Source organism: Cryptomeria japonica, chromosome 11, assembly GCF_030272615.1.
Source record: "Cryptomeria japonica chromosome 11, Sugi_1.0, whole genome shotgun sequence".
NCBI lineage: Eukaryota > Viridiplantae > Streptophyta > Pinopsida > Cupressales > Cupressaceae > Cryptomeria > Cryptomeria japonica.
The window spans coordinates 468455315-468527403 of record NC_081415.1 but is presented as its reverse complement, the minus strand read 5'-3'; the positions used below and the strand labels follow the sequence as shown (position 1 = coordinate 468527403).

Here is a 72089-nt window from a genome sequence, read left to right as displayed (position 1 = left end):
CAAACCTACATTGTGACCCTGGCAAGCCTAAAAACCCTCTTAAAAACACTTAAAAACCTTAAAATTCACCTAAGGCAGTGTACAGATACTTGGAGGCCTAAAACCAAAAAAATCCTTGAGTTCTTGCTAAATGAATAGCAGGTCTTTTGGGAAGTTTCACAAGAAAGTGCATCGTTTGTGAGAGGGAGCCCTAAAGGACCGGGTAGGAGGCCTAATTGGTCATAATCCTTGTAGCCCTATTTTGTAGGCAAAACACAAAATAGTGAAATCGGTAAGGGGTTGGAAGGTTGAAACCTCTTGGGGGCACATGAATGGGTGGAAAAACCATGAATTAGACCTGACCTAACCTTGCTAAGACCTAGGAAGGTGTGGAGGAAGCCAAACCCTTATTAGCCCAAGTAAGGGTTCATGAATCTCATGAGTAGGTGAGACCTTAGGAGTAGTTTTTCAACTTGTTGGTGGGTGGATTGGGCAAGGTCAGGGGATTCAACAAGCAAGGGAAGTCCTAGAGACCCTAGGGTGTGGTTAGAACACCTGGTGATCCAAGGAAAGGATCCAAGAACATAGACTAGGCTATTCTATCCCAGACCCCATCCCATCGGGAGGTGACATTTCCATTATAGCTTGGACCTTCTCAAGATCAACCTCGATTCCCTTCTTTGAAATGATGTAGCCAAGTAGTTTACCAGATGCCACTTTGAATGCACACTTTTTTGGATTTAGCTGGAGTTTGAATTTTTCCATTCCATCTAGTATAGGGCCTAGCTCTTGAATATGTGTGTATCTCTTTATAGTCTTTACTAAAGTGTCATCAACATAATCTTCCATATTCTTATGCATCATGTCATGAAAGATAGTAGTTACTGCTCTTTGATAAGTTGCTCCTGCGTTCTTCAGCCCGAATGGCATGACATTCCAGCAAAAGGATCCCCATGCACAGGCGAAAGTTTTCTTTTCTTGATCTCCAGGAGCTATTTTGATCTGATTATAATCGGAGAATCCATCCATTAGTGAGTACATATCATACCCAACAATCATATCAACTATCATATCAATGTTTGGCAATGGAAAGTCATCCTTTGGACAAGCTTTGTTGAGATCTCTGAAGCCTATGCAAACCCTAATAGATTTGTCTACCTTTGACACAGGTACTATGTTTGAAATCCATTATGCATAGTCTATAGCTCTGATAAATCCATCTTTTAGCAGTTTTTCTAGCTCAGCTTTGACTAGTAGTGCCACATGAGGGTGCATTTTACGGAGTTTTTGCTTGACTGGTTTAACTCCTGGTGTGATAGAAAGATGGTGCATGATAAGATCAGGATTGAGGCCTGGCATATCATAGTATGTCCATGCAAAATTGATCTTCTTTTCTGAAAAGAGATGAGTGAAATCTTTCAATTCTTCTGCTGATAGTGATTGAGCTACATGAATGATGTGTGGTGTCTCTTGACTCCCAATGTTCACTGGCTAAGTTGGCTCAATCAATATAGAAGATCTCTCCTGGAAGTGACTTGGTAGTATATAAAGTATCTCACCTTTAGGCGCCTCAAAGAGGTTTTCACCCTTAGGTACGTCCTTTATTTTCTCTTTTTTAGATTCTGACACCGCCACAATGTGGTTTTCACCATTAGATCTTTTATTTTTGTTTTTCTGATTTTTGCAACTAAGATAATTGATGTTTGTTTCAGTCATGTTTTCACTCTATTCATTGACGGAAGAGTACATGGGTTCAATTGTGTTTAGGTAATAAGCTAATGTGTAGTCATTGGAAAAAGTAGGTACATTCATGGGTTGGTCTTGTAGACTACTGTCAATTAATTCAAGATGTACCAAGGATAGAGTGTGGACAGGTTCGAGGGAGTTCACGGTATTGTCATCACAACTGTGGATCGAAAAGTTGAGTTCCAAAAGGATACCTTGCGTAAATGTCTCGAGACCAGGAAAAGTCAGAACATGATTATTAAGGTGCACATTAATATTTAGTTGACCTAATCCAATAGACCTACTTGCAACATCGTTCTCTATGCCAGGCTGAACTTCATATCGAGGTTCAACAATAACAAGATTAGCAGACAAATTCTTGCCATTTATATCAGAGGATTCAAAGTTTGATTGTTGATTCCTCTTTTTCTTTTACACACTCTGCTTGAGTTTGTTGAGTGTTTGTTTCCTATAATGTTGAAGGCGATATCCTTTTCTGCCACTTAGAATTAGAAGCATGTTTTTGGTCTGATGTCTTTTTTGGATTGTACCCTAGTCCAGCCTTATCATTTGTTGATTTTGTTTGCAACTGAATTGGTTCAATAATACCCTCTTGATGTTTGCCCAGGGGACTCGTACTTGAATATCCCATGCATTGAATCATTTTGCATCCTAGACCATATTGTGTTGAGGAAATCTCACAATGTCGTACTTCTTTGTTTTCACTATCTTCCTTAAAAAGCCATTTTAGAACATCATCCTCTTCTATTTCATCTATCAGGGAAGTAGAAGATTGTACAAAAAGACCATCATATATGATATTCAGAGTTGAAGTCTGTGTTCTCATAGCCTCAGATGGTTTGCCTAACTGTTTCAATGATGAAGGAAGAGAAACTAATGAAAGTACTGGTTCTATCTTGTATCCATCCATGCTAGTATTGGTAATTTTCAATTTCTTTTCCAAGTCTTTCATCAGGTCTTCTGAACTTTCATTTGTAGAGGTTGCTCTATTATGAGGCACAAAGGTATCAACACCTTTTGTCAATGCATTACAGGGGACATTTGTATCAACAAGAATACTGACCTCAACTCTGTTATAAGGAAATTTTAAGCATTGATGGTATGTAGATGGAACTGCCTTCATTTCATGAATCCATGGCCTGCCCAGTAAGATATTGTATGACAGAGGAAGATCAAGTACATGGAAAATGATATCTCTTTCTACAGGTCCCACCTTGATTGGTAATGATACCAGACCTTTAGAGGTCCTTTCCTCTTCATCATAGGCTTTAATTGTTGTTTTCTTGCCTGGATCAATGACATTTTCAGAAAATCCTAGTTGTGTAAGTAAACTGTAAGTACAGATATTCAACCTCGCGCCTCCATCTATCAAAACATGTTTGACTATGTGTTTATGGATCATGGCTTCAATGTGCAATGGTTGGTTATGTGGATGATTTAGCGAGTTGTCATCTTCTTCAGAGAAGGTCAGATAGTGTGGTGAAGTCAGATGACCCCCCATGGATTGAAACCTTTCGATGCCTAAATCTTCTAGAACATTAGTGGTGAGCAAGGTGTTGTCCAAGATTTCTTTGTGAGCAGGAGAGATTTTTAGTAATTCAAATATGAAAATTTGAGCATTTGTCTTTTTCAACTTTTCAACAATACTATACCCAGAGGATGATGATGAAGTTGGCCTTTTAAATTTATCAAATGTTGATTCTTTTTGTTTGTTTGACAAGGCTGGTAGGTTTGATGTTATTGGAGCAAAAGTTGAAGAACTAGCTGCTTAGAGAGTTACTTTCTTTTGAGACCGGGTCATAGCCTTTGCATATCGTGATTCATTTTGTTTATCTTGGATTATGATCACATTGCAATATTCAGATTGAGAAGGCTCAATCATGTTGATGATATTGTCTTTGTTGGTATAAGTATAATTTACTTTGGCACCTCCTTTGGTCTTTGAGGAATCACCTTGTTCGTAAATAGGTAAGGGGTCCTTAAAAGCTTTATGATCAGCATTTGTCGGGTGATTCCCAACAACAATTTTACTAGCATCTATGAGATCTTGGATCTCATGCTTGAGCTTCATGCAGTTGTTTGTGTTATGACCTTTATTCTGATGGAAATCGCAGTACTCATCTTCTCTCCACCATTTTGGTTTGACTTCTGGATCATATGGCCTAGAATTATCTGGTAACATTACTGGTGGTTTGCCAATAGAGTTTTGAAAGTGGATTCGTATGATTCTTCTAAGGAGTGAATTCGCGTCTAGGTTTAGAAAGCCAAGGTTTCTCTTTGAACCACTCTTTTGCTTTCTTCGGAGGATTTTCTGCTACGGTTTCAGTTGCTTTGAGTGCTTGTGTGCCAGTAGCCAAGTTGAATATCGTGGGCTTTGAGTTGGTTTTAACAGTGTCTACTACTTCGTCATTAACAACGTTCTTATTGTTGTCTTTGCCATACTTCCAATACTTGTTCTTCTCTTTAGAGCTAGATCTTGGTTGTGTTTCTTTCCGAGACGTGATATCTCCTTTCTTTATAAGCACATCTTCCATTCAGATAGCATTATCTACCATTTTGTTAAATGATGGGTGTCCTTGCATTTGGATACTATATTTCAATTCAGGGACCATATTATTGACGAATGTATCCATTTTCTCAACATTTGGGATAGGCCGTGAATACCTGGAGCACATCTTTCTCCAACATTGGAGGAAAGTGAGAGAAGGCTCCCTTGTTTTCAGTTTGGTATTGCAAAGTTCGATCATAGTAACAGGATGTCGAATGTTGTAGGAGTATTGTTGTAAAAACAGTTGGATTGGTTCTTCAAAAGTTTTTATCCCTTTAGGTAGACTTGAGAACCATTCCATAGCTTGTCCTCCCAAACTCCTTAGAAAAAGGAGCATGAGATATGTTTGATCGTGCATGAACTTCATGCAGGTAGCACAAAATTCTCTGACACAATCTTGAGGATTTGAGGTACCATCATATTTGTCAAATTTTGGAATCTCCACTCGTGAAGGGAATCGAGGCATGTGTAGGTTTTTGTCAAATGGAAATGGGCATATTATCTCCAGAGAATATTGTTTTGGGGACTTATCCTTGTTTTTGAGTTCTGTGAGCTTAGTCCGTAAAGCTAGTAATTGTCTGTGGACCATCATCTAGGTGATTCTTCCTTTTTAGTGACGAGAGTCTGAACGTCATATCCAGTAGGAAGTTTGGTGCCTTGTTTTGCTAGTTTAGAAAATAGTCTTATTTTTCTCTAGCCATGATAGCCTTCATCATTTTTCGGAAATCCTTATCCTTTTGACATTTATGAATACCTTTTTCGGGAGGTTCAGAATCTTTAGCTTCACTTGATGAGGAATCATTATTGGTTTCATGAATACTGAGGTTGTCTTCGTCATTCTGTTTTGTTCTAGGTATAGTGGGAGATACAGGCTCATCATAAACCAACACCTCTTATGATGAAGGTTTGTCAGTCAAGGGATCCTCTTTGAAAAATGGATTATCTTTATATGAAAAGGGTTGCCCTTTGCCTTTTGCATCTTTCTTACGAGAACTCCTGGTTTGAGTAGGCATTTTTATTGATTGGTGTGACCTAAAACTATTTGTGATGCAGAAGTCAAGATCAAATTCAAAGCTAGTTGTTCAGTTAACGTATTGTTTGAGAGAAGCAACTAAGATTTAGTCTAGTTTCGGGAACAATCTATCCTATATAAGATGTTTATCTAAGTTGATATGAGAGAAGTGACTAAGACTCAGTCTGGTTTCAGGAAAGATCTATCCTGTATAAGACGTTTATGTAAGTGACTTAGGTTTGATATGTAGTTGATTGAACTAGCTGAAAGATGATCGACAAATCGTGCAACACAAATGGTAGAGGTACACTGTTTTGATCTGTTTACGCTTAGGATGATAATAACTAGTTTTATGCTTGCTGTAGACTATTTTAGGCAAGTTTGACTATTTTGGATTGACAAAATCAAAGATTTGCATGATAGGTTTCTCAGGACCAGACGAAAATTCAAAAGCTTTAGGATGACAACCAATAGTGTTTCGTACGAGTTGCTGCCTTATACCGTACGACAGATGGGTATGTCTAGAATGACAGACTGGTCAATGCAATGTTTTATCATACGACATAGGATTCAGGCTAAAATGACAATTCTTAGAACCAGACGACAGACAATCAGGACTCGTACGACATATGATGCAGGCTCAAACGACTGATTGTTAGGACTGATGGAATTTTGTATGACACAAAATATGAAACCAGACGATAAATCAAAGGATTCGTATGACTGTTTGCTAGACATAGGTAAATTTTTGAGTTTTCAATGAATGAGTATGACCAGATTTGAGATGGACTGGGTTTTGATCGCTGATTGACGATGAGGAGTTTAGAGGTAGACTGAGTTTTTGACAGCTAAGGTATACTAGTTTGTGACACAGATAGAGTTTCGACTTAGGATAGACTAGTTTTGACACAGACAATTTTTAATCACTGAGTTGTTTCTTGTTTTCTCTAGTTTTGGTATTTCAGTTTCAGGGATGAAAACACAGAAAACACGTAATATGAATAATAAAATCACAAGATGCAAACCCTACGAAATTTGGTGAGAGAAGAAAACCTTTTCTTGTAGACTCAGGTACACACCCAATAGCTAATCAGAATACGGTCGCTGAGTCTCACACAATGGATTCTCAACGCTGTATTAGTCGACTCCAAATGCTAATGGGGGCACGAAATGACAAGTATCTTGGGAGAGTTACTATCTCTCTTGCACAAAGATTATCCCCCCTTTTGGAGGTGAACCAGGTAGCTTCTAATTTTAATTGGAACTAGCAAGGGATCCGTCCAGCGTGTTGAGGTATAAACTCAATTAAGAGGTCTCCCAGCCTTAAAAACCAAGGTTTAATATACCTTAAGGTACATAGGAGATATTCTCGAGCACTGTCGTTGACTTGATTTTCATCAAATCACGTTTATTTTATAGTGGGTTTGAGTACTTGGCGTTTAGCCATTCCCACTTAGGTCGTTCCCCTCACACCGGTCATAAAGGCTTTAAGAGTTATTAGCTCCTCAGGAGGGCAGACCCGCTAAAGATGTACAAGTCTCAAACTTAAAGAAAATACCTCAAGGGTCTGGATTTCTGATTGTCTATGCAGACAAGAGCATACTCTCCTACCTCTCAGAATTTACTTAACACATGGAATACATATTTGTTCTTTAACTAGATAGCAATTTAGGTGCCTAAAAATGAATTTAAAGAATACACGATGTTTGCTCAAATCTCCTCGGGCAACCTACAAAGACAACGAATCAGTAGTCATATTATCTTTGTGCGACAAGCATATTCTTCGACAAGCGTTCTGCAAAAACTTGATTAGGCTATGAAAAATTCTCAGATAGACAGATAAACAGCCAGGGTTAGTCATCAGTATAATCAAAATTGAATGAGAAAATTGAAGAATGAAATCTGCTTTTTAACCAAGAAAATACAGAATCGTATGACAATTTTTACCATACTGTACGATAAATCGTACCAGATAGTACAACACATGTAGTTTGTCGTTTGGGCGTATGGGAAATATCGTACGACAAATCGCGGAACCTGTATGGACAAAAATCCAAAAAGTCAAAAAATCTGAAAAAAAAAAAAAAGCAGTCAATCTTGGAGGCCGAAAAATGTAGTCTTCTGCCCCACGGTGGGTGCTAGAAATGTGTGTGTGAAAAAGTGAAAAGAGTTTGATAGCTGCAGGCACAACACTTCAATTAAGTCATTACATGTATGGTTAGTAAATCAATAATCAATAAATAATAAACCATAACAAAGCGACTAATTACCTTCTAAAAGATGCGAGTATAAGATTGCTTTCAGATTTTTATAAGCAATACCAATGACTAGACCACCAAGACGAAGGATTTAATCTATATGATATTAAACTATATGGATGCAAGATGGATGAAAGATTCAAGCAATAGTGATTCAAGCAATATGGATTCAAGCAATAATGAATAAACTAAATATGCAAAAAAGCTAAACTAAGATGCAATAATCTCAAAAAAAGCAAGCACAAGATCTTCAATGACTCTAGAGAAAAATCAACATAATAATAATCTCCAAGGTGTTTCTCAAATATCTCTGGGGTGATTTGAATGAGAGCTGAAGGCTAAATTTATAGAGAATTACAAGAGAGATCAAAAAAGAACAATTTAGAATTAATTGAAATAATTGAGAAATCAAGTTCAGTTAACTTTGAGATAGATTCCAATTATAGTTTAATTGAAATGCATTCAGATAAGAAGTTCAAGCTGCATTAGAAATAAGAATTAATTAATTCCATGCATTTGTGATAAAAATAGATAATTATTTTATTTATTTAAGAAAATAGTCTTTTCAATGCAACTGAACTTCTTTTTCTCAAAAGCTTGGAGTTCCAATTTTAGAGAATGATTCAATTTAATTGCTTTTCTCATTTCAAGTTCTCAATTTAGAAAAATAAATAAAATCTCAAGTTTGATTTCTCTCTCAATTCTTTTATTCTATTTTCAGATTAATTCCTCTTTTGTAATAAATTAATTCCTTTTTTGCATGATTAAATGACAAATTAATTAATTAATTAAACATGCTAGGATATTTAATAAATTAAAGAGGATAACTGATTAAAATGATATTCTTGGAATGATTCAATTAATTAAATAAATATTTAATTAATATTGAGTAATTGATTTGCCATGTGACATTTGATGATTAAAGAATTAATTAATGTGCTCAAAGTTGATTTAATTGTTTTTGGTTAGGACCTTGGTGATGTTGTCGAGATTAGAGGCCCATGGTTTAGATGACCAATTTTAGGGTATTACAATTTAACTTCCTCTTTTTTGTATTTTTATGATTTAAGATTCTCTAGAAAATAAACTGCGAAGAGTAAAGGAAACAAGAAAACAACAATGAAACCAATTCAATAACAACTTAACAAACTACTCAGTTAGCTCCCTGCAATCCAAGAAATTATCAAATATTATTCAAATTAGTATTCAACAATGGATCTCCAGTAAACCTGCAAAATCAACAATTTCATAGACTTATGGAAATAAATTCATCAACAATATCACCTACCACAATAATTCTCATACACCACTCACGTGCACAATATGATTCATAAAGCAATAAACAAAAGATCAAACCACGTTGCTAATCCTAAATAACAGACATTACTAGATTACATAGAACAATTTCGTAGAATATAGACGTAAATCAGGCAATCTACAAGCTACTTCTTGTATTAATTTCAAAGTATGTGTAAAAAAAATAACTCAAATTCTTAACAATCTTGTGTAAAAAAAATAACTCAAATTCTTAACAATCTTGTGTAAAAAAAATAACTCAAATTCTTAACAATCTGCAAAATAATCTAAAATCTCTAAATGGACCACAAATCATCAATTTGAGGACCCTTACAAATGAATCCAAATTCTCAATTTATATAAGTTTTCTGCCCTACTATCTAGGAAATAAATCTAACCTAAATTAAGAACTCAAAACTAGGAGTCAAGTTAACTTGCAAGTTTCTGCCTTAATACTCTACTTAACTACTACGAAATGGAGGTTGCATGGGCACTACGAAGACCATGCTGGGTGAGCCAAGCTTTCATAATCATGCAAAATTTTGCTCAAAATTGGAATGTGAGTTGGAGCTGCATCTGAAAATATAAAATTGGGAGTCATGCAAAATGCCTGCTATCTTTAGCAGCTATGTGTTCATCTTTCACTTTTTAATAAAAGATCTATAATTATCGATAATGCATGCAACAACTTGAACAGAGGATCAACTACATGTTTAATTCTAAATTTGTATTTCTTCAAAACTTCCTCTGCATGCTTCTTTCCTTTCTCTAACTCCCCTATTGTCTCTGCCACTTCTTGACATTGGGTAATCAGGTACATATATCTGTCCATGAGAGCGACATCAAACTGAGCCGGAGGTCTCAAATGTTGGGCTTCATATGCATCCCACTGATTCAAAACTTGCTCTTCCTCCATTATCCTGGTGCCGGTTAATCCTAAACCAAAAGCTCTGAGCATATGCTTTACGAAACTCTCGTATTTCAAAATTTCTCCAAGGAGAGGGACTTAGATTTATGCCATATCCTTCACATACTGCTGAAGCATTTTGATCTTCAGTTCCAAAATGTGTGCGTAAGATTGCAAATTCTTACAGCTATCTCCTCCCAAGAGATCCTCCTCTATTATTACCTCTTCTCCTAAACGCAAAACTTTATTCAAAATTCGAAACTGCTTATTAAAAATGCTTAGTTTCCATTCCCATTGCATAGAACAAGAAGCTAATGCTCCGCTTGCCTGTACTACCTCTTGATATATCCCCATGGTATTCTGCAAAATAATCTAATTTTAGCTACAATTATTTGGGCTCATGATTTAGCTGCAGCGACCACCCATCTCACCTCCGTTAATGCCTTCACTTCTCCCTTTGACAGGGATGAGGTTGACGGTATGTTGTTAGCCCTACAAGAGTCTAGAGGTTTTCTCATTTCTAATAACAACTGCTTGTATTGCCCCGGTTGTGCTTTAAGCTCCATGTTGGAGGTATGCTCCTTCTCCACGCGCCCCCTGACAACACTAGTGGTTAGTTCTAGAGTGTCAAGCTCTCCCCACTTGTTTGTTTACCCAAATTCACTTGGGATACTTGATATTTAGGAGAAGCTTGACCTTTAGCCTGGAGTGGAACTGCCACATTTGCAACCACTTCATCGGAATCTGTTCTTGATAAGTGATGTACAATTTTCGTCTTCTTAACCTTTGGGGGCTCCTCCGTGATTACCCGTTGCAATGTCATCTTAGGGAGCTCTGCCTTTCTCTTCTTCTTCTCGAAAGTAAATTCGAGCCACTGTGGTATGTCTTGATCTTTGTCACCTTGATGTGACACTATGTCAACAATTACAATATGCACCTCTTCTTGTTCCTCTGCTTCATCCCTCTCTTCTGCATCTGTTTGTTTAAGATCATGAGGTGAAGCAACTTGATGGGCCAGATTCATTTGAAGAGCAATATCAATATTCAGCTATTGTTGCTTGTGCAATTCTCCTAACTTATCGCTGACTGCTTCATTGAATGTTATCTCCTCATCTGCTTCCGCCTTTGTTCCACCTTGCTCAATAGCTATGTCTTTAAAGAGGTCTTCTTGGTCTTGAGGAGTTAAGACTAATCTCTCGTTTAGCAGATCTTCTGCTTCATCTCATTCTTTCTCCTCTCCAAGTGGTCGATGTTGCTCGGGATGATCCTCTTCTTGATCTGAATTTGATTCTACATTTCTAATAGTCACCTCTTTAGTGCTGGACCTGAATCCTTGTATCCCCGACTGCCCTATAGTTACATTAACTGATGGTGGTACAGGGGCGTTGGTAACTGGAACATGCACTGCAACTATTGGAGGAGGTTGAGTGGGTCCATCTTTATCTATCTCTATTCCTTCCTCTTGCTCCTGAGCACCCTCTCCTGTAGCCTGCCCTATAGCTATCCTTGGTGGAAGGACTTTGGCCAGTGGCACCACTCTTAATCCATCCGTTACCCCCGGGTCTGCAACTTTCTTTAATAATTCAGACTCCCTCATATTTTCCTTAAGCTTTCTCATTAGATCCTCATTGCTATCTTGGGGCCCCACTTCTTTATTGAGGTCAGTAGATGTATTATTTCTTGATTTTGATCTTGTCTTCCGAGCATACTCCTTATAACCCCTTGACTGAGGTACCCCTAAGGTAGACTCCTTTTGTTTTCCCTTTGAGGCACTCGGCCTGACCCTTTGACTTAGCCATTGTTTGGTCCTATTGATGACCACTTGGGAAATCCTTTCTATATTCACGTCCTCATTCGTGAACCACCTTATTGGGGAGAGGGCATTTTTATCAATTTCTAGCTCTTTGTAAGTAGCATCAAGCAAGTCCCCATCATCCATCAGGTCTTTAGGGAGATTATTTTCAATTTCAAAATCTCTTATTTGTGGCACTGATAACCTATTATAATTTTTCTGTCTCACTTTAAAACCCCAGAACTTTGGGGTTTCGGGGTTCCGGGTAGGGAAAAGCAATCAACCCGAAACTTTGGGGTCTGGGGTTGGAACTAGGGCATGCGGGGACACGCAAGAAAATGAAAAAACAAGAAAAGAAGAAAACAAACAAAACCCGCAACAAAAAATAAAAAAAAATCTAACCTACAAACGACAAAGAGGGCAAGAAAAATCATCGACCTAGTGAAATGAAACACCCAAGAACGCGAAGGAAGCTCGGAAGTTTGGAGGCACGCAGTCAGGGGGAAAGGAAGCAATAGCTCTGAAGGTTGAATGCACAAATGAGCTTAAAAAATTTCCACTCTTCATATTTATTGCCCCCCCCCCCAAAAAAAAGAAAAATCGTTCGTACGAATGCCTTAAAATGGACCTCGGGACTCCGGGATCTCAGGGTTCCAAGCTTGACAACAAAAACAAAGAACAAAACATCCCACCTTGGGACTCTGGGGTTCTAGGATTCCGAAGTAGGAGAACAAGAAAGCATACAAGGATCCACCTTTGGACTCCGGGGTTCCAGGGTTGACAAAACACAATGCACCTCGGGACTCCGGAGTTCCGAGGTAAAGAACTCAAAAACACACCTCGGGAGTTCAGGAATACAAAGTTCCGAGATGAAGAACACAAAACACAAGACAAAGAGACCAACCTCAGAACTTCGGGACTCCGGGGTTCCGAGGTTAGACAAAGCAAAGAAACAAGGAAAGAGACCTCGGGACTCCGGAACTCCGGGGTTCCGAGGTGAAAGAAATAAAAACCAAAAGAACAAAGCAACACAAGGAAAAAACAAGGGACCCATATTTTAACATGAGGAAACTAATGGGGGATAGATATGCAGGGCATAACAATACCCATTTTGATCTCTTAAACAATGAAGAGCTTAATGGTGGTGTTGACCAAAGGGGGGACGCAACCTGTGAATCCTGCTCATAAAGTTGCTTTGCATAATCGAGCCATTGAGATGAAGTAATAGTGTTTTCAGCTTGCCTCTTCTTCAACTTAAGTTCCTTCCAAAAAAGCTTGGGGTTCCTTTTTCCAAGGAAGATTAACTCTTCTCTCTTTATGACCATGAAATCAACTTTTTTATTTCTTAAAATTTGCTTATAAACTTTGAGATTAATGCGTTTATTATCTGTCTCCTTCAAAGTTCTCTTTGCGTTTTTGCATTCTTCATCAAACCAAGCATTGTCCGGAAAGCAATTTGTTTGCACTTTTCTATTCTTAGCTCTTTTACATTCCGCAAGTGTACCATGGATTATATTTATAAGCTCATGACTTCGAAGCCCATGAATATGAATGTTCTCCTTCTTGAAAAGTCTTTCAAGTGCTATTTGGAAGGTGTTACAATTTTTTTGAGTTAACAAAATTCTGCCCTTTAGAGGAGATTGCAGAATACACGTGAAATTCTTCCCAAGCTGCACCTTTTTAGTCCAAGAGAATCTTAAATAAATTGGTTTATGATCAGAATTTAAATCCCATAGTTGCTCACCAATCGAAACTTCTTCTATTTTGTCACACAAGCCATGTGAGTAAATGGCATAATCCACTACGCTTGCACCATTATAAGTATTACAAGTGAAATTGCCAGACCTCTCCCATCTAGCCAAACCATTGCAAATAACTAAATTGAAAGACCCACACAAAGTAATCAGTTTTTCCCCAAAAACATTACAACCTTTACCGTCTTCTGAGACCCTTGTCCACTGATGAAAACTTTCTTCTGTGAGCCACATGGGATTGCAATCTTCTTCAAGACATAGAATGTTGGCTTGTTCACTTGTTGTCCTAGCATTAAAATCCCCCACCAAAAGAACTTCACCAAGATGAGAATACTCTTCTATATCCTTTTTTAAAGCTACAAAAGGATCCTTGTGGTCAAGGCCACTATTCTTGTAATTTTTTGAAACTTGCGAAGCAAAGTAGCATGCTACAATACAACTAAAATTACCATTTTTTGCCATTTTTAACCAAATGAATTATTTATTTGTGTCTTCTCTTTCAAGCTGAATCAAACGACCTTCTTTTTCCTTCACTAAAATCATGATACCCCTATGACCTATACCATTCCCTGTTGTCTTGTTTCACATTGACATCTTCGAATACCCTTCAAACATAGGTGTCTTGCACCTTTCATGCTCATGAGTTTCAATGAGACAAATAATGTCACAATCTTCTGCAATAGGCCCTAACCCAGGTCCACATCTCCATAGGTAACCTCTACAATTCCAACAAACTAAACTTACGGAAACTTGGGTAGGACTTGATTGCTATTTGTGTTGACATGTAAGGCTCAAAGATGAGTCTAGCTCCTTATTAGCTCACACTGAATTTCTTGGTACACTTTCTACTAAAGAATTTGCTGCCACTTCCTTACTACAAACTTGTTGTTCTACTTTGAAATGAGGCCCAAAAGAGGAAATAATTGCTTTGCCTTTGTATAGCCAAGCTTTTTTACCTTCATCTCTAGCTATTCTAACTATTGACATTTCCACCCTCCTCTCTTCTAGTTAAATCTTCATCTAAAGAAAAACGAGAGCCCCTTAGAAGTTGTTTCTTATTTAGAAGGACTTGCTTGTCTCGTAGGTTTGACAAGATGATTCTAATGGGTCTTGCTCTTTTAGCACTAAGCTTACCCACTCTCCATGCCTGGCATATTTGCCCTTGCCAATTCAACTTGTCTTGTAAGAAAATCGCTAACCAGCTCAAGGGTGCGCTTATTTCTCCCATAGTCCTTCACCCCTTGAATGATTAAGTTTGCTGCTCTAACTTGCCTTTCTATGACTTCTTTGTCTTGCATACTGTCAACACAAGTGTTTGCCTTTACTACTTTATCATCGAAATTGCTAATAACTTGTGACCAAGATTTGGTATTTTTATTGGTAGCACCTCTTTCCTTACCTCCTTTTACTGCCTTACCTGCACTTTCTTCTACTTCATGGGTGTTAGTTTGATCAAGTGATTTTCTTGCATCCTAAGGTGATTCACAGTTCAGCACATCTTTACTTTTCGATACAGATTCTTTCATGGCTTGCCAAGCAACCTTCATGTCCTGCCATTCACTCTTACCAACCAAAAGAGCCTCGTGCAACAATGATAATTGCTCTTTTAAAAACAAAGCTAATTGATCTTTTAAAAACTTACTACTTTCTGCCAACGTTTGGTTTGCAACTGCTAAAGCATTGATTTTGAGGTCTCTTTCCTGCCATTTGCATTCTAAAACCTCCAGCCTCCTTTTGGCCCTTAATAGTTCTTGCACATATAGATCAAATGACCAAGTGAGAGGAGTAGAAGGGGGGCTGTAAAAGGCATAATTATCAATGCCCTTGCTGCCTTTGAACCTGCTGATATGGTCTCTTCGTATGAGAGAGTGGACAAAATATTGCTTAGTATGAAGGGCCCAAATGTTTTGCCTTTGCTTTGACCATTCCCATTTTAGATGAGCACGTCCACGCCTTAAAATACCTCGAAATTGTTTAGCATTGACCCAAACCTATTTCCCTACCTTGACCGCAGAAGCAATTTTCACTTGACCTAAGAGGTTTGTTTCAATGCAGTTGGGGAGATTTTGTATGTTTTGTATGTTTAACATGTGTAAAGGTGATAGTGTTTTTAATGCCATGAGAAAAAAGTAGAAGAAACAAGATAAAGACCAAGGCAAAATACTTGTTTGTCTATTAGAGACAGCGAATAAAAAATAATATTTTGCCAAATCACCAATGAAGCGAAGCCCACTGCAATAACCAAGAAGTAAACCAATATGAAACCCCCTGCTTGCTTCAGCCGAACCCAACTGCTTGCTTAGAAAGAGCTCATCATAATTCTACTCTCTCCCTCCATAGACTAACTAACTAACTGATCCATAGACTCATTAAAAACTTTCATTCCATTTTCCCTCTTTGGTTTTTGCAAATTATGAATTGTACAATAAAAATAGCGATGGCCACGCAACGTAGGTACTTTAGACCACAATTCTTTATCTAACCTCAAGCGACTGCGTAATTCAAACATAAAGTAATGCTTTGCATCGACAAACTGACTGGGCGGGAACGATGCATAATCATTTTTTAACAGGCCAATAGAACTGATGGCTAAATACGAAGAAGAAGAAGAAGATTAATTTTAACGTCCACGAGACTAACAAAAGCCTATGTATATCAGTAATTTGTTGTGTATTTAAGGGACACGCATTCACTGCCAAGGCTGCCGAGAAGAGATATTGAAAAGAGATGGATACAGGGTCACCCACACAGAGTACAGATGGAGGAGGAGGAGAGGGACCAGAACTGGTGTGTCTGCTGGAGAGTGTTCAGGGGCTGGTGGATGCTCTCTCGTCTGTCAGATGGAAGAGGCAACAGGTTGGTTTCCTTACTTTAATTACTCCTCCTTTTTAAAATTAGTTAACAATGATTAGTAGCATACACCACCACGAGGATAAATTCAGCGCCGCTATTAAATTTAAAAATTGTTTCCTGTTACAATTGTTAAATACAATTTTGGATTACTTTCTAAAACCTATCAAAACAAGATCTTTTCCTGAGCAGTTGAAGGTTTTCATGATTTTAAGAGTGATTTTAGGGCACACTGCTACAGACATTAATCTTTTTTTCTGAGTCCAAGGGGTTCCGATGAAAGGGTGATTGGGGTTTCTCGTAACAGCTTGATCGAATTTTGTATGCTCTCATCCACTCAGCAGCAACATTCCATAAGATCCGTTAAGAATTACGGGGAACATATGTGCACGATCCATGTCGACATATTTTAAGAATAGGAGCCTATTAAGGTAAGGGTAGAGTTTGTTTTTAGGTCATACCCAATCCAGACTCCAATTTGGCTTACGAGGCTCTCCTTGTAGAAGCCAATAAGTGCGTTTCTTTCTATTTAGCGTGCATATTGTTAAAATTTTGTACTCTTAAGCCTCATGACTAAACTTGAGTGCAAACTGGACTGTACCAATCCACCTAGACTGAGGGTACACCCAAGATTTAACGAGCAATTTTCTTGTTCTAGTTTATTGCACTGTATTAAACTAGTGAAAGTTAACCCTTTCATGATCGAATAAAAATATTTTGTGCCCCACTTTAACATAATTTTGCTGGACTTCTCCATCAGATGAAGTTTTGTCACTTCGTTATCACATCCTGAACAGTCATGAAACTCAGTCCTACCTTGCAGCTGGATATGTTTTTTTATGATCTATGGTTAAAGTATGGTGCAGTTTCCTCCTGCTCTTGTTCATAACGTTTTAGCCTAATGGATACACAATTTGAACAATCTATAGGTTAAAGTAAGAAGTTTCCCTGTTCTCATAAGTGGAGTCTTGTGCACCCAGGAAGTGTGCTGGCGAGGTTGGGACTTAAAAAGTCAGCTTCACATTTCACCTTTTAGGCTAATTTCCTGTTTCTGTTCTCTTTCTAATTTTACCATTTAACGGAAAACATTCAAAAGAAAACAGAAATGGATTTTTTATTAGAATTGGGCTATGAATCTGTATATCAAACTTTTGTACTATTAAGGTAATGCCTTTGTTTATCAGTTAGGCTGATAAACTACAAAGTCTTAATTCTGATAAGCACAGAAGAGGGTGAACATGTGGAGGTTTTGTCAAAGCCAGACAGAACAAAAGCAAATGGCAGTTAGTGTGCCATCAGTCCAAATTGTTGATTTTTAGTAATCAGACTGAAAGTAAATAACTGAAACTGAAAATACAACACATAACAGCACAGAACAACACAAGAACAACACAGCTGTACCCTGGGACAACCTTCCTCTTGGAGGTGAAAAACCCAGATCAGATTAGAATAAACACAGAAGCACATTACAACTTAGCACATTACAACTTGGTCTTCTCAAGACATAGATCAATTAGGGCACAACTTATCTGAGACAATCTGATCAGCATATCCTTGAAGTGCAGTTCGCTGTCACTGAGTATCTATCCGGCACCTCTAGGATAATATGCCAACCCTTTGACAAGTTCTGCAACCTTGGAGAATGATTCGCTCAGCCTTGAACCAAGAAATCGCTGTTCTTGGATGATTCGCCCAAGTGATAGGTCGCTGATCTAACTGAAGTAATTCACTGCTGATACTTAGGAGAAATTCGCTGCCAATCAGAAGTAGATCGCTGAATGAATGAATGCTTGAGTTGTGTATCTGATTGCCCAGATTACATTGCTTATATAGGTGACCGTGTCCTTAATAACCCTTGATTGGCCTTGTATATTTAGGAGCCAAGTTACATTTCAAATATGGGTCAAGGCCCATTCACAAGTTACATCAATTGTTGCTTATTACAAGTTTCATTTGGGGTAGGACTCAATATGAGTCTCACTTAATTACACGTTACATATACCAGTCAGTTATACAAGTTGCACCCATTGCCCAAATAGGGCCGGACCCAAATAGGGTTTATACAATAAAGTGATATGTCAAAATGCTAAGGCCGACAGGCCACTCAGCATTTTATGTACTAGGTCGGCCCTAGAAGGGATCCGACCTAGCTACAAATCAACACAAATTGCTATCGTTACTACTTTATGGGCTTTTCTCTCGTTTCTTTCAAAGAATTCTGAAATTTGAATAACACAATAAGAGGAAACTTACATAAATTCATAATACACGTTGCTCCAAATATTTATCAATCTTTTAGTTGCAAATTGCAGTTTTCCAGCATTTAAATTTTATGCTTGGCATTATCTTTGTCATTCGTGCTTCTCTAAATTTAAGTTTGTGGTTTGACTCTGAACCTTGAATCCTCAATTTTCTTTCTTTTTCTAATTTCATTCAAAACTGTTTTTATTGTAATTTGAGTCTTTACCTGTGCAGCATTCACTATTTCTATCCCATTAAGAAAGGAAGGATGCCCAAACAGAAAATCATCTTCTACTCCCTAAGGCAAAGGCCTCTATGCTTCAATCCCTGTGCCCCTTATAGTTTAACTTTACATTATATGATAATATGTATGCAATCAATATTTATACCCTATAATCTGACCTTTAAAACATACATTTAATCTGATATGCTGCACACTATTCAATCATTGTTTAATTTATTAAAGTTGTTTCGTCTTTTATTAACATGCATAACAATGTTCAAGGACAGGTTAATAACTTCATAATGCATCTAAAATTGTAAGCATGGTTGAGACCTATGATGGAGTGCTTGCAAATTGTACTAGTCCATTGGAATATAATTCAAAAAGCATCTTTTGCATCTTGGATCTCGTTTCCTGACTATTTGACAAAAAATATTTGGATGTCTCTAAGTAGACAGTTTGGAATGTTAATGTAGATAAATTCATTATTGTGTTGTAGACTCTTAGTGGCGTATATATTTTACAGTTGCCGGGAGATAGGCTTAATTGAGGAAATATTTTTACAATAAATCCTGCTGTGAATTATACATTGATTATATATCAACAGACACATGCCTTGAATTAGTATGTTGAATGTTCGGTACCTTTTTCAGAAATAGATAAAAATTCTTTTAAACTGAAAAGGGAATATAAACGGACATGACCGGCATCCACAGTTTAAGTTAATAGATATTTAAGTCTTCCAATACCCAACCAAAATTACAGTTTTCAGAAGTTTTCAACCCATTTAGCCATTAAAGCTTGCATCCCATCCAAGGACACTGTGGAAATTAACCATCTCCATAATTGTGTGGATCCTCCTCTCCACAACCCCATTTTGCTGCAAGGTGTAAAGAGTTGAGATTTGCCTCTGTATCCTTTCCTTGCCACAGTATTCTTTGAAGTATTTGGAAGTAAACTCTTCCCTATTATCTGACTTGAGAGTTCTAACTTTTAACACGTCTACCCATTTGATTTTCTTTTGATGATTTGAACCTAATAAAGTTACGTAAACATTCAAGCTTAAAATTTAAGAAGTAAACCCATATTCTCTGAGAAGAATCATCAACCAAAAGAAGAAAATATCTTGTTCCCAAGGTTGCTGTTTTCCATAATGAGTGACTTAAATCAGCATGAATGAGATCAAGAACTTCTTTGATCTTCTATGCACTTTCAGTTGGAAATGGTTTTCTTTTGTTCTAAAGCCAAACACTTTGCACAGGTGTCCTGCCTTTCCAGAGTGGAAGGTAACCTGTGTAACTTGTTTGTGTGCCAACGATCCAGTTAATGGCATTATGCAAAGCAGATTTAATTTTTCTTTACATCACTGAGTACTCTTTGAAGGCTCCCAGTGGCAATGGTTTGGGCTGCTCCATAAACATCTGTCATAGATTTGAACATTGAAACATGGCATGCAGTATTTCCCAGGTCAACTGAGACAGATTAATCTATTCATTTTTCTCAATTTGTTCATCAATTCTTGGCCTTTTCTTCCATCTTTGCAAGATTGCATAAAGGATTGCCTCATTTCTGAAAAACCCTCCTCATGCTTGATTTTCTTTACTTCATTAGCTACTTGACATTACAACTACTTTCTAGTCTTGGCGGCTTATCATTCTCTCTTTCTTTCGTGTTGCTTGTCCATTTTAAAGGAATCTCTGCTTCAGGAGTCAGAGGAAAAATTTCTAAACCACAGTAAATGGAACTGGTGATGACTGGTCTTTGCAAAACAGAAAAAGAAAATTAAAATTGCTTTGGACATTCAGAGACTTGCCTTGCATGCATTATCTTAGTCATTGCATGACAGCACAAGAGCATACAATGAGTAAATGGGTATGCAGAATGTTCTTGAGACCAAATAACAACACTGTTTGAAGATCAGGTGAAGTGATTTTGACAGGCTTTACAAACATCACTTGAAGTACCTCCAAATTTTCATAGCCAAGTGGTATCATGGTCTCTGAATAGCATTAAAAGAGTTTTTGAACATATGTGGTCTATGTCTGGCTTTAACCAAACTATTCAGACTTCAGAGGGGCTGTACTGTTCTGATTTTTTTGTAATTAATTTAATGTGAAAATAATTAAAAAGAAAAGCAATAAACTGTTTGATAGGCCAATCAAAAAATAAAACAAAATATACAACTAAAAGTACTAAATATTAACTAAGTGCTTATCTCAGATCAGGTTTTGATGATGCAAATGTTTAAAACTTATAAGTTCCATTTTAATACTGAGCTGACGGTCTAGATTATGGATATCTTTGAATTTTCATCTTTTAATATTACTGAATTTGTAATTGAAACTTGTGGCTCTTATGCATTTTTCATTTTTGCTTAGCAAATGACTTGGAGGTGTATTGCATATTTTTATGTTCTTTATGAGTTCAAATATATTTTGTTTTTTCCTAATCAAACCAGTTGTTTTTGGTAGTTCTTTACTTTGGAACATTTTCTCTGTTGTTTACAACCAGTTTTACGTACATTGTAACTATGGTTTTGAATTTGAAACCATTTAGATGATCTAAGGGAACAGATCGAAGGTCCATGGCACCAAATTTGGGCCATGGAGATTATGGGTACTAGTATGAGGAGGGAATCAGTTGCTTCCACCTTGTTACCATCTCATTATTTATTTAGGTAGCAAGTTAGGGTTGTTTGATCTTGACCGTGGGTGGTGGGTTGTTCTCCATGTCATTTTTCACATGGACAAGTTTTTCGTCAAGGATGAGATATAGTACTCAAAATATTAGCTAGGGCTATGATGTGAGAGTAAAATCTTTTTCCTTTGACACTAGCTTTGAGAGGCATGTGCATGCTATTTCATATACTTTTCTCTTTGGTGGTTAAAAAGTCCACTATTTTAGTATAATACATGAATAAATTTTGTAGATTATAGGATAGTTTTGTAGTAATGGGATTAATGTGCACATGGGGATAGTTAAGCTAATTTATTAATTGTGAACCATATATTGAAAAGGCAGTTGTGGGAAAGGAGAGACTGTAATGTCCCTTCTCAAATGATGAGTCTTTGAGATGCATTTACTAGCCTTCCTCAATCCCGGGGCTAGGAAAAATTAAAGAAACAAAAGGGAATAAGTGAATAATTAAATTGGAGCCCAAAAAGCTAAAGTCTTGTGCAAAATATTTTAATCATTTGTTATGACTAAAGATGGGGCCATTTTTAAGTTATAACATTATTTCTACTAGGCGATGATACTTGGGGGTCATTAAATAATTAATAAACTTGTATTAAATGCCTAAGTCGGCTATAGAAGAGTCTCTAGAGGCATCGATAGCTTTTTAGATTGGCTGGAGTTATCTTATAAAGGGGTTGATGCAGCAATTGAAGGATTCGTTCTGTCAAAAGTCATTATTATTGTTATTCTCTGCAGTTGGTGTGCAACCTATAGGACGAAACCCCTGTGTTCCATGCTGGACATATCCCCAGGCCTGTGTATGGCGATTTTCACAATATTTTCCCACAGTTTGGAGCAGCGATTCAAAGCACTTATCACCATTGCTGTGTTTGAAATAGATATTTCCAGCAATCGGAGGTAATTGAACATACTCCTTGGCTGTCTGCAATTCACAGCTTGATCACCATTTCTAGTCGCTGCCTGTATGCACAGTATCGCAGTTGTGGATACTTATTTATTGTGGCATTCTAGCAACATACATATTGCAGCCTGTTGAGTTTCATCATTCAGTGCCATATCCATTGTGACCTGTTCAAGGGTTTGAGGATTGTTGCCCAATGAATCTCTATTAGCTGTCAATCACACTGATCTTCAGTTGTGATAACCACTATCAGCGATCAGTGTTCCATGGAGACGCGTATCCCCCCCTTTTGGGCTAGTCTCGGAGACGGGGACGTTTTTGGGATGGGGGGACAGGGATGTGACGTCTCCCGCCGCCCCGCCACTGCCACCGAAGCTTCGCCGGAGACGGGGAAACGTCGTCTTGGCGTCTCCAAGTCTCCTTGGGAGACTCCCAAGCGCCTCCAAGTCTCCTTGGGAGATTCCTAGGTGTCTCTTGAGGGGCGAGGAGACTTGCAGGAATCTCCCATCCGATGTCTCCAAGACTCCTTGGGAGACTCCTAGACGTCTCTTGAGGGGCAAGGAGACTTGTAGGAGTCTCCCGTTCGAACACGTCAGACTCAAAAAGCAATTGAAATCCTTATTTTTTTAAATTTTTAGTGATTTGAGCATTTTGCCATTTGTCTTTTGTAATGCTATTGCTATTTTCTACTCATTGTAATGATGTATCATGTAATCATCATTATAGACTTTGTGATATCAGATATTAATATGATATTTTAATAATAGAAATCTCCAATTTGACTATTTCATTTGTCAAATTTTATTTAGCAATTAGCATTCAAGAAATCTTTGTATTTAGATTTAATATTTCAAATTTTGCTATTTTGTAATTTTACCAATTTCCTACAGTTCATTTGAAATGTAATTCTTATACTGTTATACTTCTTTTCACAACTAGTTTTTCAAGTACTATAAGTATATGTATAATTATATCAGCACCACCACCCTGCCAACCCCCCCGCCGCCGTCCCCTCGCCGTCCCCAAACTTAGGCCCTTTGTCCCCCCGTCCTCGAAACACGTCCCCAACGGCCGTGGAACATTGTCAGCGATTTGACAAGGGTTTGCTAGATTGGTATGATCTTTTTACAAATCTTAATTTGGGATGTTTAGAAGACTATATTGAAATTGGGTGATTGTTTTGAATGAAACTTTGTATTGAAAATAACAAATATTGTATGTCTGCAAACAAAAATTACAATTTCCTGTAGTTAATGATATGAATCAATAAATAATCATATTGGGTTAGCCTCTATTTCATGTGTGTGTTTGTTATCAAAACCATGCAAGAATATTTCAGTGGTATTAGAGCACATTGACCCTGCCAGCCTGTGAGGGTTTTCTTGTCCATGTCAGTTTGAAGGTGATTTAATTAGTTGCATGTCAACCTGAACTGGCTCTATGCACTCTAGAGAGCCAGGATCACATAGATACTTCACCAGGAGTAGGGTTGGACAACAGTTGGAAGAAGAAGAAAACCCCTTGTTTGATTCTGGCAACATGGCTGAACAAAGAAATGATGGTGGAAATGGTCAACCGAGCCTTCAGGATATTATGGCACAGATCGCACAGCAGCAACAACAAATGATGCAAACGTTTATGTGGTCTCAGCAGCAGCTTCTAGCTGCAATCGGAAATTTAAGGATCCAACAACCGTAGGCACAAGGTCAAGATGGTGCTAGAAGTGATGCCGAGAATTATCAACAAGAAAGGACAGCTTCTAACGTTGTTAGGACAACAAACACCAGATCCGATTGGCCTCTAAGACCTGTGTTTGTGCCAAGGCCAGTTGAAGAGGAAACGGGTCCAGAGGTAGAGGAAGAGGAGACTCAAATCACGGATGATGTCATGGTAGCATATAACGAGTATAGAATGCTTCTTGATGATGTAAGGCAGTTAATGAACCTAAATCAATCCATGAACCAGCGAAGGGATAAAGCCAGATTCCGCATGGAGATATAGGAAAGGAGACCTAGAGGTTCAACCAGGCAGGGCACACAGCCTCAGGAATTCAAGGATGCTTTAAATAAAGTCTCTTTGCCCACATTTGATGGAAGCGAAAAGGTTAGTGCCAGGTCTTGGCTTCACAAACTTGACACATTCTTGTCACTAAAGCCTATGGAGGAGGACAAGGCCATACAATTCGCTATGATGCATTTGGAGGGTGTGGCATACGATTGGTGGCACCACGGGCTTGTATCACAAGATCATGGTTTGATTCATTAATATGAGGAGTTTGTTGATAAGCTGATTACACAGTTTGACAGGAAGGATGTTGAGGTTTATTACAGGGAGTTGGCTCAGCTGAAGTAGGTTGGTCATGTTGAGACTTACATCAATGAGTTTCAGAAAATTTCAGTCATGGTTCTTGACATGTCTGAAAGGAGAATTACTATGCTGTTTGTTGAAGGTTTGAGTGATAGATTGAGGGGATTGGTGAAGGCTCATAAGCCTAGTACACTTCATGACGCCATAGGACTAGCTCTGGACTTGGAAACTACACCTTCTTATCAGCCTCAAAAGAAAAGTTTTAGCCCATGGAATTCTGATAAAAAGGGTTTTAATCAGCAGAAAAATATTCCATCAAAGGCTGATCAAGAGTCCAGGAATGAACTTAGAAGGAAAAAATTATGTTTCAACTATAAGGAACCATGGGAACCTGGACACCGCTGCCTTGGGAAAAGCAAGGTACACTTGATTGAAGTCATGTATGATGACGAAGAACAAGAGGCTTGTGTGGGAGGTGATAGTGAACGAGAGGATCAACAACCACAAATAGAGTTGGAAGACACTTCAACCAAAAGAACTCTGCGCATTGCCGCTCTATCTGAAGTTCCTTGCTGCCGACCTTTTCAGCTGAAGGGCATTCTTAAGGGACAACGAATGGTGTGTTTGGTGGATAGTGGAGCCACACACAACTTTATAGATGAGGGACTAGTAATGAAGTGTGGACTTCAGGTTGAGGAGTTTCTAGGATTTAGTGTCATAGTTGCAGATGATTTTTCGTTGAATTGCACCAAAGTAGTCCTCAGTTGAGTATATAGATTGGAGATTATACATTGATAGGTGATTTTTATGTGCCGGGGCTCAGTAATATAGATGTTGTCTTGGGACTGGAGTGGCTAGAGTCACTTGAATGTTATGTTTAGGACTTTAAGCAGATGCAACTTGGAATTTATGGTTGATGGGTAAAAAATGGTGCTTAAGGCAATGTTTGATGGTGGTCCACGAGTTGTATAAGCAAGAAGGATGGAGGCCCTCTTTAGGCACGAAAATGTCGATTGGGCAACATAGAGCTTCGTCTCCACCAAGCCAACTTCCAACAGCAAGCCAGATTGCCATGTAGACATCTAGATAGTACTGGATAAACACAACATAGTGTTTGATGACATTCCTCTTGTTCGTCCACCTGATCGTGGGTTCGATGATGTGATTGAGTTGGAGGAAGGCGCAAAGCTAGTAAGTACCACGCCCTATCGTCACTCGAGACACTTTAAGGAAGAGATTGAGAAGATGATCAAAGAACTTCTCAGCATGGGACATATACGGCCTATCGAGCCCATTTGCCTCAGTGGTTTTGGTGAAGAAGGATGGGACTATGCACATGTGCATAGACTACAAAACGCTAAATAAGAAGACTTTAAAAACATATATCCTATACCCAGAATCGATGAGCTACATGGAGCCCTGTACTTTTCACAGATAGATCTCCGCTCTGGATATCATTAGATACGGATCCGAGAGGAGGACATTCATAAGATTGCCTTCGGTTGCTACTATGGACACTTTGAACTCTTGGTCATGCCATTCGGGCTCACGAATGTGCCAACAACATTTCAATCCTGCATGAATCACGCGTTTCATGAACAATTGAGGAAATTTATTTTGGTTTTCTTCGATGATATCTTGATCTACAACAGGACTTGGAGTGATCATCTACATCATCTGGATGTGGTATTGAGTATCATGGAGGCTCAATCACTCTATGTGAAAACTTCCAAGTGTGAGTTTGGGATGACAGAGTTACCATATTTCGAACATATCATTGGTGCAAATGGAGTGAAAGTGCATCAGGAGAAGATATAGGCAATCTTAGATTGGCTGCCACCTAAGCACATATCTGAGTTGAGAGGCTTCTTGGGGTTGTCCTCTTACTACAAGAGGTTTGTGAGAGGTTTTTCACAGTTGGCGTCCCCATTGATGGACTTGACTAAGAAGGGTGCATTTCTATTGTCCGAGGAGGCGTAGATGACTTTTGATATGCTCAAGGAAGCCATGAGCTCGTGTCTAGCATTTGTCCTGGAATGTGATGCGTCGGGTTAGGGGATAGGTGTGGTGTTCATGTAGAATCGGTGCCCGATTGCATATGAGAGTAGAAAATTGAGAGACTTTGAGAGACTGTATTCTACATATGATAAGGAGATGCTAGTGAATATGCACGCACTAGCTAAGTTCAGGCAGTACCTAGTGGGAATCAAATTTGTGGTCAAGACAAATCACAATAGTGTCAAGTACTTTTTGGAACAAAAGGACTTGAATGAGCGTCAACAAAATTGGGTAAGCAAGATTCAAGCTTATGACTTCGATGTAGAGTATGTGAAGGGCAAGAAAAACGTTGTTGCTGATGCCTTATCCAAAAGACTTGCACTTTGCTCTCTCATGGAGATTTCAGCTGACTGGAAATCTCAACCGTTGTCAAAATATGTGAAAAATTCATTTGCTTTTGATTTGATTGATGGCAAGGTGCAAGATGTAGGTATTTTGTGATTGATGATATTATATATTACAAGGACATGATTTATCTTGTACCAGGTTCCAGGTTGAAGGCCAAGGTTTTGAGGGCGTTGCATGATGCACCTCTAGCAGGACACCCAATTTTCTTCAAAACCTATCGCCAGATTCGTGAGAGGTTTTCTTGGAAGGGTCTTAAGGATGATGTATTGCAGCATGTCAGAGGGTGCGTGACTTGCTAGCAGAACAAGGCATAGCACACATTCCCTGCAGGCCTTCTACAGCCTCTTCTGATACCTGAACAGAAGTGGGAAGGGATATCAATGGATTTTATCACAGGACTTCCTAGTGTTCAAGGGAAAGATTGCATATTTGTAGTTGTTGATAGACTTACAAAATATGAACACTTCTTTGTTGTACCTATAGACTCCTCAACACCACAGATTGCAGAGTTCTTCTTCAGAGAGGTCTCCAGATTTCACGGGCTACCCAAAACAATTGTGAGTGATAGAGATAGCCGATTTTTGAGCATGTTTTGGCAAGAGTTGTTCAGATTGGTGGGGACAAAATTGACACCCAACACGAGTTACATCCCCAAACGGACGGGTAGACAAAAATAGTGAATAAATGGATCAAAGGCTACTTGCGAAAATATGTTTTAGGGCTGCAGTGTGCTTGGGTGAGATGGCTTTATCTAGGTGAGTATCGCTACAATATTGCCTACCACATGTCCATTGGCATGTCTCCTTTCAGAGCACTCTATGTATATGATGCCTTGTCATTCATGGACTTAGCGTTTGATGATAGCAAAGTTCCTTGGGCTAAGGAGACAGTGTAGAGCTCCTAGGATATTCTTAGGGCAATGAAAGACAATCTTCAACACGCACAGAACCAGCAAAAGACGTATGTAGACAAACATCGTGTTGAGAGGACTTTTGAAGTTGGAGACCTAGTTTTCTTGCATTTACAACCATATAGGCAATTCGCATTGAAGAAAAAAAACGCAAAAAAATTAAAACCACGTTTCTATGGGCCTTACAAAGTACTGAGGAGAGTTGGAGAGGTTGCATATGAGCTGGAATTGCCAGAAGGCAGCAAAATACATAATGTGTTTCATGTTTCGTGCCTCAAGAAAGCATTGGGCTAGCGCACAGTTGCATCTCCTGAGTTGCCTCCATTAGATGAGGAAGGGAAGTTGATATTAGTTCCCGAAGGCATTACTAATTGGAGAGAAAGGAAGCTGAGAAACAAAATGGTCCAGGAATATTTGATAAAATAGAGGGATTTACCAATTGAGGATGCCACTTGGGAAGGAGAGGAAATCCTACAGCATCCCAATTTGCAATTGTTGGAGGACCAACAATTCTGGGAAGGAAAGACTGTAATGTCCCTTCTCCAATGATGAGTCTCTGAGATGCATTTACTAGCCTTCCTCATTCCTGAGGCTAGGAAAAATTAAAGAAATAAAAGGGAATAAGTGAATAATTAAATTGAAGCCCAAAAAGCTAAAGTCTTGTGCAAAATATTTTAATCATTCGTTATGACTAAAGATGGGTCATTTTTAAGTTATAACATTATTTCTACTAGGCGATGATACTTGGGGGTCATTAAATAATTAATAAACTTGTATTAAATGCCTAAGTCGGCTATAGAAGAGTCTCTAGAGGGATCAATAGCTTTTTAGATTGGTTGGAGTTATCTTATAAAGGGGTCGATGCAGCAATTGAAGGATTTGTTCTGTCAAAACTCAAAAGTCATTATTATTGTTATTCTTTGCAGTTCGTCTGCAACCTATAGGACAAAACCCCTGTGTTCCATGCTGGACATAGCCCCATGCCTGTGTTTGGTGATTTTCACAATATTTTCCTACAGTTTGGAGCAGTGATGCAAAGCACTCATCACTATCGCTGTGTTTCAAAGAGATATTTCCAGCAATCGGAGGTAATTGAACATAGTCCTTGGCTGTCTGCAATTCATAGCTTGATCACCATTTCCAATCGCTGCCTGTATGCACAGTATTGCAGTTGGATACTTATTTATTGTGGCATTCTAGCAACATACATATCACACCCTGTTGAGTTTCATCATTCAGTGCCATAGTGTTGTGACCATTTCACACATCGCCCCATCAGAATGGGGACCCCCTCTTTTTCTTGGGGTTTTGCTTTCCCTTAGTTTTTCTCTCTCCTTGCTTGGGTTCGGAGTGAGTGAGTGGTTGCCTGGGCTGGCTAGTTTAGGGTTAATCTCTGAGGGCTCGTTTTAGGGTTTCTTTCAAGCTGAGTCTAGCCTAGTTTTGGGAGGTTGTTAGTCGTCTGCCTGGAACCTTAAATGAAGTATTCCTTTCAAGAGAATCAGGATGGTGAGATTGAAGAGCAGGGTGGATAGGTCTAAGGTCAGGGTAGGTCCAGTTTGATGGTTTTCTTGTTAGAGTCCTGTTTGCTTCCAGGTCTGAGTCGATTGAGCAAAGTTAGTGATTAGAGGGAGATCGGAGTGGTTATTTCAGAAACTGATGAGCGAATGCACCTGATGATGATTGAAAGAGTTTTGCAGGAAGGAAATGAAATGAACCAAGTTGAGGAACTAGTTAAGAGGATGAATTTCGCTCCTGACCCTTCCAAAGGGTCTAGAGTGAAATTTTTGAAAGCTCTCATTTTTACCTGGCTAAAGACAGGATCTTGATGGGGATGCGTGAAGAAAGGTTTGTGTTCGCCTATCAAGAAGGATTTGAGTTCAAAAGGTCAAGAATCAAGCTAAAATCTTGATTTTCGCTCTTGACCCTTCCAAAGGGTCCAGAGCGAAAATCCTTCTAGACCACCTTTTCTTCTCAGTTTTGGCTAAGTGTTGCTTTCTAGAGCATGTTTGAGGGTGAATTGATTTGATCTTGCCTTGAGATGGAGTTGGTGGATTTTTGAAGGACAAGATTTCGACCTAAAGGAGAATTTCGCTCCTGACCCTTCCAAAGGGTCCAGAGCAAAATTCATCATAAACCTTGTTTCTTGCCTTGAATGGGTTACAAATCTTGTTCCTAATGTGGAGAATGATCTAATTTTGCCTTGTGAAGTGGTTTGAAGCTTGAAAAATGAGCAATTTAGCCAGGAATGAGATTTTCGCTCCTGACCCTTCCAAAGGGTCCAGAGCGAAAATCTTCCTAAAGCTCATTTCATCTTAAGTTTGGCTAATTTTTGATTTGCAGGGTATCTTGGAAGGAAGCTTGGACATTCTTATTGCCTTTGAAAGGTTTGAAAGTGTTGAAAATGAAGGATTTTGGACCAAAAAGGGAAATTTCGTTCCTGACCCTTTCAAAGGGTCCAGAGTGAAATTCCTAAAAGCTCTTACTTTGCAATAAAGGAAGTCAAGTTTTTGATTTGTAATGGCATGAATGGAAGAAGAATAACTGGCTTTTGCCTCTTGAGGTCGTTTTGAAAGGGAGAAATGAAGGATTTAGCCCAAGAAGGGATTTTCGCTCTTGACCCTTCCAAAGGGTCCAAAGCGAAAATCTCTCTAAGAGACATTTCTTGCCTTATTTGGCCAAAACTTGATGTCCAAGGCATGATGAGATGAAGTATGAACATGATCTAGCCTTTGGGGATGTTTAGAAGTTGTGAAAATGAAGGATTCTAGCCAGGAAAGGAAATTTCGCTCCTGACCCTTCCAAAGGGTCCAGGGCGAAATTCCTTATAAACCTACCTTTTGACCTTTCTTGGACATGAAACCTTATTCCTAGGGTAATGAAGGACGAAATCCTACCTTGCAAAGAAGTTTCCAGTTTAGAAAATGATGATTTTGGGTCAAAAATGAAAATTTCGCTCCTGACCCTTCCAAAGGGTCCAGAGCGAATTTTCTCAAAACTTCTTTTTGCTATCAAGTTTTTGCTAGGTCAAGTGTGGGATAAGGCAAAATCAAGAGGAAGTTGCCCTTAAGAGTGACTTTAAGTTGTTAAAGACCATGAATGATGAAGGAATTGAGCCTAGAGGTGATTTTCGCTCCTGACCCTTCCAAAGGGTCCAGAGCGAAAATCCTTGAAAACATCTTTTTTCCAAGTTTTGAGCAAGGCCAAGCTTGGACAAGGGTGTGAGAAGGCATTTGGATTGCCTTAGAGTAGATTTTGGTTGCCAAGAATGCAAATTTGAAAGCCTAATGAAAATTTCGCTCCTGACCCTTCCAAAGGGTCCAGAGCGAAATTTCTAAAATTCCCCCTTTTCCTTGCAATTCAAGACAAGATTTTGGTTTTTATACCCTGGAAAGGAGAAAGACAAGATGTTCTATGCCTTGGAGGTAATTTGAAGTTGAAAGGATGGCAAAATAGGCCTAAAACAAGATTTTCGCTCCTGACCCTTGCAAAGGGTTCAGGGCGAAAATCCTAAAATCTCCTATTTTGCCTTGCAAAACCAAATCAAACTTGGATTGGGTGAAATAAGAAAACTATTTCCTAGCCTTGTGAGGTAGATTGAAGTTGGAATGATGAAAAATGAGCTACAAGCAAAGAAAATCGCTCCTGACCCTTCCGAAGGGTCCAAAGCGAAAAACACTAAAGTCACCTTTTCCTTCAAGGTTTGAGTAAAACTAGGCCTGGATTGCAGTGAAAGAAGCCATTTGGAATGCCTTGTAAAGATTTGGATCTTCAAAAAATGTGAATTTTGAGCTCAAGAGAGAATTTCGCTCCTGACCCTTCCAAAGGGTCCAAAGCGAAATTCTGGATAGGTCCTATCCCTGGCTAGGTTACTGAGCAAAATTGACCTTTTTTCACCCTGTGAAGATCAAACCAATGCTAGTAAGTTGAGAAGTGGGTTCAAATTGAGCGAATTTTGATGAATTGAAGTGAAGGAAATTGGAAAATTGGCCTGAGAGATGAATTTCGCTCTGACCCTTCCAAAGGGTCCAGAGTGAAATTCCTAAAAAGCAGTGTTTCCTTCAAAATCCTGTTGAGCCAACTCAGTGGTTGGGATGAATAGACCCTGGAGATTGCCTTGGAGGAAGTTAATGATCAAGCAAAGATGAATTTTGACCTAAAAAGAGAAAATCGCTCCCGACCCTTCCAAAGCGTCTAGGGCGAATTTTCTCAAAACCTATCTTTTCCCTCAAATTTATGCCAAGTCTAGTGTGGGTCAAGATTAGAGGTGTCTCTAGGCACGTCCTTGAAAGGTCAACAATTATCAAGTTTGAAGGAATTGAGCCAAATGATAAAAATTGCTCCTGACCCTTCCAAAGGGTCCAGAGCGAAATACCTATTTTCACCCAATTTACTCATGTGAAGAGCTAACAAAATTGAAATCCAAGACTTTGTTAGCCCAAAACAAGCGTAAGCTCGCCTTCCGGAGGATTTAGAAGTGAAGAAAATATGGTATTCATGGCCTAGTCAGGGAAATCGCTCCTGACCCTTCCAAAGGGTCCAGGGCGAAATCCTCAAAAACACCTATTTTTTTATCCTTGTTAGATTGAGTCAAGGGCAAGTGGCAAAATTGTGAAGACAAGGACATGGGAGATTGCAAATCTAGGTTGAAAAGATTTTGATTCATGAAGTGAACAAGCCTAGAAAAGGGGTTCAAATAAGCCTTGAAAGGATTTAGACCTACATCACTTTGGATATTTTTAATGCCTAAGGGGAACAAAAAATTCATCAAGCCTTAATCAAGCTTTGACATTTCTAAGCTAGCCCATAATTGTTCGCTAAAATTAGCCTATTACAAGACATTTGGGAGGCTGAAACAAGTTCACATGAATCAAGGCATTTATAATTTAATTAATTAATTTCTAAGCCTTGAAATAAATGAAAAATCCACCCTTGAAGCTTTGGAATTAATTTTAAAAATAAAAAATTATGATTGAGTGCTCAACACTCATTATTTTGCCTTTATTTGCCAAGTCGGCCATCCTTCAAAAGGGGTTTTATTTCATTTTTGTCAAGTCGGCCTCAAGGAGAATCAAGTTGAGCGCCCTATATAAGGGAGGTGGATTATGACAAATTCAAATCATTCACTCATTGTTCTCATGCGAACTTGAAGAGCAGATCTAGAGGAGCGAATTCTAGCTAAGTTGGAGGCGAATTTCTTGCTAGATTGGAGGATAATTTCCAGAATTTGCCAAGTATTTGAAGGCTAGTAGAAGGCGAAATTCTTTTGAAGGCTGATTGGAGCATAATTCATCCAAAGGAAGACCAGAAATTCAGATCTAACATTCTTGCCCAGCAAAGTCATCATCTTCCTTCTTTCATTTTTTCAAGGTTGATAGCTAAAATCCAAGGAAGAGGTATGAAGAATCAGATTTTTGAAGTTTTTTATTCAAGATTTAGTTTGATTTTCCATAGTAATCATTTTGAAAATCTAAGTCTTGTACAATCTGATTTTAATTTAATTTGAAAATCCATAATTCTTAGATTTATCATTATTTTCAAATTAATAGTTAGTTATTTCCTTGAAAGGTCTCAAATCTCCAGTAATGAAGACATTATGCTCAAACCCTAATTTTAAGCTTTTGTGTAGGTATCAAATGACGACCCCAAAGTCAGAGGATCCACTACTCGACAGGCTCTCATCAAGGAAGATCAGAGGAATAACGAATTGGAGACCAGGATCGTGTCCAAGTGGAGTAATATCGGAGACACCAACCTAGGAAACTTCAATGTGAAGAAGTTTTGGTAAGCACCCTACATCGGCAAGCCGTCACCTATTGCAAAGAAAATAATTGAGAGTGGCATCATCAAAGCTGCAGGTTTCCCTCTCGCAGTCAAGTGTCATGAGTTGATGATTGAGTGTGCCCGACACTATGATTTACACTCAAGGACGATCGTGACCGAGGATGGAACTATCTTAGCCTATCTTTCGGAGGAAGCTATAAGTGAAATTTTTCATCTCCCGGAACATAGAGACATGGTCTACAAAAGTCTAGAAGGAGCTAGGTCGATCTATGAGGATGATCCTAATTCCTGCCTGAACTTCATCAACAAGAATTGGCTACTCAAGAGCAGACCTCGCCTGAACAAGATTCCCAATACACCGCACAGAATCGACTTCCAAGAAGAGTTCAAGGATTTGATAACCTTGCTCAATCGGGTCACGGGTGCTTTTCAAGCTTTCTTCTTTGATAAATGGATGTTCTTCTTCATACAACTGATTGTCCAAGGAAAGGGAATGCTCAATTGGGCTAGAATCATTAGCAACAGCCTGGATGTGCAGTTGAGAAGACTAAGGCCTACCAAGTCATTCCACATGAGTTCATATGTTGTATATGCCTTGATCAGAGGTTTTGAGTATGCAGGACTACCTCATAGAAGAGTTGTTGGAAGAGGACCCGGAGAAGTAAGAGTTTGTGATTCTTATGTTGAACTATATCATCCGCCCAGAAGTGACTACAAGCTAGTCAATGACACCTTCATGATGAATATTACCAGGATATTGCAAGGTGGGATTCACAATCGGCTGTCTCTAGATGCACAAGAGCTCGTGAAGAAGCATGGTGCATGGTTCATTCAGTTTCCAAAATTCACATACATCAGAGTTCATGGGTGTCCTTCACCTCCCTACATGTTGCCAAGATATCCTACTGACAGGATAGTACTACTTGAGGTGACTAGACAGTTGGCAGCTTATGCGAAGGCATCCAGACACAAGCATGGAAATGGAATTCCTGTGCCCATCATACTAGGGAACTCAGTTGAAGTTTGTCCTAATACTCAAGTTGCGGAAGATGCAGAGAAGGAATTATCTCTATACTCATTCACATCTTTTGCCTCGAGAGAATTTTGATCCTCATGGTCATATAGAAGAAACAGTTGGGAAGAAGTACAGGCATGAGTTTCAGGTGGAGGACTTTTGGGTGAATGTCCAAGATGATGTCGAGGTCAAAAGAAAGATGATTTCCAGGTTACCCTTGGATCTCATCAGGAAATGCAAAATTTATAGAGTAGCCGATCAAGCCCAGGATAATGGTAGATACCTCCAGTCATCCTATGAGAAGGAAGACAAAGAAGTGAAGATAGATTGGAATGAGCTCGAGGTTTTAGACCTGAGAGCTTTGATGGCCCCCGTTTTATCTTGCACTCGCAGATGGGTGGATGTACAACATCAAAAGTTGAAGGAGCAGAATGTATCTATGACATTCACCTTGGAAGCAAGACCAGAAGAAGGAGAGGCAAGTGTGAGTGAGAATACTTCTCATTCCGAAGGCTCAAAGAGGAAAGAAGGACCTGAGAAGAGAGAACCTTCCAAGAAGAAGCAGAAAATAAATCTTGATCGCCCACCAAGCACATCTTTTAGGCATGAAAAGGAAGCAAGTCAAGGAGAGGATCAGAGGCAGATAGTATATGAAATTGATGAGTCTATGGAATCCATGGTACAGAATGATAAACAAGGCAAAGGACAGACACCTCAGCATTCATCAAGTCAATCTCCCCAAGTTGGTGCTAATGAGCAACATGAAGAAAAGAATGATGATGAAGCAACATCTCCTTTTCGGGAAGATAGACCTCTACCTAAAGAAATACAAGTGAGGGAAACAAGATCTGCCATTCCGGATTGGCTGAAAGAGAGGCTGACAAGGGTAGTTGTGGTTGAAGAGGAAGAAGATGTATTTGACTTGGAAAGCCTTATAGGAAATTCTCATGAAGTAATAGAGAAGAAGAAGGCCACAAAGATGTCAAAGGTAATAAGAGATGAGACAGGATCCAGAAAAGTGCAGATAGCTACACCAATGGTGGACAAATATGAGGATGAGATTCTAGCAGAAGAATATGATCTAGAAACATTTGATCTTGGTCCACTTACCACCGAGCAGCCTATGGAAGAAGCAACTGATTCACTGAAAACACTCAAAGACAAACTCAAAGAGGAAGTGGAAAAGAATAAGAAGTTGAAAAGGAGGTCAGTGCTTGGAGGAATTATTTTAGCCATCTTAACCAGCCTTTGAGACGACAGGATCCAGCAATATCTCCTTTACATGCACTTCCTCTTGAATCAATAAGTGAGGCAGAAAGGGCGAAGAACCTAGTTCAACTCATGAGTTCTTGGATTGATGAATCTCACAAGGTCGCCGTTGAATTTGCAACAAGAATGATGAAGACAGTTCATCGAGCTATCCAGGTCCTTGAGATTATCCATAATCTAATGATAACTGTGGCTGCATTCACTCACACTAGAAATGTTATCATCCCAGTCTTACAAGTGATAAGAGAAACACCAAGACGGATTCTGACGCAAGAAAAGATAATGGATGGAGGAACCCATAGCCTCCTGCAGTGGTCAGCTCTGCTCCAGATAAAGGAAGTCCTTTTTGAAGACGTCAACACCAGATGCAGCCGAGTTGAAGGCATCATCCATCCAATTCAAGACAAGGTGTTTGAGGTGTTGTGTACCATCCTTGACAGGCGGATCGAGATCGAGACAGATGTGGACATCCAAGAGTTGGAGGACAGAATCAAGGTCATCTTTTGCAAGGAAGAGAACATCATCATCGAAAAGCAACGAGATCAAATGTATACTACCATGTTCCTGATTGAGAAGACCAAAGAACTTGAGCCTGGATGGGAGACGACTCTTCTCACTGCTTTTGATCATGTCCTTCACTTGGAAGAACAAATGAAGAATCTTCCTGAGATTCTCATTGCTGAGATTGAGGGAATTGTGTCCAGATTCATTGAATATGCTAGAAAAGAGCATAGGAAAGGGAACAAAGTTCTAGATGAAAAGTTGTTATAAGATGATGTGGCAGCTTAATTCCTATTGGTCTATGTCTCCTCGTTATTTGTGCCAATATTTTATTGGCTATGGATTAATAATGTCTATCTAAATGGAGACTTTTTTGTAACAAACCCTAATTAGGGTTTAGGTGTCAAAATCTCAGCCATTGATCTTCTTTTGATCCGAGCCATTCATTGTATTTGAGGATGCTATAGAAGCCCTCACTCATTTCATTTTTAAAGAGTTAGAGATAGAGAGACAAAAGTTAGGAAATTGGAGAGAAATAAGTTTAATTTTGTTAGTAGCAAATTTGAGTAGTGAAGAGAGAAAGTTGAACAATTGTTGTTTATTTGGCTATGAGATCAATGAAATATTGAAGTTATGGTGTTTTGTTGCAATCCTTGTGGCTATCTTCATGGTTGTTTATCTTCTTGAATCACTCTTAGTAGAAATATCATTTAGATTTTAAGTTTGAAGGACGAATGTTGTGCTTGATCTTTGATAAGACTCACATTCCAAACTACTAGCTTCTTACTGATTGTAGGAATGCCTTGTGTGGTCAACTGGAAACATTGAAATTGATTGAGAGTTCAATTATCATTGGAAGTATTGGTACGTATCTCCCTGATAGTATCTATCTCCTTGGTGATTTGAAAATTGTTGAATACCCTTAGAAGATCGCACCAATTCCAGTGGAGTTGTAATCCTTTGGTGATACTGAAATTGGTAGAATCTTATCAAGACCAGCCTTCATCAAGTCATTCTTAGGATTAGTTTAAGTATCTCTTCCTTGAAACCCCTTATCTGTTGATCTTTTTGAAAATCTGTTAGTATTAGGAAAATCCTGTTCCCTCATTTGGAAAGATAGTAACACGGACAAGCTTTCTTTGAAAGTATGTAAGGCCCCTTGAAGAAACAGCAAACACAACGACCACTAGTGCTTATCCGCGAGTAGAGATCCTACAAAGCAGAACCTTGAAGTCCTTCCGATTGATCCTTTTTGCGATATTTTCAGCATTCGGAGACTTTACTCAAGAGAGGATAAGATACCTTTGGGTATTTTATTCTGTGTTTGGTCGTGTACAAAATACACATCAACACATAGCCATTGTGACCTGTTCAAGGGTTTGAGGATTGCTGCCCAAGGAATCTTTATTAGCTGTCAATCACACTGATCTTCAACTGTGATAACCATTACCAGCGATTTGACAAGGGTTCACTAGATTGGTATGATCTTTTTACAAATCTTAATTTGGGATGTTTAGAAGAGTATATTGAAATTGGGCGATTTTTCTGAATGAAACTTTGTATTGAAAATAACAAATATTGCATGTCTGCAAACAAAAATTACAACTGCCTGTAGTTAATGATATATATGGAATAAATTATCATATTGGGTTAGCCTCTATTTCATGTGTGTGTTTGTTATCAAAACCATGCAAGAATTGTGATGGTAAAAAAAGTAGCAAATAACCAAAAATAGGTTAATAGATTTGTGAGTTGGTTTCTACTCTGACAACATACACTCTTCTTTTAATAGCCATTACGTCATGCCCACAGCTTCCACAAAGTTATTTGTTTTGATGCCAAAACTTTCAGCAAGCCAAAAAGCCAACTCTCAATCTGTGACCTTGATAGATGCCTTTAAATCCAGAGGGGCCTGGGTTGCCTCTAGGGGCACCATCTATGTTTACCTTTAGCCATTCTCTTGGGACAGGGGTCCATATGGTTGCAAGATTACTGTTTTTGTCAACCTCATAATTAGAGTAGCTAGTTGGGTATTTGAAACAAGGAAGAAAAGTACAATAAACTGTTCAAATAGAATAATAGTTAGCTTCACATGGGAGTTCATGAATGGGTAGATTATGTCCAGTAGAGAAGGAAGACATTTGACTTCATTGTGATTTATAACAAGGGTTTTTCATCACACTGATTGACAAAATTTGAATATTGGGATATAAACATTCACTGGAAATCCTTTTGGTCGTCTTTATCTGCATCTTGGAATGTTCTCTTGTTTATTAAAAGAGCATGATTAGAAGTCATCTAGATATGTAAAAGTCATTTGTTATTTCAAAATAAAGATGAACAATACAATAGGGTTCAATAAGAATCTCCTTGAGTTTTTTTTTAAATTTTGGAAAGCTACCAGTGAGTACAAAATTAAATCTTTGCCACCAACTTTGGCAAAATTGAATGTAAATGTGCAACTGCAAATAAAATTGGTTCTGCTTTCTGTGAATTAATCAAGAAGAGGATGGTGCCTGTAAATGTAATCAAATAAAACATTTTCTAAATCATGGTGCCTGTCAATTTTTGCCATGTCTTTGGTAAAGCCTGATATAATTATGAATGATGAACTTGAGATTTTTTATATCCCTTTTTCATTGGCAGGATGCACTTGTTGAATTGTCAGAGCATGGAATTGTAATAATTGTAGAAGAACGGGGTTGCCTTCAAGCAAAGGTTTATTTCAGGAAAGAGGTACAATATTATTATTGTGACTGGTTAAACATTTTAATATTTCTTTTAAGAAGAAAATATTATGTGTTGATCTAGAATATTATTTCAGTCTTTTGGAAGGTTAGAATAGTGTCGTTCCTCCTGTTTGAATCCGTTGATTCAGTATTTCATGCCCTTATTATGTTTTAGAAAATAGTAGGAAGCAATTCTTTTTAAGTGCTTCTTATAAGAATATGGTTCACTACATTATAGATAGTGAGATTTAAATGTATTTTATTGAATACCGTGTATCCATGCAACATTAAAGAGCAGATATTTTTCTGTAATAATAATTCTAATTTGCACAGGTAACCTTGTCAACCTGAAATCTTGCAGCTCTTTCGCACATATAGTTACAATGCTGAAGTACGACCACGGTTTGGAGTGGGCTTGGGCCTTTTGGTTGATTGCTTGAATACCTTTACATTGTCTGGTGGGACCACAGCACTTGAACTTCGTTATCCTGGTCCTGACATGCAATTACTTTTCAGGTATTTTAGATTATTCTAGAAATGTCAAATGTGATTTTAGTTTAGACTGATTCATGATGTTCTTGTTATCTCTGTTACAATATTGAGTGTCATGCATTCTCTAAGAATTTATTGGGAGGATTTACAGTATATGTGTTCCATACAAGCCAGAAGACAGAATTTGTTAGTTGCTGTTGGCTCCAAATTTTTTGTAAGTCTAATACTTGAAGTGACTTTGATTCAAAGTATTTTCTATTGAGCTCAAGTCATCAAACAGAGCTCTTCAAATTTCAAATAAAAATTCCAAACAGAATATGAGAAAGAAAACACTGTGATTTCAGATCTAGGTTGCTTTAAACAAGGAAACAATTAAAGGTGAGGATAGTAGCGAACTCTAAAAAATGAGGCCTTTTTGATTTTGATTAGACTCATCATTATTACATTACACGAATAAGATATCTGACTGCACATGAGTCAATGATTATGGATTAAAAGTTAAAACAATTAATAACTACTAAGCTATAGCCTATATTATTTATAAAGTAGGTTTTAATTTCTCAGAAAATAATTATAAAGTCCAAGGGGTTGAGATCAAGTGGTTAAAGCATTGAGTTTTCATCAGGAAGATCTATGTTCGAATCCCCAAAGTGACATCTAAGGTGGAATTCTAAGTGGTGGCTCTTGTTCTTCCATTGTTTGGCTTCTTGTAGGGATTTCTAAGTTGTTGCATGTAAGGAGTTGAGTATTGTTTTGCTTGTAAGAAGCTAAGTATTTATATCAGTTGGCTTAAATGTTCATTTGATCTATATTTGTAGAATATAAAAAATATCGTTAAAAAAAAAAAACTATAAGTGAGATGCTCAATAATATCAAGATCAAGCCCATAAGCATACACTTCATCGAATCTAGATTGATCATGCTCAGGATTGTACTAGGTCTATTTGTGAACTAGATTTGGTGATTTTGGTGCTGCAAAAGATATTATGAAACTCCTAGAACACAAATTTTTTGGTATATGAAGAACAAAAAACACAAAATTCAAGTCAGCATCTTTGGGATCTACACACATCTTTTCTACCTATAATGACTATTCACCATTGTTTATGAGAGATATGGTCAATGCTAAATATTTTAACTTCTCAAATCACAAAGGATGGGAGAAGAACCATTATTAGCATCAAAATGTAAATCCAAATGTGACTGAAAGGTAGAGCCTATTCAATTTAATAAAAAAATCCTACCTAAGGTGTGGCGATCTCTAGACCTATTCTCCTCTAGGGTTTTTGTCATTTTGAAACCTCGTCAGCCCTTGATCCTATCAACATGGAGCTTCTGAAACCATAGCTCGCTCCCAAAGCTGGTAAATATGCCCATTCAACCTCCTCTTTAGACTCCTACTTTGCTTAACATGTATTTTTTGTCCCTAAACTGGATGAGGTGCGATTGGTTAAAGTTCCTCTAGATAATGTCGACCACACAATATTGAATCTCTTTGCTAATGCACTAGTTGACTGTTTTATTGGGCTTTGGTCAAACCCTCTCTCTAGAAAAGTGAATTTACAATGCCTAGGTTCCAAAATCTTCTCTTTTGAGCTTTTCCTGTGTGGACGAGGCTATTTTGTGATTATTTTCGCCATCAATGAAGAACAAGATTTTGTCTCTTAGAGAGGACTGTGGTTTATGGGTTCCAATCCCCTCTTCTTTTGCCATTAGTTTAGTGTATGCAATTCAACTTAACAAAAGAAAGGCTGGTTTCCTTTGCTAAATGATCTCAATGGACACTAAACTAAGATTAACTAGTCCTTGTGGTTGAGGAGACTAACTTGTTATTCTATCAGGATGAATAAATTATCTAGTTAATCTTAATGTGTTTTAACCTTGAAAGATTGTAGCTTTCTAAACAAGATAAAACATTACAAAGGAAATAAACTCTTTGTAATGTCCCTTTCTAGGATATTTCTAAATTTTGCCTTAAACGATAATCCTTACTCAAAATGATAATGGCTTTGTCAAACATTATGAATTTATTATAATATTCAGATCAATTGTTCATGACATAATTCTGAAAATCAATCATATCTTGAAATTCTTTGGAAATGCTTTCAAATCTGCTAAATCAGAGGTCTTCGTCCTTAACTCAGCAGTGACAAGATTAAGGGTTTTGTCCTTAACTTGCCAAGAGTATTTAAGGGTTTTCGTCCTTAAAACTCTTAGTTCACCTTAGAGGGTTTTCGTCCTCCTTGATCAAGATTTGGGTTTTCGTACAAAACTGATAAGAGAAATAAGGTTTTTTTGTCCTTAAAACTCTTATGAACTTTGGAGGGGTTTTATCCCTCTTATTTACAAGTCACTTCCTCAAATTGAAAATTGAATGCTTAATTTCTTGAAGGATTGATGAGTGATGCTTGAACGATCCCTCTTTCCAAGGAAATGATCTCCCTTTTATATCTTTTTATTGAGGGATTCATTAACCTTTATACAATAACTGCCCTTTGAATGAGTTACAACCCTTCATTCTTAACCGTTGTCAATCATGGTAAGTTTTAGTTTAAATATATTTAAATGCTTTTGTATTAGGAATCGCTGCCCTTTTTATTAAATCCCGATCACCTAGAATAGCATTCGTAAAAGCTGTGATATTGGTATTTTATAAAGGCTGTGACTTGGTGGAGGCATGACACTTGCTGTTTTACAGAAATGGAATTACATTTTCCAATTCCACGTGCACTTATAGCACATAAGTGAGTTTTCACTCAACTATATGAACTCCTGAATTGGACCTTGTTGTGACCACATCACACATCGCCCCATCAAGATGGGGACCCCTCTTTTTTCTTAGGATTTTGCCTTCTCTAGGAGTAGTCTCTCTATGCTCTTTTCTAGTAAATGGAGTGGAGTAGGTCATCAAGTGTTGCAAGATTGATTTGTAGATGGAGGACTTGAGGATTGAACAAACCAAGCAAAGTCAGGTGAAAAAGCTAAGTGAAGAGTCATTCATAAGGTTGCGTACCTTGCTGAGGTCCTAGAGCGAAAATTTCACCAAGGACATGTACCTTCCAAAGGTCACAGAGCGAATTTCCTCCATATGTGTTCTTAAGGGTCGAATTGATGATGCTTTCATATGGGAAGATTGGAAAACTTCAGGTCAAAACCAACCAAGTGAAAGAAAATTTTGAAGTCATGTACCTTCCGAAGGATCCAGAGCGAATTTTTTTGATGTACCTTGCAAAGGACATAGAGCGAATTTCTTCACAAGGACATGTACCTTTCCAAGGGTCCAAAGCGAATTTTTGCCAAGATGTGTACCTTACAAGGGATCAAGAGCGAATTTATCCAAATGAAGATCTAGAGTGAATTTTTGAAGTCTTGGAGAGGTTTTAGAGCGAATTTTTTAATCAAGATTATGTCCTTGCTAAGGTCCTAGAGTGAATTTCATTTCTAAGTCATGGGAATTTCGTTTCTAAGTCATGTCCTTGCTAAGGTCCTAGAGCGAATTTCATCTCCAAGTCATGTACCTTGCTAAGGTCCAAGAGCGATTTTTTTTATCAATCCATGTACCTCCCAAAGGTCCAAGAGCTAATTCATCAAAGGCAAGCATTTTTGGTGCCAAAATTCCATTTAAAATTCGAATTGCTAAAAGGGAAAGCTATAATGTGTTAAGTCGGCCAGCATTAAGGAAGGCAATTTATTATTTTGTTTTTGTTAAAACAAGTCGGCCTTATACCAAAGAGACACATCCTTTGCCCTAAGCGCATATATAAGGAAGGTAAATTAATCATTTTAATCATCAATTCAAAACACTTTCTTTTCTCCATCAGCAGCAGGTCAGCGAATTCCATCAGAATATTGGCGAACCTCATCAAGCAATAGCGAATTTCATCAGCATAAAGGGCGAATTTCATCATTAGAGTTGCAGGTCTGATCTTTTGGAACAGGCAAATTCATCATTTAAGCATCAAGAAGCAGCAAATTTTCTCAGCAAAGAAGCCTATCAGATAGCGAATTCATCTTGAAACAACCCAGTTTTGCCTTTAGATGTTAGAATTGCATTCCAAACAGCGAATTTATTAATTAGTATCAGTCCTTTGTTTGAAAAGAAATCATCAAAATCAGAGGTAAGGACTGCATTTAAGATCAAAAATCAGGTCTGATTAGAGGCAGAAAATCATAATTCATTCAAGTTAGGATGCATGTGAAGAGTTAGATCAGTCTTATTAAGCATTTGATTAGAATCATTAGAGTGTAGGACTGGTTTAAATCAGTATTTCATCTTCATTTCAAGGTTTTGCAAGCCTAAAGTCAATAATTTTCATAACCTTGTCAAGACCCTAACTTGAACATCTTTAATAGGTGAATGATGGCAGCGCCCAAGGCAAGTGGATCTACCTCCCGATAGGCTCTCATCAAAGAAGATCAAAAGAACGATGACTTGGAGACTAAAATCACATCCCGGTGGAGCAACATTGGAGATACAAACCTTGGGAACTTCAATGTGAAGAAGTTTCGTGAGACACCATATATTGGCAAACCATCACCTATAGCCAAGTGGATAATAGAAAACGGCTTTATCAAGGCAGCCGATTTCCCTTGTGCAGTTAGATGTCATGAACTAATGATTGAGTGTGCCAAACACTATGATTCACACTCAAGGACAATTGTGGCCGAGGATGGAACCTTTCTTGCTTACCTATCAGAAACAGCTATAAGTGAAGCTTTCCACCTACTAGAACAAAGGGACATGATCTATAGAAGCTTGGAAGGAGCTAAATCAATTTATGAAGATGATCCCGATGCATGCCTTGTAGTCATCAATAGGGATTGATTGCAAAAGAGTAGACCTCGCCTGAATAAGATATCTAATGGGTCACACCGAATTCACTTCCAAGAAGAATTTAGGGATTTGATCACCATGCTTAGCCTAGTTATAGGCGCTTCTCAAGCCTTTTGTTTTGATAAATGGATGTTCTTCTTCATACAAATAATCATCCAAGGGAAAGGAATGATCAATTGGGCAAGAATCATTAGTAATAGCCTAGATGTATAACTGAGAAGGTTAGTTCCCACCAAGTCATTCCACATGAGCTCATATGTCATATATTCTCTAGCAAGGAATTATGAATATGCGGGACTACCACATAGAGGCAGAGTCGGAAGGAGGCCTAGCGAGATAAGGGTTTGTGATTCCTATGAAATATTGCATCACCCACCTAAACAACACTATAGAACAGTCAATGATACTTTCACTATGCACATCACTAGGACTCTACAAGGTGGAATCCATCAGAGATTGTCTTTGGAGGTACAAGCACTTGTCAAACAATATGGTGCATGGTTCATTCAATTTCCCAAATTCACATACATAAGGGTCCAAGGATGTCCTTCCCCTCCTTATATGTTGCCACGTTATCCAATAGTCAGGATAGTACTACTTGAAGTGGCAAGACAATTGTTATCATGTACCAAGTCATTAAGGTACAAACATGGAGGTGTCATCACTAATTCCATTTCATTTGGGAATTCAAAAGAAGTTTATCCTTTCCTTCAAATAGCTGAAAGTGCCGAGCAAGAGTTATCTCTCTATTTGTTTACACCATTTGCTTCTAGAGATAACTTTGATCCCTATGGCAATATAGAAGAAATGGCTGGAAGAAAGCATAAACATGTGTTTCAAGTAGAAGACTTTTGGATGAATGCTCAAGATGACTTGGAGATAAAGAAGAAGATGCACTCCCGGCTGCCTCTTGATCTCATCAAGAAATGTAAAATTTATAGAGTGGCTGATCAAGCACAAGATAGTGGTAGATATATCCAATCTACCTATGAGATGGAAGATAAAGGAATAAAGATTAATTGGGATGAAAAGGAAGTCACGGATTTGAGGGAATTGATGAATCAAGTCCTAACTTGCACACGCAGATGGGTAGATATTCAGCATCAGAAATTGAAGGAGCAAGATGTAACAATGACATTCAATTTGGAGACAAGGACAAAAGAAGAAGAAAGGGCAAGTGTAAGTGAGAGCACTTCTCATTCTAAAGGATCGAAGAGGAAGAATGAACAAAGAAAGAAAGAGACATCCAAGAAGAAACAAAAGACAAATTCTGATCAGCCTCCTAGTGCTTCTTCTAGGCATGAGAGAGAAATAAATCAAGGCAAGGATCTAAGGATAGATGAAAGTGTGATCCATGAAGTCGATGAATCAATGGAGTCTACAATACAAAACGACAGGAGTGATAGACAAGATAAAGGAAAAATGCCACAAGAATCATCAAATCCAACCCTTCATATCCAGATTTGTGATGATGAGGAACAAGGAGATAATAATGAAGCAACTTCCCCTCCCAGAAATGAGCCATTGCCCGAAGAAGTGCAAGTAAAAGAAGGAAGATCTTTTATCCCCGACTGGCTCAAGGAAAGACTTGCCAAGGAGGTAATAGCGGAAGAAGAAGAACAAGCATTTGATTTGGAGTCTTCTAAATGGACCTCAAGAAATCATTGAAAAGAAGAAAGCTTCAAAGATGTCTAAAGTAATAAGAGACGATATAGGCTCTAGGAAGATACAGATTGCTACTTTGGTAGTAGATAAGTATGAGGATTGGATTATAGCAGATGAATATGATTTGGAGACATTTGACTTAGGTCCACTTACTTCTGAGCAAGCCATGGATGAAGCAACCGATTCAGTGAAGGCGGTCAATGAGAAGCTAAAGGCTGAAATAGAGAAGAACAAAAGGTGCTATTTCCATCAATTAAAGGAACCACTAAGGCAACATGACCCAACAATCACACCTCCACTAATGCTTCTTGGTAAACCATATGGAGAAGATAGCAAACTCAGCACAACTTCTAGATGCATTGGTCAATAAATCTTTCACAATGGGTAATGAGTTTGTGAGAAATATGATGAAAATATTTGGTAGAGCCATTCATGTTCTTGAGATAGTTCATAACCTCATGGTGACAGTTGATGCCTTCACTCATGCTAAAGATGTCACCATCCCAGTATTGCAAGCAATAAGGAAAGCACCTAGACATATACTGACACAAGAAGGGGTAATTAGAAAGGAAGCAAATCCTAATCTATTATAGTGGTCGACTTTGCTTCAAATGAAGAAACTCCTTTTTGAAGACGTTAGCAACAAATGTAATCAAGTTGAAGATACCATCCATCCTATTCATGACAAGGTAATTGAGGTGATGTGCGTCATTCTTGACAAAAAACAGAAATTGAAATAGATGTGGACATTCAAGAATTGGAGGACGGGATAAAAGTCATCTTTCAAGGAGAAGGTGGACTGATCACAAAACAACAGTTGGATCATATGTATACCTCTATGTTCCTTATTGATAAGACAAAGAACTCGAGCATGGATGGGAGATAACACTTCTTGCAGCCTTTGATGAAGTAATCCACCTAGAAGAACGAATGAAGAATCTACGTGAGATTCCAATTTCTGAAGTTGAAAGTATGACATCCAGATTCATTGAATATGCCAGAAATGAAAAGGAGAAAGGGAACAAGGTTCTAGAAGAAAGTTTGTTATGATCCCACTTGGCATTTCATTTTCCTATTGGAGGGTGCTTCCTCGATTTTTGTGTCGGCACATGCTATCTTCTCATTGGTTGATTCATGATGATGATTATCTTGATGGGGTTTTGTTGTGACGTATTCACACATCGCCCCATTGCAAATGGGGACCCCTGTTTTTTGCTCTCTAGGGTTTGTTTTCTGGGTCTTCTAGGTTTTAGTTTGTTAGCTTTTGCATGGTGAGTGCTGTCAGGAGGATCATTGGATAGCAGGCTCTGCTTGAGCTAGGGTGAGTCAGTTGATGCTCCAAGTTAAGGGCATTTTTCAAGGTCTTCCTTAGGCTTGGTTTTGCTGGTGGTGTCCCGTTTGAGTTCGAGGAAGTCAGTGAGTGGTAGAGCAAATTTGGCTAAGGAATGGAAGGAATAAATCAAAGATATAGCCGAGGACAAAGTCAAGCCAATGTGAAGGTGAATTGAGCTTAGAAAGGTGAATTTCGCTCTTGACCCTTCCAAAGGGTCTAGAGCGAAATTCTTGAAAGCTCTCATTTTTACTTGGCTAAAGGCAGGATCTTGATGGGGATGTGGAAGAAGGGTCTTTGTTTGCCTCTCAAAGAGAATTGGAGTTCAAAAGGTCAAGAATCAAGCTCAAATCTTGATTTTCGCTCCTGACCCTTCCAAAGGGTCCAGAGCGAAAATCTTTGTAGCCTACATTTCCTTCCCAATTTTGGCTAAGTGTTGGTTTCTAAGGCATGTTTGAGGATGAATTGATATGTTTTTGCCTGGAGATGGAGTTGATTGATTTTTAAGAACAAGATGTTGGCCTAAAGGAGAATTTCGCTCCTGACCCTTCCAAAGGGTCCAGAGCGAAATTCATCATAAACTTCATTTACTACCTTGTTTGAGCTTGAAACCTTGTTCCTACTGTGGAAAATGATCTAATTCTGCCTTATGAGGTGGTTTGAAGTTTGAAAAATGAGCAATCTAGCCTGGAATGAGATTTTCGCTCCTGACCCTTCCAAAGGGTCTATAGCGAAAATCTTCTTAAAGCTCATTTCCTCCTAAGTTTGGCTAATTTTTGATTTGCAGGGTATCTTGGAAGGAAGGTTGGATATTCTTGTTGCCTTTGAAAGGTTTGAAAGCATTGAAAAATGAAGGGTTGGACTAAAAAGGAAATTTCGCTCCTGACCCTTCCAAAGGGTCCAAAGCGAAATTCCTAAAAACTCATATTTTTGCATTGAAGAAGGTCGAGTTCTTGGTCTTTTATGGCATGAATGGAAGAGAAATAACTTGTTTTTGCTTCTTGAGGTTGTTTTGAATTGAAAAAAATGAAGAATCTATCCCAAGTCAAGATTTTCGCTCTTGACCCTTCCAAAGGGTCCAAAGCTAAAATCTCTCTAAGAGGCATTTCTTTCCTTGTTTGGCCAAATCTTGATGTCCAAGGCATGATGAGAAGAAGAATGAACATGATCTAGCCTTTGAGAGTGTTTGGAAGTTATGAAAATAAGGGATTTTAGCTAGGAAAGGAAATTTCGCTCCTGACCCTCCCAAAGGGTCCAGAGCGAAATTCCTTATAAGCCTACCTTTTGACCTTTCTTGGACATGAAACCTTGTTCCTAGGGCAATGAAAGATGAAATTCTACCTTGCAAAGAAGTTTCAAGTTGAAAAAATGATGATATTTGGTCAAGAATGAGAATTTCGCTCCTGACCCTTCCAAAGGGTCCAGAGCGAATTTTCTCAAAACTTCTCTTTGCTATCAATTTTTTGCTAGATTAAGTGTGCGATAAGGTAAAATCAAGGAGAAGTTGCCCCTAAGAGTGACTTTAAGCTGCTAGAAACCATGAAAGATGAAGGAATTGAGCCTAAAAGTGATTTTCGCTCCTGACCCTTCCAAAGGGTCCAGAGCGAAAGTCCTAAAAACCATCTTTTCTTCCAAAATTTGAGCAAAGTTAAACTTGGACAAGGGTGAGAGAAGTCATTTGGATTGCCTTAGAATGGATTTTGGTCGCCAAAGAATGCAAATTTTGAAGCCAAATGAGAATTTCGCTCCTGACCCTTCCAAAGGGTCCAGAGCGAAATTCTTAAGATCATCCCTTTTTCCTTGCAAATCAAGTCAAGATTTTGATTTTATGACCTAGAGAGGAGTGAGGCAAGGTGTTCTAAGTCTTGGAGGTAATTTGAAGTTGAAAGGATGGAGAAATAGCCCTAAAACAAGATTTTCGCTCCTGACCCTTCCAAAGGGTCCAGAGCGAAAATCCCAAAATCTACCTATTCCTTTCAAATTTTTGCTAAGCTATGCCTAGACCAAGGTAAAAGATGCCCTTGTGATTGTCCTTGAGTTGATGGTTGTCTCCAGAAATGATGATTTTAGGTCAGAGGAGGAAAATCGCTCCTGACACTTCCAAAGGGTTCAGGGCGAAAATCCTTCAATCACCTATTTTGCCTTGCAAAATCAAGTTAAACTTAGGCTGGATGAAAGAAGAGAAGCATTTCCTTGCCTTGTGAGGTGGATTGAAGTTGAAATGATGAAGAAGTGAACTACAAGCAAGAAATTCGCTCCTGACCCTTCCAAAGGGTCCAGAGCGAAAAACACTAAAACCATCCTTTTCTCCAAATTTTGTGCTAAGTCAGGTCTATACTAGGGTGAGAGAAGCTATTTAGAATGCCTTGGAAAGATGTTTCACCTTCAAAAATGTGAATTTTGAGCTAAAAAGTGAATTTCGCTCCTGACCCTTCCAAAGGGTCCAGAGCGAAATTCATCAAAGTCACTATTTCCTCTTTGTGTCAAGAAAAGATTTTGATACCTATGGCATGGTTGAGGCTGGAGTGAGATATTCTTGCCTTGTAGGGTGAATTGAAGTAAAGGAAGTGTAAAATAAAGCCTAAAGAAGGAATTTTGCTTCTGACCCTTCCAAAGGGTCCAAAGCGAAATTCTCATTATCACCTAATTTGCCCATGTTAGAAGCTAAAAGGATGGATCCCTAGACTTTGTTGGACTAAAACAAGCATATGCTCACCTTCTGGAGGATTTTGGAGTGAAAAAATGGGGTAATTGAGGCCTAATCAAGAAAATCGCTCCTGACCCTTCCAAAGGGTCTAGGGCGAAATCCTTAGGGAAGCCTATTCTTCACCTTGTTTCGGCCAGGCAAAGTGCTGGTTGTGAGGTAATGTTGAAAAGAGGTCTAAATTGGCCAGGAATGTAAATTTCGCTCCTGACCCTTCTAGAGGGTCCAGGGCGAAATTCTTATAGGGTCTGTCCCTTGGAAAGAGTCTTGAACTAACTTCATTTTAATATCTTTTGTTGATGATTTAAGGAAGAAAATGCTATGTTAGAATAAATATATTATGTGTCCTTAATCATCTTTTGGTTTGTCTTGCAGTTGAAAGAAGACCAGGCCAAGACAAGGACGACCTTCTCCAGTCTAGCATCATCAAGGATGACATCTTCCAGTCCAGCGTTCCAAGGAAAGGTACACCAACCATCCTGCACATTGAAGACAAAGGAGGTTAAAGCAAGGGTTCGTTGAAGAGGCAGACAGTTTCAGAAGAGTTAATTAAAGTTAGCTTCTCAGCATCATCAAATTGAATATCTACCAAGTTGCAAGTGTCAGACAAGGTGGCATCCCAGTCATCACTCCTCTAGTCGGATTGGTCCACCTCAGCGTGTCCAGATTCAATGTACCTGACTCATCAAAGATGGCACAAACTTCGATGTACCTACCCCGGTTATCCATTGGTCAAATATCCCAGAGAGGACATGTGTCCAAATAATGCAATTTTTTCATTGGCCAGAATTGAGTTTGTTGTAACAAACCCTAATTAGGGTTTTCATTGTAAAATCTCAGCCATTTATCTCAAGTTGATCAGAGCCATCGAATTGTATTAAGGGCGCTATATAAGCCTTGGCTCCTCATTTGTAAAGGCTAATAATAGTTAGTCAGTAGTTAGAAAGTGAATGGTTAGCTAATAGAGAATAGTTAGTAAATAGTTGATAGTCGGTGAATAAGTAGTAGAGTAGCAATTAGAGTAGACTGGGAAGAGAAGACAAGACATTGTTGCCTTAATTGTAAAGACTTCTTGTTCATTGAAGATATGGTGAAATATGTCGTTTTGTTGCAATATGCATGGTCTCTTGTTGAATCTTCATTTTAGATGATAGATAATTAAATTGAATGAAAGAAGTCGTCGAATGCACCTGTGTGGAACTGTCTAATCCATACCACTAGCCTCTTACTGATTGTAAGTGTGCCCTGCGTGGTCAACTGGCATAAAATGAGCTTAATCTCAAGTCGTTACACGTCTATTGTTCATGCATTAACTTGAATGATGATTAGTATCTGAAGGTGTCCGATTTGAATATATTTGAAGCATCCCCCAGAAGATCGCACTGAGTTGGTGTTGAATTGTTCAACTTGATGGTGAGACCCAGCCCAGTAGGACTCCACCTAGTCATTCATCCATCTTCTCGCATTCTAGGTAGTAGAGTAGACTTCGTGAACCCTGCATCTTTTGCCATTTGTTTGTCTTCCAGTTAGTTAATAGGATCTGCGATTCCAGCAAATCAGACGTTCAGGTCATCGAGTGTAAGTCCCCTTGTGATTCCAGCAAAATCACATCATACCACAAAGAGCTTATCCACGAGTAGAGATCCTACATAACAGGGACCTTGAAGCTTCTCCGATTGATCCTTCTGCGATATCTTCAGCATTCGGGAGCTTTATTCAAGAGAGGATAAGGTACCTTTAGGTATTTTATTCTGTGTTTGGTCGTGTACAAAATACACATCAACAGGTTTTCATTTGTATCAAACCCTAATTAGGGTTTAGGTGGCAAAATCTTGGCCCTTGATCTTCATTTGATCTTGGCCCTTCATTGTATTTGGGAGTCTTATATAAACTCCGCTCATTTCATTTGTAATGGTTAATAGCAATAGCAATAAAATAGAAGAGAATATACAAGAGAGTAATAGTGTTAGAATAGTGACAAGAGAAAGACTTGAAGAATTGTTGTTGTTTGGCTATTGGATCAATAAAACATTGAAGTTATGGTGTTTTTGCTCAATCCTTGAAGCTTATTGCATGGTTCTTTTATCTTCTCAAGTCAATCTTTTGATGTTAGTTTAAACATCAGATTAAATGATGGAATGCTGCACTTGATATATATTGTGAAGCTCGTTATCCATACCACTAGCTTTCTTGCTGATTGTAAGCAAACCTTGTGTGGTCAACTGAAACTCTTAAAATTGTTTAAGTTCGATTATTGCTCAATCATTGATATGCATTCAACCAATGGTGTCTATGATCAGTAATGATTTGAAAATACCCAAACATCCTTAGAAGATTGCACTAGTTCTAGTGGAGTTGTTCATGTATGGCTATGCTACAACTAGTAGTGTCACTTGTGTCATTCTTCATTCATTCATTTATGATAGCTTAGAACTTCTCTAAACCCTCATCTTTTGCCATTTTTTGATAATTATTCAATAGTGTTAGGAAAGAACTTCATTGCATATCATTTGCAAACCACTTTATGAAATCTTTTCGAACCATAAATGCCCAAAGATGAAACAGCAATCACAACGACCAACGAAGCTTATCCACACGTAGTGATCCTACATGCATGGACCTTGGAGTCTTCTTGAATGATCCTTAAGCTTATCTTCAGCATCCGAGAGATTTTGTTCAAGAGAGGATAAGATACTTAAGGTATTTTATTCTGTGTTCGCATGTGCCTAAAAAACACATCAACAGACCCCACATTGATTACAATTATAAATAAAAGCCCCACCTCTTGAAGGTTGTCCGAGCATCATAACATATTTTTATAGAGGAATGCTTGATCATATTTAAATTGATTATTTCCTTGAAGGCTTGCTGAACTTGAACTAGTAGTCATTCGTCATTCCAAATAGACTGACGTTATAGGAAATTACAAAATTTTAAATTAAAAAAAATACAACCCTACAATATGTATAAACCAATAAAAGTTCAAAACAAACCCCAAAAAACAATTTTGGAAAATCCTAAAACTTCTTTTATTTTAAAAAACAAAACTTGAAAAAATTCATAAAAGTACAATCAATAGATCAATAGATGTCCTTTTTGCAAACTAGATATGTCCCTTCGGCAGTTTTCAATCCTTCAAAAAGTACAATCAATCTTCCAAAATGCAAAAATAGCAAAACAAGAATGAGTTTGTGGGAAAATATGTTTGTTTTTGCAAACAAGAAATATAATGGACTTTTCTACGGTTGGGAGCACTTTTTAGGTTTAAATCTTTAAGAAATACTTTTTATTTTTGTTTGACAGTTTTTTCTTTTTTTTTTTTTAAATTTGCGCTTGGGGGCTGTAGGAGTGCACCTGGGGTGGTAGGGATGTGCCTTGTTTGCTCCTGATATGCTCCTGTCACCGGACTGGTTGGGTACGAGTTCGGGGCGATAGGGATGTGCCTTTTCTGCTCTTGACATGCTCCTGTTGCTGGACCTGTCGGGAATGAGACTGTGGCCTTTAAGGGGAGAACCTGATAACTCAGGCTTTGACTTCTCAGTATTATAGCATGAAGAAACGTTTTTTGCTCAAGAGGGCACCACCATACAAAGACCTTGAAGTTAGTGAAGGGTACAAGGGGGCATTCACTGTACTCTTCTCTGATATATATGTAGACACATAGTTGTGGGCGAGTTTGGGAAGTTTATATCTTCCATAGGTCACAGCCTTAACATCCTTCCAAACAAATACAAGAAGGGTGCTCATATGTGGTGGTACCTCCATGGCCAAGGATATGTTTACATACAATTGCTTGCCATGAAAGTTCTATTATGTTTATGCATTTTTAATTGTTTAACTCTTAATTTTTCTTGGCAACTATGATTCCAAATTTTGTATTGAATATGTTTCAAATCTCAATAGTGAGGGAGTTCCCCTTCAGCTTAGTGGAATTGAAGTATATACTTCTTTATGCACTTAGTTACAGTCAGCCTGTTGGTAGCGAAACAGGTAGAGGTCTTGACATATATGCATTCCAACCTATGGTTTGTCCCACACAGGCAAGTCAAGTACAAGAGGAGAAGACAAGGCATTGGGATGTAATGCTAGACGATTCTGACTTGGATGCTTTTGTTGCATGACTTTACTTGTTCGTGATTGAGGATGAGGGGCACTAGCTTGCTACACAGGACTTGCATTGTGCAGCTAGTGGGAGTAGCACTATTTGTTGCTTGTGGTTCCAAGTTTCTAATGAACCAATTGATGATGTTGAGTCTCTCAATAAAGAGTAAAATGATGATTTGAATTGATTTTCTATGTGCAGTTGCAGTAGCCAAACAATTTTGATTTATCTTTAACATTTGACATTGAATAATTAATTATCAGCTTTTTTTGTATTTAATTTTGTATATTTTGTGCAAATTATGGTTATCTCTGTTTATAAATATACATACATTTATAGATCACAGGTGAACACAGCCCTAATCCAGGTTGTAAATTAGTGAATTGCCAAATTGAAACCCAAACCCAAATTGACAACTTAAGGAAAAACATGCATGCATACACATCAATCACCTTTCTTATATGGAAGCTTATGGAAAATAGATGTGGTTGGCATCTCATTTCTCCCTATCTTAATAGATTAATTGCTTTGGTTATTCTAATCCATGGTAGCAAAAGTATTTTTTGACAATAATCCTGCAAACCGAAAGATAAAATTTAAAAAGAAAAAAACAGGATTTAATTGGGAAAAATCAAGACTCCAAAAATCAGGAAAAAAAGTGAAAAAACTGCTATTTTTTAAATTCAAAGGCAACGTAATTGCATATAAATAGAGAGTGAAGAGAAATGAGAGTTTAGATCGTCAATTTTTGAAATTTTTTTTTTTCATTAATTTCTAGATTGCTGATTACATTACCATAATACATAGTAATATGGTATGATAGTTCATTACTATAAATATATAGTAACATATTGCAAAGTTTCAACATTGAAGTACAAAATAACAAGAAATGGAGTGAGCCAATGACTCTTGTTGCCGTGAAGTATGCTATAGTAGATTCTTGCAGGTCTTAATGATGAGGCTCCTTGGGTAAATCCTCTTCTAGTTCGATCAATATATGTAGGGAGCTGATTTAAATCTTCATAAAGAATTGGCTTCTCATCATTTGATGTCAATTCATAATTTTGATCGATCTTGTCAAGGTCAATTGGCTAATCTTCCTTGACAATTATTGATATTGTACATTAATGACATACACACAATTTCAGCAACTAGGATTATGTAAAAAATACTTATCCCTAACCTTGATTGTTGGAAAATTTCAAAAAAATTTGAACCTGAAGGATGATTGCTCCATAAATTATTGGAGGTCTGATTCAATTAAAAATCCCATCCAAAATGCTCTGATTCCTGTTGAAAATGTTAACAAAATGCTTAGGTTCAACTTAAAATCCCATTCAAAATGCTCGGAAATTGCTCTGGTTAAGGTCAAAAACCTGCTGAATGAGAAAGCGAACAAAAAAAAATTGTGCATTTAAATGTAGAATGAATTACCCAAATTCACATAAAAATTGTCCAAGTTGTGAAAAGATCATTCCAGTTGCAAGTAATTGTGATTCATACGTTTAAATCACATTTTTATGACAATTAAATGACAAATAATTGGGAAAAAGAATCTCAGAGCATAATTTATTCAAAAAATTTGGTAAAAACTGGCAGAAAAAACTGTGCCCTATGACAAGTGCCGAAATGATTATTTTTTAAAAATTTTTGTAATTACATTTTACCCTATAAGTTCTGAGTTTCTTTCTTTACCTTGGACTTTCTGGACATTTCTAGGTTAGTAATGCTCAAGGAAGTACTAAAACAGGGTTCTAGTAACCATTAGTGATGAATGATTTGTGGTAAGAAAACTTATAGATGGTAGAATAGCTCTAATCTTTATGTTGACATATGCAGAGATCTCCCAACTTAACTTCAATTTACTATGCAAATCTCATGGCATCAGAACTGTTTTTATTCATTCTATCAGAGACATGAAAGGCCCTTATACTAGGCATATCAATAATGATTTCATGTTTCACTTTGTCAGTCTCCATAATCAAAAGAATAAACTGAAACTACTGTCATTTAATGTATAGGTCAAGTGATTTGCACAATGCCTCTATATATGCTGAAATCAGGACAAGGATTCCAGATACCATTCCTTGGGATTACAATGCAGAGAATATGGCTGGTGTGCCAGTAAGCTTTGCAGTTAAGGTAATGTTTGTCTGGACACAAACAAACTAGATAAGATCGTTGACCTAGATAATACTAGACTTCAAGATCAAAGAAATTTATGGACCATATATCTTGAAATTGGTGCAAGTGGATATCTGTACAAACTTCATAGTAATAATAAGTAGAGCACAGATAAGATTTATGAAGGAATCTATCGAATTTCTCTCAAAAGCTTATCAGAGTGGATTGTATAATAACTTTTGTGGGAGGCATGCAAAGGATACATCTGATTAAAGAAAACTTCCAATTACATCTGTCAAAGTTGTAATAAATCTGTAACAGTTTGCCTGTATGTGATTTTTTGGGAAAAGTTTAAATGTTGCTAGAACTCAGATGTATTATTTCTTTCTTTGAGAAAAAGGAAGATCATTTAAATTGCATTTTAATTCTGATGGTGTATTCCAGTCTGCTGTATTGAAAGAAGCGATTGATGACCTTGAATGGCCTGGCTCAAGCATTCAACTGTCTATAAATCCAGATCCTCCTGTAGTTACTTTTAAAGGTGAAGGTCATGGTGATTTGCAGGTACCAAATATAAAGTTTTAAGTTCTTAGTATCATAAGTAATTAACTCAGTTTTTAGTTTTACTTTCAAGATCCATGTACTGAGAATGTACTTTTGGGTTTCTATTTTACAGATTGATTTCTTTTATAATTCTCAACTTGATCTTTTCATTGCATTTCAGTGTGATCGCTATGTCTCATACAGGTAATAACCAGATAGACTGGGTAATGTCCTTATGTAGAAAACTAACTTGGTTACTTCTTGTTTGATATCATCCAATATTTCCTCACAACAGCTCACAAAATTTTAATGTTAAGAGCACTTTCTTCAGTGTGAATTTGGCACTGAAAAAATTAAAATCCCTTTAAATGATTTCTCTCAACAAGTTAATCCTGCAGGTACAAATATAAGTTTCTTCGCGCAACTACTGCAAATATTCCAACTGGCGTTTTAAAGGATAACAGGGGAAGCAAGCTAACAATTGGGACGAGTGGGCTCTTGAAGATTCAACATTTAGTATCTGTGCGTCCAGCACCTGGTCATTTGCAGCCTGGAGATTCTTGTGGCAATCAGCAGCAGCAGAATCGTATTTCATACATTGAATTTTTTGTGAAACCTGAAGAAGATGATGAAGAAACAAATGATTCTTAAACTGATAAACAAATTGTATATTAATAAACTAGAAAATTTTCTAGCAGGTTGCAGCAAGCAATTTATTGTATGCTTAAAGATATAGCAGCATGCTTTTTCTATAAGGAATTTCAAATTTGGGATGAAATGGTTTTTAACACCCTTTAGGTCTGTTGTGACCTTTTTCACACATCGCCCCATTGCAATTGGGGGCCCCTCTCTTTTTCCTGCTTTCTAGGGTTTTTGTTAGTGTTCCGTGGCCTTCCGCTTCAGTTTAGTCAAGCCTTGCTCAGTTTTGAACAATTCGAGTCCTAGAGATTGAAAGATAGTTTTTGCAAACCAAGTGATTCTAGAGTCAGGACACCGTCAAAGTGCCTAGAAAGGCCAAAGGACGAAGATCGCAATTGATTTGGACGAATTTGAACAACTTACTATTTTTAGAAAGTATGTTTTTTTGCTTTTTCCTATTTTTTAGGAAGTTTCCTTTTTGGCATTTTTAGCCCAATCCCCGGTATGGCTATTTTTAGAAAGTTTTCCCTATTTTTTAGGGATGTCTGTTTTTTGCTTTTTCGGAATGGGGACCTAGGGTTTGCACTGATACCACTGACCTGCTTCGACCGAGATCCAAAATTTTCAAGTTTTGACCTAAAAAACCAGTTTCCTACATTTTAGGGGTCATAATGCTTCAGATGATTTGCCTGAGTATGGATTTCAAATTTCAAGTTAATTTGGTTAAATTGTGAAATTTTGAAATTTTCCAATTTATTTCTAAGTCTGGCTAATGTATGATGTTGAGTGTTATGGGATGTAATAGAAACTCCGCCCAAGATGTCGACAATGTTGAGGGAGATCTAAAGTCCGCCATGTTGGAGAGATGTTCAAAGTCCGCCATGTTGGAGGTCATTCAAAAGTCCGCCATGAAGGGATGTTCAAAAGTCCGCCATGAAGGGATGTTCAAAAGTCCGCCTTGAAGAGGATGGGATGAAGGCCTTCCAAAGTCTGCCATGCTTGGTGGAGAGGTCATAAAACTCCGGCCTATGGAATGAAGGGATGTTTGAAAAGTCTGCCCTAGGAGATGCTTGAAAAGTCCGCCTTGGTAGCCATGTCTCAAAACTCCGCCCTCCTTGATGACCTTCCTAAACTCCGCCCAAGGAAGTGGATGCAACGTTGAAGACCTCCAAAGGTCCGCCATGTAGGGGTAGTTCCTAAACTCCGCCTTGGATAGTAAGTCCAAAAATCCGCCCTATCATGGGGATTGTCCAAAGTCCGCCATGTAGGGGTAGTAGAAAGTCCGCCCTATGCCTTGAGAGTGGTCTCCAAACTCTGCCATGCTTAAGGAGGTAGCCCAAAACTCCACCTTGGTAGAGGTCTTCCCAAACTTCGCCTTGTTAGTCATGATAAAAGTCCGCCATGTTAAAGAAGCTAAGAAGAGGGTGTTAGGAATCCCACAGATACTGAGAGGGCGGGGTGGGGGGGTGAATCAGTATCTAACCGGTAATTAGAATTTCTCAACTTAAAACATGCAGAACATATTATAACAGTGTACCGATATGCAAGAAATAATGTAATAAACAGAATTAAAAACATCCACATGAAAAACACACCATGACACAAGGATTTAATGAGGAAACCCGGTGTGGGAAAAACCTTGGTGGGATTTGTGACCCACAATATCCACTTACTGGCCAATAAGAGAATATTACTTACAAAAGGGGGCCTGCACATGCAGGAAGGCCAATTGCCTAGAGCTCACTGTTCAATGGGAAGTCTCACCGACTTACAATGTGGATTATACAAATCCAATATCTTGTACTGCTTTACAATAGCATTTATAATGCCTGATCCAGTATCGGTTTTTGCTTTGTTCTTTACATAAAACCTTTAACCTATATTTCGCATAATAGGTCTGCCTAATATCTTCTTTTTCTTCGCTTCCATTCCTTACTAAATGTCTACAATGATCTCTCTTATATATAAGAGTCATCTTACAACTTGCCAAGTCAGCTTACAAAGTTTTTACAATAATAAACAAAATATGATATAACAAAAATTCTGTCGGCCTCTGTGCCGGTATGCTTCCTTTCTCTGTGCCGGTACCGGTGGTCTGAGTGCTGGTGTAGAGTGTGATCTGTTGATGCCGGTGAACTATCTTGTCAGTGTAATGCCTTGTCGGTGCCATATGATTGTAAGGTTGCCATCAATGACAAAACCTTCAATCACATACAATGTCTCATTGGAGTGTGCATATGCCAACAATCTCCCCCTTTGGCATTGATGGCAACACTCACGAGAAATTTCAAAAGTCTATCAAAAAATGTGAAGTACAAAAATGTTACCAAAAATGTGTGCTCCCCCTGAGCATATGATTCCTGTGATATTGAATTTTCTCATACCACTACTCCCCTTTTGACATCAATGACAAAGGTTGTCAAGATGTTAGTAGAGTTTGTAGTTTCAACCTTGTAACCGGGTAGTTACAATTTGAAATAGATCTGCCAAAATCAAGTTTATATTCTCCATAAACTTTTTACTGTCTCTTATTGCTGTCTCTGTTCTTTTAACTGTACCGGTGAGGTGTTGCAAATGCTCTGCCGGTGTTTTCTGTTCTTGTATCAGTGCCTCGGATATTTCCTTCCGCAATGATGCTAGACAGTCCAATCTTGGACTTAGTTTTAATTTCAAATGCTTTGCCTTATTCGCTATTCTCTCCTTTTCTCTTTCTAACATAAGTAACTCTTCCTCAAAATTTATTATCTTTTGCTCAAAAACTGATAATGTATCAGGTGAGTTAACAAAATTATCAGCAAGTTTATTGATTTCATCCTGTACCTTGCTTATTTTCTTATCTATGTCTACTGTCAAAAAGTTTGTCTTGTAGGTGTCTTTGTATAGAGTTTTATATTCCTTTAATAAGTTGCACAGTTCCGGTAGAAGTGTGTCAAATTCCCTAGTACACTTCTTTATCTGATCTTCAAAGAATTTTTGCTTTTCAATTTCTACCTTGTCCTTCAATGTCTCTTCCTTTATTTTCTTAATGTTCTCAGTGATGTATTTACACAAAGTATCAAGTTGTCCTAAAGAATCTTTATTGTCTATATTACAGTTAGGAGCAATTACCTTCAAAATTGGGATTGTGTCATCTATAGCTTTATAAGCTTGTGAATTACAATCTGTTATCTTTTTGATTGAATCTAAATGTACTTCTGTTACATTTGTTGGTTTGTGGCCTGCTGAGGAGGAACCAACATTCTAAATTCCGCCGGTGGAAGAAGTAACCAAGCTTGTTGTGACCTCTGGTAGGTTTGTTTGTGTTTGCATTTCTTTAAGCAATGGTTTGTGTACTTCTGTAGTTGCTGGTTGCACTGTCTCCTCATGAACCTGTTCCGGAGCCTGTTCCTGTTGCTGTTGCTCTTCATGTTGCACTGTCTCAGTGTGAGTTCCTGTCTGTTGCTCTTTGTCATCTGTCGGCTTCTCTCGTGTGTTATTAGTTTGCTCAGCTACCGGTGGCTCACTAGCCATTTCAGTCTTACCAGTTGTATCTTTGTCTACCACAATGTTGATCTTTTGTGTATTAATATCTACTATGTATAAGACTTCAGGATTAGGATTGACATCCTCTACATCCATACTTTCAACTGCCGGTTGATCTTCTGTAGTTGCTGTTACCGGTGATGTAAAAGGAGGTGGGGGTAAGTTGTCTTTTACTTCGATACTCGGAGGTCCACCAACCTTTCCTTTTCCTATGTCTCTTTCTTTCTGATATACCTTTATTGGTTTGGGGTTCCTGTATTCTTCCTGTTTTTCTTTTTCAACTAGGAATATATCGGATCCATTTTCTGTTTCTTCAGTCACCTCATTGACTCTTCCAACCATTAATGCAATGTGCCGGTGTGCAGTAGAGAATACTGATCGGTTGGCTTCAACAATTAAATTATCAGTTTCTTTAGGTGAGTTCACTGGGTACACAACAAGTAGCTTTTCTATCTTGATTTTCTTGTCAAGTTCTATTACTACTTGTCTCCTTGCTTCCAGTCTTTTGAACAGTTCATTTGGTACTTCATCTACAACTTCCATCAAAAATTTCTTATACATGTCCATATGCAATATAACATTGTTTTCTACTTGTTCTTTTTCATCTGTAGTCAGAGTGTCATACAATTTTTGTATATTCTTCAGTTTCCCTTCCTCTGTAATTTCATTCAATAGTATGTCAAGAGGAGCCAGGTTTTGTTTTGTTCTCTTCTTCTTCTTGGGTGTCAGTTTCTTCTTAAGTGTAGTCTTCTTAACCGGAGATCTCACTGCTTGTTGTTTCTGTCTTGTCCTCCTAGGTGAGGGTGCGGTTGCCGGTGAGGGATCTCTTTTCCTTACAACTCTTTTGAAAGCTGCAGGCATGTCACTCTCCGAAGAAGTGCCTACCGGTGATAGATGAGTCTTAGGCTGTAGAGTTCCTAGCTCATCCTCAGTGATACCGGTTTGCTTTAACACATCTTCTTTAATAGCCTTTGCTTGTCTAGAGCCTCTTCTCACAACTGCCTCGACCTTTTTCACTCTCTTCTTAGATTGTATTTGTTTTTCTATAGTCTCAGCACTACCAAATACTTCTTCCTTTGGTTTGTTTGGTGCTTCCAGAAGTGCTTTAGCATAAGTCTCAATTATATGATCATTTGTCTCATAGCCCATCTCTGTTACTCAGATTGTTCTTGGGATGACTGCTTCCATCCAGATTTCATCCTTTTTGATTACAAAACATATTTCATCCTTGTACTTGTCAACAATCTTTTGTGATAATCTAATTCTCTTCTTCATTTTGGCCTTAATATCGTTTTCCTTATCTTCTCCCATATTGTTGAATAGTTCTATTAGCTGTTTACCTACCGGTATATCAAATCCAAGTTCTTTGTAGCCTATATCGAGAACTTGTTTGGTTATATGTAGCATCAAACATACTAGCAGATTTCCAAACCTAAAAGTTCCTTTCTTATCCTTCTTAATCTTGCCTAGGTTGTCAACTAACTCATCCTTCAACCACTCACATATATCAATCTTTACATTATCTGTGATCATGTCATAAGCACTCTTAATGCATAAACTTGAAACTGAATTGAGTCTATTTGCATGAGTTGCCTTATACCCTAATATCATGCTGATAAACCTTACATTGATGTCGGTTACATCATTGACTCTTAAGGACCTTTTATCAGATGTAGCACCAGTTAGCTTAGTAACTAGGTCATTTGAGACCTTGGTTTTATCTGGCCTTTTACCAGTGGTCGGTAACCTTGTGACAGCTTTCACAACTTCCTTGGTGATTTTGTGAATTGCGTCTAACCAGAAAAATTCACCATGTACCCTGCTTAAGACTATCCTAATCACATCCTTGGGAAATTCAGGAATGCAAAGGATTTTAGTAAATCCTAGGGTTTCAATGATTTTATGTTCTGGTTTCACATTTCCGGAATTATCACATATGACAGTTTTATACATAGTTTTGATCTCTTCATCTCCCAATTCCTCTATGTTGCAGTGAATGTAAATTCTGGGGTCTTCAACATAAACAACTCCTTTTGGTATTTGTGAGAAAGCACCTATATTGTCATCTTTCTTTGCTACTTCGGGAACTAGTTGAAATACGGGCCTAGGGCGTTTTATGACCTCGACTACAGTAGGGTTTGCTATATATTCAAGTGCAGAGGTGGATGCCATGATGATAAATACCTTTTTCAGTCTTGGATGGATTGATTGCTTGAAGTGCTTTGCCTCTTTGCTTGAAATTCCTTAGCTCTGCAAATTTCGCGCTCTACGAATGTTTGAAATCACGGTGAAATGGAATGGAGCCAAAACCATAAATTTATAGTGTTTATTTGCCATCTACCACATTTAATGCATGCCGGTTAAGTATTCACTTAACATTGTCTGCCGGTAATGAAGTAATTTCCAACTTCTCATCTCTAACCGAGGGAATAATAGCACATGTGCCATTAGATTGCCAAACCTTCAAGGAAACTTTCTTCAATTTGATGAAGAACTTCCTGCCGGTGGGGCATCACTCTGTCCTGCCGGTGAAGCATCATTTTGTCCTGCCGGTGAAGCATTGATTGGTTCTACCGGTGGAGGAGTATTCCCAATATTTAGATAAGCTTTTCTAATCCATTGTTTTGAGAATTCTTGCTTAACCTCTTCAACTTTTTCTTTACCTTTTCAAGCTAGAACTTTTGTTGTCTGCCGGTGATCCTTTACTTCTACAAAATTTTGCAATATGCCCAATCTTGTTACATGCATAACAAGTCACATTATTCTTCTGATTAGCTTTCCCATAACCTATGTTGGTTTGTGTCCCGCATTGATTAGATAAATGTCCAAATCTTCCACAAACATAACATCTCACATTCATTCTGCAATTTTTAGAATTGTGACCAACTTTGTTTCATTTTGAACATTGACTGGTGGGTGTGTTGATATTCTGATAATTTCTAGATCTACATTCATTTGCTCTATGACCATACTTATTACAGTTAAAACATTTTCCATTGAATTTATAAGCATTAGGTTGTTTTACCGGTTTGCTGTGATCCAGTGTGTTTGCAGTATCGGAGCTTTCACCAACTTCAAAGCCAATTCCAGAAGTGTCACCTTTAGGTTTTTGATTCTTCAACAAGTTACCAAGTTCCTCTAAGCTTTTCTTGAATTTTTCTTTATGTTGATTTGCAGTTTCTAGTTCTCTTTCTAAGACTTCTTTCTGTCTCATCAATTCATTGGAGTCATTCTGAGTGTGCATCAGATCTGTCTTTAATAAATCATTTTCATAGCTAAGTCTTGTGTTCTCATTTGCTGCATCACTTAGTCTTTTGGTCAATTCTTCTTCATTCTTCTTCCCATCTTCAATCTCTTTACAAAATCTCATAGTCATATCCTGCATCTCATTCTTTGTAGTTATGTTATCTAGTTTCAGCTTACTTAACATATCATTAAGTGATTCTTTTTCATCATTCTCATTTTGCATTTTTTCACAAAGTTCTCCTCTTGTTTCCTGCAATAGTAAGATTCTCCTGAAGTGCTTGAATGATATCCCGAGCTGCTTTTAGATCATCTTCTAGTTTGATATTTTTCAATTTTTCTGTATCATAGTTTGAGAGAGCTGCTTCAAGTTGCTTCATCAGATTTTCCATCTTTATTGGTCTTAAGATCTTCCTCAAGCTGTTAGGCTTCTGAAAATAGAGAACCAAGCTCTGATACCAATTGTTAGGAATCCCACAGATACTGAGAGGGGGGGGTGGGGGGTGGGTGAATCAATATCTAACCGGTAATTAGAATTTTTCAACTTAAAACATGCAGAACATATTATAACAGTGTACTGGTATGCAAGAAATAATGTAATAAACAGAATTAAAAACATCCACGTGAAAAACACACTATGACATAAGGATTTAACGAGGAAACCCGATGTGGGAAAAACCTCGGTGGGATTTGTGACCCACAATATCCACTTACTGGCCAATAAGAGAATATTATTTACAAAAAGGGGCCTTCACATGCAGGAAGGCCAATTGCCTAGAGCTCACTGCTCAATGGGAAGTCTCACCAACTTACAATGTGGATTATACAAATCCAATATCTTGTATTGCTTTACAATAGCATCTATAATGCCTCATCCAGTACTGGTTTCTGCTCTGTTCTTTACATAAAACCTTTAACCTATATTTCGCATAATAGGTCTGCCTAATATCTTCTTTTTCTTCGCTTCCATTCCTTACTAAATGTTTACAATGATCTCTCTTATATATAAGAGTCATCTTACAACTTGCCAAGTTGGCTTACAATGTTTTGACAATAATAAACAAAATATAATATAACAAAATTCCTGTCAGCCTTTGTGCCGGTATGCTTCCTTTCTCTGTGCCGGTGCTGGTGGTCTGAGTGTTGGTGTAGAGTGTGATCTATTGATGCTGGTTAACTATCTTGTCGGTGTAATGCCTTGTCGATGTAATGCCTTGCCAGTGCCATAGGATTGTAAGGTTGCCATCAATGACAAAACCTTCAATCACATACAATGCCTCATTGGAGTGTGCATATGCCAACAAAGGGAGCATAAAACTCTGCCCTATACCTCCTTGGTGTCCTTCCTAAACTGCACCTTAGAAAGTGGTCACAAAAGTCCGCCTTAGGAGATGCATCAAAAGTCCGCCCAAGGTGCTAATCATGTTGAAGACCTTCAAAACTCCACCCTATGCCTTAAAAGGGTAATGAAAAGTCCGCCCAATGAAAGATCCCAAATGGATCGTTTTGTTGTTGCTGCTGTAAATTCTTAATTAAACATACTATATTTTGTAATTTTCCGGTGATCTTATAGAATAGACGGAAGTTGCAGAAAGGGATCATTTCTTTTTGGGTTTTGATGTTATAAGTAAAGTAATTGATAAATAGCAACAACTGTGAAATAAAATAGTAAACAACGTTCATATGTAAGAACACTTAAGCAATTTGAAAATATTGCAAATCATACCAGACAAATAACCTAGTTTTGTATTCAACAAGAATCCATACATTTATTTGGAGTTGTTCTCAATCTGGATTGATGCCAGATGGAGGAATATTACTGGCAATGAACAAGGAAGACCAAATAAGCTGAATACAACCCATCAAGCCAACATATAAACAAGGCGTGGTTGCAAAGGAGGCGTGAAAGTTGCTGCAAATCACATGCCAACTGAGATAGACTAGCCGCCCTGTTGAAACCCCCAATATGCACGCTGAATCTTCAGGACAAGATGTGTTTTCAACCTTTGACAGTCTCTTTGCAGTCCTGGATAAATTTACTGTCAACTCCTGCTGAGGGCTACCTCCCAGCAAGCTCAGACCTGGGGTTTGCGTCCCAGACCAAAATCACTCTTCCAGAGCAATTCCTTAATTCGCAAGTTTCAAAATGATCAAAGATGATATCAATTAGGTTTTCATCTCCTTATAACTCCTTTCCCTTTGCAAGTTGAACCCTAAAGAATAATAAAGCTTGCGCTTTATAATTAAAGTGACACTTTCCCAATTATGGCGTCAAACTGTAGAAAAATATCACCTTATTGCAAATAAATAGCTTCAAGCATCCAAAAAGATTTCGGGAGGTGAGAATCATGTAGCAAAGTTCAAGACCTTTCCAACGAGCTATAACACATAGACATATCAAACTAGATGAAGCCAAAAACCCCTTATTACTCCGAAATGGCTATATACATAGCCTTATTTTAATTTATTTAATCGCTAACTTAGGAAATATTTAAATATTTCCATAGATCCAATGATAGCCCAAAATAACCAACCAAACATGAATCTGACTTCGTCACCTATCTGTGACTGATGCCGGACAAGATTGGCCAACTGGCAGTCCCATCCCTAAAATCTAGGGATATTCCTAGAAACTAGGAAACATACCCAATCTTCCTGAAACTGAAACCATGGTATAGTCCCGTGGAACCTCAAATATGGAAACTACCACAACCTCCTAAAAAGTAGGGAGTTGCCCTAAAAAGTAGGGAATTACCCTAAAAATTAGGAACCTCTCTCCAAACACCTGTAACTGCTCAAAAGGATCCTGCTCTACTCCTTGGTCCCCCAGGTGGTCATTTAGTCAACTGCCAGTTTTCCCTAAAAAATAGGAACTGTCGTTTGAAGGTCCAAAATGGCTCACAGAGCCCCTGCAAAGCTCCATGACCCTCAGAATGAGTCCCCTAACCATGTCATTGATCTACGGGAACTCGAATGGTAGGTCAACCCCTGCTCATCTCATGTCACCTAGAAAAGGGGACATTACACCCAAACTTGATAGAGAAGATGGTAAAGTTCTAAAAGACCGTCATGCATGGTGAGAAGGAGAAAGGCCGCCCATGAAGAGAGCCTCCAAAAGTCTGCCCAAGTATGAAATTGAAGGCAAGCAAACATGAAATTGAACACTAAAAACTCCGCCCTACTCTTGGATGTCAAACAAAGTGTTGGGACTCGTTAAATTTGAGTGAATTTGAGAGACCCATTTCAAAATTTTGCTCTGCATTTCCAAATGATTGTAAAATGAGTCAGTTTGAATTGCCTAGTTAGAAAGAGGGTAAAATGGAGCTAGTTGATTTTCAAAGGGTAAGGCTTGAGAAGTGTGTCCTAAACCTTTCATTTAGCTAATGAAGTGTTCTGCAACTTTCAGATTTAAGTTTGGATCAGTTTATCAGGTACCCATTTCAAGGGGTGAGCTGAAAGTGCATGTTAGATGCAAATGCAGATTTTATTAAGTAGCCTACTTTGAGCTCCTATATCTTTTGCCCTGTTGATCGCCATGATGAAATTTAAAGTGCATTGAATTCTATGCATAAAAGTGTGCCTCTGTGCAAAATTTCAAGTATTTATGAATCCATTTGCTCAGTTTAGCAGACTCAATCTGTTTGCAGTTTGTGTTGTTTGACAAGTCTGTTTCGACAGCTAGTCGGAGCCCTGTTTTGTATAAGTGTAAAAATTGCCCCAGTGAGTGTCATGCCAGAATGTTTGTTCCGGGCTATTGTTGGTATAAATGACAAGCTATGTTTTTAGTTTCAAGCTCCTGCCAATCCGTTTGATCGGTTTTCAAAAGGGTTTCTTGAGCCATCTTATTTAGTGTTTTGTATTTTCAGTGCTATATTAGTTAATGTGGCTATTTTCATGAGTGGATCATTTGCACCCAGTTAGTTTCCCGGTCAAATTGAGCATTCCAAGTTTTGATATGTACTTCAAGGTACTTATGCCTTAGATTTGAGGGTCTACGGAGATCGTTTGATATTTTTAAGAAAGGCATTATGAGTTGCCTGCGCATTGACTTCATCAGGTCCGCAGTGCCGACAAAGCCAGTTGGTCATCTTTGACCCATAATATTTCTTCACTCGGGATTTTTCTTGAGAAATCGTTTGGTAGAGTTCATGTTTGTATATCAGAGTACACGCCTGTCAGATGGCGAAGTCTAGAAAGGTGTTTTGACCAGTTTGAAAATTACGTTTTTGCGATTAAATGCGAAAATGTGGCATAGGCGCTTGAAAGTTGCGAAACTCAGTTTAATGATCCGAAAATGGTGCCGATCGATTCCAGAGGTATGTTTAAGGTTCCTGAAGCATTTCGAAAGTCAGTCGCATGAAAGCGAATTTTTTTTTAGTCGGCCCCACTTTGGGGCCCGACCTGACTTGCCACTTCATGTGTCTTTTATGCAAGGTTTTGTTATTTTAAATCATATGCTATATGATTTAAGTATTAAGGAGTTCATGAGGAATGAAGAAGATTATATGTTCCAGGATGCCTATCATCCCACAGACGAAATGTTGAAACAGATGGATGCCTTCCCAATTCAAGTGAATGCACTGAATATGTTTTTCAAGAGAACAAGGGCTATGGTGGCGTTCAGATTGAATGCTTTGAATGGAAAGAAAGGATTTTAAAGAGCCCTCCAAATAAATTGGCAGTGTGGTATGTTAAAAGTTTATAAATTTCAAATAAATGCAATTTGCAGCCAAAACCCTCTCCAGTATGAATTCAACAGGAACAACAATGAAAGTAAGATGGATTAGTGCGGACAATAGAACACAATATGTTCAATATGGAGTGATCAAACAGGCTGAATCCAAAGGGAAATTTGGAAGTGCGGCAAAGGATTTTGGATGGCATGAACTTGGTTATATTCACACAACAGTTATGACACAACTTCTACTCTCTACGAGCTTTCTCTATAGATATGGAAGTGATATAGTTGGTTGGAGCAACCCAATTCAATACTGGACACCACCTGCAGCTGGTTACAATGAGCTCAAGTTCTTTGTATTTGGAGAAGAGGCATTTGAGAAGTTTCAACAAATGCCATTGGCAGGTGTAAGTCAAACTGCTGCAACTTTTATTAGCTCCTGCTTGTTGTTTGGGTAGAGTGCGTATAAAACTTTCAACCAATTGCAAGTAGCAGGTGTGGGCCAATTTCCATGACATTGCCAGCATCTTCCCTATGTTGAAAAGGGTTTTAGAGACTTTCAAGCAAATGCATTGGTAGGTAAAAGCCAAATTCAACGTGGAGGTTAAATGTCTTTAGTAACTTTTAAACAAATTGCAACTGCAGATGGCAAATCCCAGTGAAAACCCTGCGTAGAGCATGATGGAGAAAGAGGCAATTACAAATTTTAACAAATGCAATCTGCAAATGTCTTCTTCCCTCTGTGTGGTCTCTCCCTCCTGCGTGGAGTGGTGTTTGAAAGGCTGTGTAAACTCCCGAACAAGTGCAAACTTGCAGCATCATCCCCTGTGTGGTGTATGGAGTGTGGTGTGGAGCATCCTTGGCAGAATTCCCCTCTGCGTGGATGGTGAAAGGACAACGTTGAAATCCAAACCAATGCACATTGGCTGGTGTAAGGTAAATTCCCTGCTATGCATGGTGTTTGGATGGCCTCAGAAAATCCCAAGCAATGCATTTGGTAGGTGTAATGCCAAAGACCTCCCTCTACGTGGCATGGTATAGACCACGTTGAAACCCTCAGGCAAATTGCACACTGCTAGGCAAAATACATTTATCCCACATTCGCTGGGGAATGGAAGTATTTGATGTTTAAATGTAAAGATTCACCCATTCATAGTGTCAAAGCCTCAAGGGCTTTTGACACAAGGTGTCGGTTGGGCGCCCATGCAGACCCCACGCATGCGGGCGTGTTTCTCGAGGTGACCAAGGAGGCTGAGTGGCGACCAGGTGGACCCCACGCAGGCACGGATCCCGAGGTAGGCGAGTTTTGCAGAGAAAGGGTGACTTAACTAGTGAGCAGGTTGCAGGAGATCCGACGACGGGCGCTATTTCGCGAAGGGAAGATGATTGAAGAATAACCATTGTGAAATGGCGAAAAGCACATGTGAAAAAGTGAAGGTTAAAGATCGTGGAGGTTCGCAGCAGATCGACGACCGACGTGGTTTCGTGAGCCGAAGATGCACGCACGTTACCCTTCGCGAAATGCCGAAAGGTGACGTGGTAGGTGAGCTCGCGGGTGTCGTTGAGGTGGCGATGACATGGCAGACAGGTGGCGACAAGCAAGCAATCCAATGGCGATTCGGGTGGTCGACAAGTCGCGGAAAGATGACGTGTCATCCCAGGTGGCGCCCAGTGGACCTCATCAACAAATCACAGGTTGCCACATGGCAGGCCGTCAGGCCAAAAAATTGGTAAAAAAAATCAAAGTTAATTGCATAGTTTCAACTATAGGAAAAATCCAAAAAATTAAATGATGGTGCACATATTCAGGATTAATTTGTCCAGGGGTATTGTTTTGGCCAAATATACAAGTATTATATGTCACCGGAAAGCTCTCGGATTGAGGAATCCATTTATGAAGTTTGTTTCAACAAAAATCAAATATTTCGAGAGAAGTTTCCGCGGGAAGGAGAAAGGAAAATATTCAGTTGGAGAAAGGGGACACTTGGCAGTGTGTTATGCAGATCTGATTTTTTTCCCTCTTCTTATTCCCATTTCTTTTCAATTGTAAGGGTTCCAGAATTCTGTTAAAAATGCTCCAGATTTCTTGGTTTCCAATTCTGGGTTAGCTTCAAATTTGCAGTGTAATGTCTACTTTCAAGTAATGGAGTCTTATTTTCATGCTATAGCTGTTTTCTGTTGCAGATTTATATGTATGTAAGGCATACATAAATTCACACAAGATTGTCTCTAGATTTGTATTTTCATTTTATTCAAATCGGATCCTCAAGGAGGATGAAATTTGTTATCTCAAGGAGATAGTTGTGATTATTTGTAGGGATTCTTCAAGGAAGAATTTAAATTCTGTAATAAATCATGAATAATGGAATATAGTTTCAAGATTTGATGATTTTGTGAATAATCTTAGCAATGCATTTATGCAAGGCATTAATGCAGGAATACTTAATAATGAAGATGGATTTGCAGTAGAAGTTTTCACTTATAGTTTGATGTATGATTTTGTTGCCCTTGGGTAAGGCACTGATCTTGCAGATTTTGGGGTTTTCTCAGATATTTAAAATCAAATCAGAATATCTACCTTTATTTTATGTTCTGTGGGAATGTTTCATCCATCTCATGCTTCAACTTAGTTGAGATGTCAATGTGGATTTAGCCCATCTACAGTAACCTCCTAGTTGTTAAGCCTTGTGAGATCTATATGCTTTATTGATGCTGTCATATGTGGGTAAATGAGTTTGATTCAGTGCATCAAAAGGGTGTCCCCCTTAGGTCTAGCAGAACCTGAAGTGTAGGAAGATCAATTAGGGTCCTATGTTATGTTGTCCAAGTCCTGAAGTATTTCATTGTTTGAAAATGGCTATTTCATAGAATCAATTGGAGGTAAACTTGGGTTAATCAGTTTTGATGAACAACACAAAGTCAACAAGAAGCCAAGTGATGTCATCAAATCTTCCCAAAAATTGAACTCCTAACCAAATTAGAAAGTTGGAAAAAGAGATTTTCAAAGATCATGGAGTTGAAAAGTCAAAATGGAAACTCAAAATTAAAATTGGAAAGAAGATATTTGCAAATCAAAAGGATTTTCAGACTG

At 38.2% G+C, this 72089-nt stretch overlaps 1 protein-coding gene across 2 annotated transcripts; it reads left to right on the top strand.

The window, feature by feature from the left end:
- Nucleotides 1-15600: 15600 nt before the first annotated feature.
- LOC131068472 (uncharacterized) lies at nt 15601-57671 on the top strand. Of its 2 annotated transcripts, none has more exons than XM_058003662.2 (7): nt 15601-16148; nt 39040-39129; nt 39484-39638; nt 56271-56391; nt 56818-56937; nt 57098-57120; nt 57315-57671. In XM_058003662.2, the coding sequence occupies exons 1-7, from the start codon at nt 16020-16022 to the stop codon at nt 57565-57567; spliced, it is 891 nt and encodes a 296-aa protein (XP_057859645.1). In that variant the 5' UTR covers nt 15601-16019; the 3' UTR covers nt 57568-57671. The 2 variants fall into 2 exon arrangements, with proteins under 2 accessions (XP_057859645.1, XP_057859638.1); XM_058003655.2 differs by having other exon boundaries at nt 15609-16148; nt 57050-57120.
- Nucleotides 57672-72089: the final 14418 nt, after the last annotated feature.

Coding starts and splice junctions, on each gene's coding strand:
- LOC131068472 (XM_058003655.2), top strand. CDS start 16,020: ATGGATACAGGGTCACCCACACAGAGTACAGATGGAGGAGGAGGAGAG. Junction 39,130..39,483: donor AGGTTTATTTCAGGAAAGAG/GTACAATATTAT, acceptor GAAATCTTGCAG/CTCTTTCGCACATATAGTTA. Junction 39,639..56,270: donor GACATGCAATTACTTTTCAG/GTATTTTAGATT, acceptor TTTAATGTATAG/GTCAAGTGATTTGCACAATG.